This window comes from Talpa occidentalis, unplaced genomic scaffold, assembly GCF_014898055.3.
Source record: "Talpa occidentalis isolate TD23 unplaced genomic scaffold, MPIMG_talOcc4v2.1 talOcc4.5, whole genome shotgun sequence".
NCBI classification, from domain to species: Eukaryota; Metazoa; Chordata; class Mammalia; order Eulipotyphla; family Talpidae; genus Talpa; species Talpa occidentalis.
Window position 1 is genome coordinate 110823445 of NW_023604861.1, and position 60962 is coordinate 110884406.

Genomic DNA, 60962 nt, shown 5'->3' on the forward strand with positions numbered 1-60962 from the left:
AGGAAATATTTGCAGACTGATTTGATATGCCTAACTAGAGCTCCTTTTAATGTAGACTCTTCAAATTGCTTTGATATCAGCCAGTCTGTTCTTGTCCGTAGACAGGTTAAGTCTTAGCTTAATGCACTTCCAAACCTAGTGGGCCTGGAATTCCACCATGGAATCAATTTTCCTAAAAAAGAGATAGAAGATTACAATGAATTAGATTTGATGTCTAAAATTCTTAAGTGCATGTAGAAAGTTTTCTGACAAAAGGACCCGGACAGTATGAAAAAATAAAGTTCTGATAGCAGGCAGGCGGGAAAAGGACACAGGGCTGAATCTAGCACAGCAGGGTGAGAGGACAGATTCCAATTAAGGGGATTTCCTGCAGATTGGAGCCTCTTGATTCTGCTTCCTTGAACGTTATGTGTGGGTTTGATTTTGTCTTTGGACTATACAGGCTCCTAGTCCAGGCCCTTTCTCCTGGCTGGCGAGGTTAGCTGAGTTACCCGGGGAGAAAACCTGAGGACAGGCAGAGCCATAACACAGCTAAGCAAACAAGGCTTCACACCTGTCCCCTTTGGCCACTCATGGACCTGGCTCCAGCCCCTGGGAACTGTCCTGACAGCAGCCTGCCACACTGGTGGTCCTCATGGATGGTCACCTGCAAGCAAGCCTGGAAGAGCTATGGATTCCCAGCTCACCTGGTAGAAACCTGTACTAGAACTTAGTTCCTGGTAGCCTGGGCTGGATTAAGGACTTTCCAAAACCTTCACTCAATTCAATTTAAATGAATAAGGACTTACTAGCCTCTCTGAGTACCAGCTCTGTTTCTCAAGGCCAATGTGGGAGACTTCACCACCCTCCTCCTACTACTCCAATCTTTTTTTTTTTTTTTTTTAAAGATTTATTTATTTATTTATACGAGCACTGGGTACAGTCAGAAGCGCGGGAGGGTGAGAGAATTCACCAGAGCCAGAGCGGGGAGCAGAGCAGGCAGAAGGACCGAAGTACACTGCTGAGGGGAGCAGCGGGCGGCAGGAGAGGTCTGCGCGCCATGCAGGACCCTCCTCCGGTGGCTGGGGAGCAGCCGGGGATAGAACCGGCACCGCAGAGGCCGCGGGCAGCTTCACAACCCAGCGCTCAACCGCTGCGCCACCGGGGAGGCCCTCCAATCTTTTTTTTTTTTTAATCTCCTGATAGCAGTTGATTTTCTTAAAGCCAGCATGTTCAGACGTATGTGGGTTCAAATTCCTCTGCCATTCACTAATTGTATAACATCTTCATTGAGCTTCAGTTTCTTCATCTGTAAAACATCACTCACAGGGCTGGACATGAGGATTAAAAGATTGTACATGAACTCAGATCACGGTCCATCACCCATAAAGACATGTTCAGTTACTGGAAGCAATCAAACCAATAAGGAAACAAAATCGTAAAGCCTCCCTGCTCCCATCAAAGATTTCTTTGCTCAGATACTTCCCATAATCCCCTCCTACCAATAGAACAAAGTCCTGCCTCTTTGCCTGCCACTCAAGGCCATCCACAAAGGGACACATTTCAAGTGCTTAATAACCACACGTGGCTTATGGCTGTCCTATGGGACAGCAAAGAAGAGAACAGTAGCAGAAGGTCTATTGAGCAGCCCTGCTCTAGGAGACACTAAGTTCACTACTCACTGACATGAACACCATTCCTTGGAGCACCCCCATGGGGTGCATGGCTGAGAATGGTCAGCATGAGGTCCCAGAAAGAAGGGATTGGGCACTATCTGACCAGGGAAAGGAATCAACAGAGCTCAGAGAACCGAGCTCAGACTCCAAGGGTAGAGGTCAACACCCTCTCTCCCCAATAGCTTTCACCCCTTTTTCTCCTTTTGGCCTTAGCCTCCCTGGTGGTGCTGTTGGTAAAGAGAAGGGTGGAGTAGAGGGTAACAGTGCAGGGGTAGGAGTGCTGGTGCTTGGACTTTGTGAGCCTATTTAATTTATTGCATGTGACCTTTTGCTCACCTGTATAATTAGCCCTGCTTCTCCAGTTGTTACCCTACGCACATTGGGAGAGTTTAGCAAATAGAGCCTCTTCTCACATAAAAAAAAAAAAAAAAACTATGAAAGTTGGTCTGTGGGAAGGGTGAGCTTGCATTTGCATCTTTGATAAAGGAAAAAGAAAAAGAAAAATCTAGCAAACCATTCCTTACAAGAGCATGCTACCTTAAAGCACACACCCTAAATTGGGGGAAAATGGATAAAGGAAATTGACCGAAGGGTAATCATTTTTGAAGCTGGGTTATAGTGATATAGGGTTTGTTACTCTGTTCTTGCTCTGTGTGTGCTTGAAAATTTTCATAATAAAAAATGTTTCAAAATTGAGAGTGTACACATGCTAAAATTTAATGTCTTCAAGCAGACCACTTGCCCCAGACTTCTGAGGAGGTCTCCTTCCTCAGAAGGAAGGAGAGGCGCACTGCTTCCCATGAGTGGGTGTGAGTGGAGGGAAGCAGTAAGCATGGAGAGGGCCAGCGATCACTTCTTCCTGGATGTTCCATCCCAGTATCTGTTTATTTTACGGGGAACCTGAGCCTGTGGCCTCTCCGGTGTCCGTTCTGATTCCCCAGAAAAGGATCTGAGGCACTGGCGCTGCTGTCCTGGCCCATGGCCAAGTTTTCTAGCCAGCTCTGAGTCTCAACCTCACCTGGGCTGGACTGAGGGCTTCCTTCTCCTGGGCTGGCAAGCTGTCCGGTTGCTCCTGGGGTCTCAGAAAATGGAACCATCCTGCACCTTCCTTCTTCTCTCTTGCTGCCTCTGTTCCCACCCTCCTGCAGCCTGCTGGTATCTTTTCTCATCTTTTGGGATCCTAGATCTTTCTTCTCACTACCTGGGTCACGGGGGTGCTCAGAGGAGCTGAGCACTCTCTGTGGGGGTCATTCTTTTGGGACCCTTTGATGCACCCTATTTTGCCCTCCTTGATTCAGAGATAAAGTTGGTCTCTGGTTGCAATGCCTGTGCAGGGAGGTGGCTTGGGGAGGGGGTTAAGTACTCTTAGCTCCTTTATGGTAGCTCCACAGCAGATGCCATAAAACTGGGTACACACAGAGGAATAATGAATGAATGGATGAATGGATGGGATGGGTCTGAGGTGAGCCCCTCCTTTCTCTAATGCTACTCTCCACCCTCACCAAAGGTTTGAGCCAAGATAAGAACATGAGAACAGGTCTTCCATCCAAATTCAGCTTAGTTAGTGTCTCCAGGCAGGAGTCAGCCACAGTGACACTCTTATCCTGTCTGTCTGTCTGTCTGTCTGTCTGTCTCTCTGTCTGCCCATGCTGGGCAAATGGTCAGAGACTGAATTATTTCAGTGTGGGGAGAGCAGGAGACACTCAGTCTCTCCACTGTGATATTGAGAGAGGACTGGAAGAGAAAGAGAAAGTGGGAGTGGAGTAAAAACAAGAGAGATGGAGGCTGGGGAAGCTCAGGGAAGAGGGTGGGAAGGGGAGGAAGAGGGTACGAAGAGAGAGGGAGAGATCCTTGTCTTGTACATCTCCAGCTCCCTGATGTGGCTGTGCTGATATCCCTAGCACTAATTGCTTCAATTAATAATACTACTCTATACAATTTCAGCAGCTGAGAGCAAGTGCAAGGAAAGATGACATAATGCATTAATAATGCAGGCAGGCGATCGAGTTGGGCTCCTGGGGAGCTCCAGGAAGGAACCACTGCTGCAGGTCTCCCACCAGCTTGGCAGGGCAGTGAGTGTCCTTGGGCCTCTGCACACCGAGGGCTGCAGAACTGGGGCTGCAGAGGTGGCGCCAATGGACAGGCTGGGGAAGGCTGGGGTTGGCTTTAGCCTTCTTACCCACTCCGGAAAGAGCCCTCCCTATTCTTTGATCTGGAGAAATCTTTTATAAATGCTGTGTTCATGGTTTCAAAATTGGTGCCCTAAATCCCTCCAACTGCCCCTTCCTTCCCAGACTCCTCTCAGATTAGCACCCCCACTTCTATCAATGACTGAAGATCCTGGGGCAGCTCTCTAGAGGGGCTCTAGAGAGGGCTCTGTCCCATTCTTTCTCATTGCATCTGCATCTCTGTCTTTTTGTCTCTTTGTTTCCCTGTCCCTGGATTCCTAAGGGCTATTAGGGAGGTAATCTGTTCTTTCAGGACAAAGAAACTGTCATCCCAAACTTGGACTGGCTTCTCTCAAATCAGCATCAATATCACGCCAAACCTCTGTGTTGCACGTGTGCACAATTCGTCCTCCAAACTGTGCCCAGGCCTGGGGCTGAGTGCAAAGCCAGGAACAAAGAAGCCCAGCTGCAGTCACCCCCATTCTGAAGCCGCAGGCCACCTTGTAGTTTTATACTGGTCAAAGCCTGTCCTTTTCCCATTTGCTTGCAGAAATCTGACCTGGACCAACACAAACAAACCCTGCAGACTCAGGGCTTCTTATTCTGGGGTCCAAGGTGAGGCTTCAGAGTGTCCCAGAACCTCTGGAAATTATATGCAATAATCTTTGTACATATGTGCATTTCTTTGATAGGAGAACCCAAAACATTCTCTGATCTCAGGGTCTGTGATGACCCCAAGGATTCTGAAGCACGGCTCTAACCTTGGACAGTCAGGACCTCAGAAGACACTAAGAGAGCTGAAGCTCTCAGGTGGAATCGCCTCTCCATCTCTGCACCTGTGGCTCAAGATAAAGCCTTCCTGCTTCTCACCTGGATTTCTGTGGACAAAGTTTATGTCAAAATGGGGTAATAATGAGAAATAAAGAAGGCAAGAAGAGGCCTACCATTCATCTAAGACTCAAGTGAGAGTGAAAGCTTGTGCTTCAAGTCTTGGCATCTGAGAACAGGCTGGTGTTTCTGTTTCACAGTAGGACTGAAGTTTGTGTTGGCAACTCAAAGTGTTCTCTAGAACAGCCTTCCTTTCCAAGGCAGGAAGGTAGGAGACAAATGTGCTGGGTACTTTCTATGTGTGAGGTTCTGTTCCAAACAGTCTGGAGTGATCCTGACTGTTCCTGGAGGCAGACCCTCTGGTCCCACTTCACTGAGGAGGAAGCCCAGACTCCCGAGAGATTAAGAAACTTTAGTAGCAGAATCAAGATGTGAAGGTATGCTTTTATTTTTTGGCCATCAAAATTTAGCTCTCATCATTATGCAAAAGTGTCTGGGCTTAACCAGTAGCCCTAGGAAGGACATTTTGGGGTATGAGCTTGGCTAACTCTCATCTTCAGGTTCCTTGATCCCCACAAATCATACCCTTCTTTTAAGACAACTGAAATCCTACTTTCTCCATTAAGCATTTTCTAGACAATTTCATCACAGAATGACCTCTGTGATGAATGGCATGCGTCAATGTTGGGTACAGAAAGGGGTGGGCTGTACTGGACACTTGATTTTTAGCCAACCTCCATTTTCCCATTGATTCTTATCTAACAGACTGATGTCTACAGGATATTTACAACTTCCTAACTCAGTGAACAGAGACCCCAACCCAACTCCAGGTCTAAGATGGTCATAGCAATCCTACCCTCCTTGCAGATGGTCAGTCCGGTGTTGTTATGTAGCCCAGTTCTGGCCAGTAAGATGATGGGGAAATCGCTGGGACTCTCCTATGAAAGAGATAGAGGAAGAGACAGTTTCTTCATCCTCAGCAGGACATCTCCATGAGGGGAATTCCTGAGGACATCCTGCCACCCAACCTGAGGAGGAAGCCCACCCAAGGATGGCATAGTGAGGGGGAAAAGACTCCTTGAGTTGCATATCAAACATCCCGAGCCTGATCTTTCTCTGAACTTCTGCAAGGAGCCAGAATAAATTCCCTTGCAGTTAATGCCAATTTGAATTGAGGTTTTTCGGTTACTTGCTGACAAAAACATCACAGCTGATATAGTCTCCCTTCTTCAACACATAGTATTTGTACTACTTGCCTGACATGTATCACATATGGCCTTGTCATCACTACTGTATTGTTGCTTGTGTTGTTTAATTTTTCCTGTGTTTATAGCTTGTCTATGCAGTCTATCCCAGCTCTTCCAGCTTGCGGTTATTCTCTAAATTTTTATAGCCTTTCCAATAGCAGTCAGATTTGTCATCTTCATTCCAGTCATATTTATTGAGTCTCTATTATATGCCAGACTCTGGGCAAGAGCTAAGGATACAGCAGTGAGTAAGACATACATGGCCCCCATACCTATGGAAATTAGAGCCTGTTATGGACTGAATATTTGTGTCCCCCAAAATACATATGTTGGAATCCCCTCAGTGTCATAGTATTTGGAGGTGGGGTCATTTGGAGAGTAACTTCATCATGAGGGCAGAGACTTCATGAATAGGATTGGCGTCCTTATAAAAATGATCCCAGGGAGCTCTTTTGCTTTCTTCTACCATGTGAGGACACTATGAGGAGGTTGCGTCTGTGTAATCAGGAAGTACAGCTTCATCAAATCTGCCAGCACTTTGATCTTGGACCTCCTAGCCTCAAGAACTGTGAGAATAAATGTTTTCTGTTTAAGTCATCCAGTCTACCATTTACCATCCAGTCTATGGTACTTTTTTTTATAGCTGCTGAGTGTACTAAGATGCAGTCCTGATGAAGAACTTGGGTGTTAATCAAATGTCCTCATAAAAAAGTCTAAAATTGACAACTAGGAAGGGTAGTGAATGGAGGTACTTAGAGATGCTATGACAGAGTAGGGGGATCTGTCCTAGCCTAGGGCAAGGAAGGCACCTCAAAGAAACTGAGACATGGCTGAGGATGTATGGGAGTAAATGGGATTACAAAATGGGAAAATGCTTTCCAGGCTGTGACAATGATAAGATCTGTCCTTTCTTCTTGATCCCAGCGACCAGTACTCTGACACAGGCCCAGTCATTTTTCATGGGGACCATTATTGTTGCTTCCTACTGGTCTCTTCACTTGTTTGTTCATCTCAAGTTCATCCGCCTCCTGGCCATGAGGGTTATTAATTTAAAAGTCCTTGGTGTTCTTTACTACCCACCAAGATAAGATCAAATTCCTTAATAAGGCCCTGCATTATCTGATCTCTATTTGCCGCTCTAATTTCATTTTCTACCCCTCTCTTCTTCTGAGAACTCTCTGCTTGTGGATTTCAGTCATACCAGGCTTACATCTTTCTGGACGGTTCTTTGTGCCTAGAACATCTTTCAAACCTTCCTTTTAGTGGCTGCCTTGACTTAGATCAGCATCATATCACATGATTGGACTCAGTAACCCTTCTCTGAGCTTCCACAATGCCCTGTGCATGTCAAAGCCATCCACTGACATGTGTCTCTCCAGCTAGGTCCAAAGTTTCCTAGTGCAGGGGCCACAATTCATCTTCCTTCACACCCACGGAACCTAGTGCAGCCTGGCACGAAGCACTCCCTCGGGAAGCATCTGCAACACTGCACTTCTGCACTTGCTGTCTTAGCACACGATCTAGCATGGATCATATAATACAGTCCACCTGCCTGTATTATAGGCCACTGATGGTTTCACGTGCTAATTTTTCTTCATGTCTAAGTACCTGGTTCCAGACCATGGCTCACATTTCCCAGCAGTCCACGTAGCACTTAACACAGCTAATCCCTAAACAAGCAGGACTCAATTAATGAGGAATGAATGTATACACAGACAGTTAGGCATTTTCCTTCTAGAGCTCCAGTTGGGAAATTACTAATGAATCCTTCTCTTGCGGCCAGCATCCTTGCAGGCAGGTCTCAGGAGAAAATCTTCCTAGCAAAGCAAATGTTCACAGGGAGTTCCCTGAGCCTCTATCCTCCCAGCTGTGCCCTGATGCCTTTAGTGCCCAAGCAGGTTGATCCTCCTGACCCACTGAAGGGGATCATGTGGGTTCCTAGGCACATGTGGACTGAGCCTTCCTCCTCCCTGAGACTGGAGCCCCAGTCCTCAATTGAACTGCTTTGCAGCTCAGTAACCCTTGTGGATTATGGCCTGGGAGCTCTGGGCCCTTCTCTTCTCCTGCAATGATGGCTTCCTATGAAGGCGAATGGATGTGCTCCAGCTAATGGTCTGGAAGTGCTCTCTCCTGCTGGCCCACACTCCCCAGGAGGTCTTGAGAGAGGCTGAAGTCCGGGAGGGATAATGCAGGCTACTCACTGCATCCTAGGGTCTAAACTCTGGAAACACTGAGCAGGCCCGTGCTTGAGGCAGTCCAGACCACACTCAGCAGGGCTTGCTGAGGATTTGCTAAGAGGGCTGTTATAGTCTGGACCCTGGGAGGTAGGCAGGGAGGAGGAGCTGAGGAAGGAAGCACTGAGTCCCCTGTGATGTGTCCCCTTAAAAATCAATCAGCCAGGCCTATTTGCAGGCGGAAGTAAGGCCTTGCCTGCTGCTGGCTACAGAGCCTCCCTGTGGACCCAGCTCTGCACCGGCATTTGCCTGAGCTGCAATGTCAGCTGACTCGGTGTGTGACTTGGGCGCTTCCTTATTATCTCTGAGCCTCCCGGTTTTACAGAGGAACAGAAACAGCTATGTAACTTGTGGAGGCCATGGAAAGTGAAACTTTGAGGTCCCTTGTTCAAATGTATTAAAGAATTACAAGATGATAACAGGAAAGAATTAGAGCAAGCACAGGCCCCATCTAAGAACCAGGCCCTGGGTCACTGCACAAGTTACCCCAGAAGCAGTTTCTGCAGAGGGGTTGCTTGACAAAAGAGTGAGTGGGGTCATGATTAGGAGACTCTGGACCAGCAACTGCTCTCAAGTTAACCCCCGACATGTACCTTAGAGGCAGGGATTTTATCTTCCTTGGGCCTCATCACTGGACTCAGAATTTCTCACTGTTGGCTGAGTGAATGTGAGAGAATTTTAGTTCAGTTGGCTTTGGAGTATCAATAGAATCTGCCGTCCTGTGAGTGTGAATCCCAGAAAAACCTAAAGTCGAGGCTGGAGGTCACTAGGCCAAGACATCCCCAAGTGATTTTTTGTCCCAGTGCCTTTGGTTTAACTTAAGGCAGCTAGAAAGCCCCTATGAAAATGTAATTTACCTCATTGCCAAGGACGAGGTAACACTTGGTGAGGAAGAGTCTACAGAACCTTTGGCAAATGAGCCTGCAAGGGAGGTAATTCAGAGACTGTGGAGTTTTTAAAAAGTATTTGAACAGCAACGCTTTGTTTAAATGGAAAATGCACTCTATCTTGAATAGAAGAACTTGATTTTGTAAAAGGGAAAACATTTCCCTAAGTGAATCTATTAATTCAATGTCATTCCAATCAAATATGAAAGACTTGTCTTTGTTTTAAACTTGACAAAAGTGGTGTCAGATTGATTTGGAAAAATAAACATGGGAGGAGAACTAGGGAAATTTTAAAAAGTTAAAATAAGAGACTAGGACCCTAGATATTAAAGGCCGTTGTGAAGGCCCCTGAAAAGGCCCTGGAATCCTCGTTAGCTTGAACAGGAGGTCGGCTCTTCTTTGCTCCTGCAGTCTTGGTCACTGAACTTTGGGCTCAGACTCTTAGCCACTCACCACACTTTTTTGGGCACTGGTCAGGCCACTCCATGAAGCCAGGAGAGCCACCCACTGCCCAGCACCCCTGCTTGGTATACAAATGCATGAGTGGCTCCAACTACTGGGGAGACTTGCTGCAAAAGCCCTGCTCCTGTAGACGAGACTCAAGGAAATTTGCACCAGTTCCTGATGCCTGGCTTTGCCATCACCCCTGATGCCAAGCTAGGGGAGTCATGAGCCAACAAAGATCTTCAACAAGAAAGCCATCTGCGGCGCCAGTACCGGTTGATGTGGCTCTGGCCTAGCTCCGTTATGGGGTGGCATCACACACTGATGGTCCAGAAGCCTTGCATGGCGTTGCCTCTTCCCATCGACTGTCACCTCTGTCTTTGGGCTTTCTCTTCCTTGAATGTCTCCACCCATAATTAGGAGCATTAATTTAAAGGACAGGGAAACCTTAGAGTCATATTTGGTTTAGAGGAAAGTTGAATTGGCTGTAGCTGGGTGTGATGTTTCTCCCTCATCCCTTTCCTCTGTGTGCCTCATTCCCACAGATAAAAGGGAGTGAGGATTATTCCAGAAAGAAATGAGGATGCAAATACATGGACATTCCTAGGCTCTCTTAGCATTCCTACTAACCTGGACTCCATTCCCCAGGGGTTCTTGCTTCACTTGCTTCTCTATGAATTTGCTTTGGGACAAAATGGTTTCGAGATGGTGTGTGAAGCAAAATCCCACAGCACCAGTTTACCCCCTTCCAAAAATCTACTCTTTGTTTTTGGCAAACACTGGTCATTCAAATCAAGTTGCCTGTAATCCAAGGGGGAACAGAGTTTGTTGGGCCTAAGGTGGATTTCTAATCTTCTTTCCCTGCTTCTGACTCAGGACTAGGGAGTCACTGCAGGGGTTGGGAGAGAAAAGCAAAATTGCCCCAGGTACCAGTCCTGTCCCCAGCAGGAGCCTGAGTGGGGTCTTGCATGTTGGCACTCACTGGCTGAGACTTAGATCAGCCATCACTGCAGACAGAGTCCTTTCATTTCTTATTTTAATACGGCAGTGTCAAGGGAGAGGCTGCAAGTGAGGATTCCAACAGGGCCTGGAGTTCAAGGAAGGCCCATCTGGTTGTTAATAGGTCCTTAGAACAGGCCTGCAGAGATACTTGAGGGGGGGGGTTTGGGGACTGGAAGGGCTGGGGGCCTCAGCCCAGCACACGCCCTTCCTCCCAACCCCCGCCTGCTGCATTGCACCAGTGATTCAGTAAAGAAATCAGCCTCACCCCCTTCTGAGAGCTGCTAGCTGCTCTGCTCTGACAATTAGACTGGCTGCTGCAGAGAAGCGCTCATCCCCACCGACATATGGCTTTTTAAAGTGATAAATTGCATTAGCAAATTTCTTATTAGCTTTGCTGTCAGGAGGGAGCTCCTGCCACGTTAGCTTGCTGAGGCTGATGTATAACTTCACGGACATTAATTACCATGCCAAGGGCTAAAGAGACTCAGAAGCCGGTGGGTGGGTAGGTGGAAGCCCATTCTCTCCCCCTTGCACTCTCCCCCACTCCACCTCCCCGCACCCCTGGGAGGTCGGCAAAGGCTAGGGCTTGACTCTGCAGTGGGCTCTGGGCTTGACTCTGCAGTGGGCTCTGGACGTGATCCGGGTGGGGAGCTATAGGATGCCCGCTCACCGCATTAGCTGGGCTTGAGTTCTCCCTCAAGGCCTCCAGGATTTGGCAGCTTGGAATCTGCACCAAGTCTCTTGGAGCTGCATGTTCAAGGCCTAGCTGGAAAGTGCATCCTGGCCTCTCCCTGGGGATTCAGGACCACTGATCCTCTTCATGTTGCCTTGCCTCAGGTTCACAGGGGAAGAATCTCCTCCCCCAAGACATCATGTCCTCTGCTCCGTCTTCTCGTGCTGACCACCCAAGGAAATGCATAATCAGGATTTCAACCCCCAGTTGTCATGAGTGCGGTCTTTCCTTTTATGCCAGAAATTGCATAAAACTTCAAACTCATGTGGGAGCAAAATGAGAGGAGGAATGTTTGGATTTCTTGCCTTACTTATCACCTCAAACTTCTAACAGTTCACATGGTCTCTGACTCTTTTGAGAATCAGACAGAACAGAGACCCTCATCCCCAGGAAAAGTGCGTATACAGGCACACTCGTGCATCTAGTCCCAGCCTCCCGGACCCTCTGCGGTCCATTTATAAATTCACATTTTATAAATGCCCTCCCCAAGCCCCTTGGAGCTGCTGCTCTCTGGGAAGGGACCAAGTGGTCCCCTCCCACAAAAAGCAACAGCAGACCCAGCTCCACCCACCGCCTGGATGAAGGCCACTGCAGCATTTCTTGGTTCTATTAGATATGGCAAGACTGAGAAATGGGCTCAGGGCAGCAATGGCTTCACAGCCAGGACTGCATGAACTACTTCTGAGAAACCAGCTCCCGAGGTTGGGAGGCTCCTATAGTAACATTTCTTGTCCTGGGGTGCTCCTGCTGGGAGGGAGATGGAGGGGGTGGAGGCAGAGAGAGAAGGTTCTGAAATGGGTGCGGGGGAGGGTGTGTGTGCGTGTGCGTGCGTGTATGTGTGTGTGTGTGTTTGCACAGAGATGGGAGACCGGAGAGAAGGGTATAGGGAAGGATGCCGTAGCCCTCATTATTCAGCCTAAGGTTGCCTGAGATGGAATCTCAGAAACAATGCGAGGATGGATTTGCATTCTTTCACACACATGGCCTTAAATTCTGCATTATCTCAAGCTTTTGGCCAGGAATTATGCTCTGCTCCGTGAAATTAAAAATATTTCTTAACTCCCCGAAGGAAGCAAAAGGATAAAATTACTGTGATTAAGACCAGACCCAGTCAGGTTACTCTGGAGGCATGGAAGGCACCTTGATAACCAGTCTGACATGGAGGGCCTCCTTCCTCGCGCGCGGGGGCCGTCCTGACGCTAGCCCCACGCGGCTTCAGGACTGCAGCCCGCCCAGAGCCCCTCCCGCTGCTCTTCCACGTTGGCACAGTGGAAGATTTCTTCAATCTTCACCTATCATCTGCTGCTTTCCCAAGAATCCTTCCAAGATGGGCCCGGCTTGGGATCTAGCCCCACCGGTCTGACCTGCTCACCCTGTTGTCCCCTGGCTCCAGCAGGTCGACTCACTTCGGAGGAGGAGGCCACTCCTGGGGCTTTCTAGGTCTACACCACAGCCCTCTTTGCTGCTCAGTCTGTGGTGCAGAAACTGGGGCACCACAAGCCACCTTGCCAGCTTCCACTTTCTTCTCCCTTAGTCTCAGGAAAACACCAATCTGGCCAAAAAGAGGGGAACACAGAGACTTTAAAAAGTCTCCATATCCTGTGAACCACAGAAGACAATACTTGGCTGATGTGGTTTCTTTGAGAACTGCTGGGCCTGGATTTAAGTATGTCTTCTCCCTGCCCGATGGAGGAATGGTCAGGATCGGACCCTGAAGCAGAATGGGGTCCAATTCAGAAGGAGGACCCTGTTGACTGCCAGTCCCATGCATCTAGTTGGCTTAGTGCCCCTTGGAATGAGGTTTGGCTTTGGGTGAAGTGAAGAACCCTTTGCCTGGGTCTTGGGAAAGTGGTTCAGGTGTGTCAGAAGCATGCAATGTGGTTCTCTAAAAACTTAATATGCTTTCAGGAGAGGGTTTGAAATGCAGGACAGTAAAGAACTCCCTGTCCTCGACCCCTGTGCCCCATAACAACCATAACTCCATGGGCAGGAGAGGAAACAAAAAAGCAGAGACTAGAGATTGATCATCATAATTCACATAAACACACCTAAGGTCTGGTCCCCAAACCCTGCCCTGTCCACTCTTCAGACCCTATCCCTCCAGAAGGGTCCTCTTTTTGTTAGGGGGAAGAGGATGTCCTAAAGCTAATTCCATACAGGCTTTGTGGACTCCACCCCCACCCCAGGCCAAAGCCAAAGACACTGGGAACTCCAAATCCCATCACCACCAAAGGGAAGGTGGCTGGGGCCTGAGGGTGGGGTTAAGCAGCCAGGTTGGTATAAAGCCAGACATGTGGGCTTTGGGGGATCCCCCATTTTGGCTCCCCGCCAGCTCGCAGCCGTGGCCAGCTCTGAGAGTGCCTTTGGGTTTCCGGGTTGGCGGATCGGGTAGGACGCATTAAAGACTTTATTTCTCTATTTTCTCCCTGAGTTGTACATTTCCTCATTTCCCTTTTCCTTGTAAATAAACCTTTTATTAACCTTTTGTGTGTTCCTGTAGTGGAGTATTAATAAGTCCCTTTTTAAGCGCGCGGGTGAGGACCCACAGCCAGGCAACCCGTTCAATATCAGGGCTGCTCTGTAACATTTTCAGTTTGCCACTTTCTTGTCCCCTGGTGACGCTATTTAGATGCACCTATCTGCCTGGTGGGCTTGAGGGCTTCTCCTTTGGGGACAATAGAATCAAAATGACTTGAGAAGAGACAGACAGCTCTCCGGGGCCCAATGCTCTAGTCCAGAAAGGAGCCCACCTTGCTGCTCCTGCATGATCACCCCAATATTACATTTTCTGCCTTTGATGGGAGACTAGGAACCCAGCCCTTTTTGTAGAACTAGCACCAGGCTGAAAAACACCTAAACACCAAGTCCCCTGAGTGTTTTTCCAAAACTGCAACTCTGATTCCTCTCCTTTTCTCAGCACTTCTACTAGTTAAGAGCCTCAGGGCGGTGGCTGCATCTCTCCCCTCCCCCCCACCAACTCTTTCCCATTTCTGGTGGGTTTTTTTTTGTTTTTTGGTGGCTTTTTTTTTTTTGGTCGTGACACCAATCACAATCTTTTGCTTATGTATTTGTTTCCTAAATATTGACGATCCCTTTCGTCGCCCCCTCCACCATTACTCCATGAGAGTAGGCCCCTGTCTTGTTCACTGCCATATCCCCAGCACACAGCACAGCGCCTGCCTCACAGTAAAGGTGTGTACGTAGTATTGTTACGGAGCAACCCCGATATAAAAACGGGTTGCCTGGCTGTGGGTCCTCACCCGTGTTTTTAAAAGGGACCTATTAATACTCCACTACAGGCACACACAAAAGGTTAATAAAAGGTTTATTTACAAGGGAAGGGGAAATGAGGAAATGTACAACTCAGGGAGAAAATAGGGAAATAAAGTCTTTAATGCGTCCTACCTGATCCGCCGACCTGGAAACCCAAAGGCACTCTCAGAGCTGGCCACGGCTGCGAGCTGGCGGAGAGCCAAAAAGGAAACCCCTCCCACTCCCCCCCAACTCCAAAGCCCATGTGTCTGGTTTTATACCAAACCTGGATGCTTAACCCCACCCTCAGGTCCCAGCCACCTTCCCTTTGGTGGTGATGGGATTTGGAGTTCCCAGTGTCTTTGGCTTTGGCCTGGGGTGGGGGTGGAGTCCACAAAGCCTGTATGGAATTAGCTTTAGGACATCCTTTTCCCCCTAACAATTCCCCCCTTTCACTTTTTGCCACCATTTCCATGGTGATGAAGATCGAATATTTGGATGCTGGGATGCAGTCTCAGATGAAAATTTTTACCGGGTTCCAGTGTGAAAGAAAACCAGTCCCTCCAGGTATTGTCCATTGTGGAAAGCTATGATAAGGAATGGTTAGGATTTGGGGAGGAGGCCAGGACCAGAGAGGCTCTCTGGGTGGATGGAAGAAAAAGGACATTCGGCAGCATCCTTTCCTTTACCCTTCAGGGGCTTTCAAGGCCAAGTGGATAAAGTCCAAATTCCATATCCTCACATGCAAGGCCCCAATCCACCTTTCTAGGCTCATTTCTTGATCCTCCCCCACCTCTTTCATGCCTACAGCGTCTTCTCCCACACTTCTAAGTTCTTTCACCTGGATTCTTCAACCTATGTCTCTCCTGGAATGCCTTTTGCCTATGCAATTAGGAATTAGAATACCTGCTTTTTACAGTGCTGCTGAGTAAAGGTTACAGTGTAGAACCAGTTGCTAGCACAGTGCCTAGCCCAAAGGAAGTCCTGGCTAAATGATGGGCAGCATCCTTCCCCTTCCTCTCTGTCAGGGAGTGAATCAGCACAGAGGCCCCCTCCTCAGTGAAGCACCAGGACCCCACAGTGCTTTGTTTTTTCCATAGTTAGAGACCCCTTAGGGAGTCTGTTTTGCAGGGCAGAGGCATCTGTCTCCTTTGCTCTTTTTTTTTTTTTTTAAGAATTATTTATTTATGCAGACAAGAGCTGGGGTACAGGCCAGAGATGCTGCGCTGGGGGTGGGGAGGTGCGGTGGGGGTGATAGGATTCACCAGAGACAGAGTGCAGAGCAGAACAGGCAGACTGACTGAAACACACTGCTGAGGGGAGCAGCGGGAGAGCCAAGAGTGGTCTGCTGCATCATGTGGGTTGCTCCCTGGCTGGCCGGGGATCAAACTCGTGCTCAGAGGCTTCGGATTGCTTCATAGTGCAGTGCTTAACCCCTTGCACCACCAGGGAGGCCCTCCTTTGCCCTTAAATGATGCTTAGCACACAGTAGGTACTAAATGTGTGTCTGCTGAATTACTGGGAACACAGTGGACCACAGTGGGGTAGAGCTTGTTCACCTCCACATGGCCAGAGCACTTTCACCCACTCCTGTTGCTGGGCAAGAAGGTCAGTATCTGTGCCTTCCTGTGCTGGGAAACCTGGAGGGGGTTGGGGGCCTCCCTCCTGTGGCCTAATCAGCCACCTGGGTATACCTGCCCATGAAATCAGAATCCACATCCCGAGCACCATAGCCACATCCAATTTTCCATCAATGAAATATTCAGCCGCTCCACAGCCACAGTCAGCTCTGTGTCTGGAAGGGAGGGGTTCCTGCCTCCTCAGAACCTGTCTCATGCTCCTCCTCCCCAGCGCACCCTCCCTTCACTCTAGACTGGGATTTCCTTTGTCCTGCCTTGTGCCTTTACTAATGCTCTGCATCCCCACTCCCTCAGTCAGTACTGCCTTTCCTCCTCCTCCCTATTTGAGTCCAGCTCACCCTTCCCCACGGTCCACCACCTCTGTGAAATCTTCCTTGGAAGAAAGGGACCTTTGCCTTCCCTGGGCCCCAGACAGGCAGACCCATACTTCACAATCCCAGTTGGGTGGATTAATTTTCAACGGAACCCATCCAAGTTCATATAGCATAAAGGCGTGTGACTCAAAATGATGGATTGCTGCTGTGGATAACCCCCTGCAGAGTCGGGGTGGGGCATGGGGATTTCCAAAAACAATGATGGGGGTCTTTCAGGGACCTCTGCCTGACCTGGACTCCTAAAACTTCCCCACTTGAACCAAGGACCACTCACTAGTCTTGTCCCTACTCCAGATGCATCACCTTGCAGAGACAGGGCAGGGGAACATTTTAGGTCAAACATGCAGTGTTGTCCAGCCACAGTGTGCTGCCTCTGGGCACACAGTGTCAGTGTGGTGAGTTTGGGATGTTGGGAGATGCAGCAACCAGCTTCAAGAGGCACAAGGGCAGGGAACTGGGCAGAAAGGCCATTGGTGTGGGGCAACCCTGTATAATCAGAGCAGTAGGGCCTCGCTTCATGCATTTTTAAATTAGGTGAGGAAAGATGTTTACATTTATGTCTAACTTGTATACACACTGTTCAAGTGCTTTTGATTAAAGGGTTACCACAAGGACACTGGCTAGCCATTGCTGGTAGATTCAGGCAGGATTCGGAGACAGGCAGGTGTGTCTTGAATCCAGTCTCTGACCAAAGTCCAGACCCTCACTTTCTTTTTTTTTTTAATTTTTTTTGTTTTTACATCATTGTTCATTTTTAAACAATATTTGCTTCCCCCCACCCCCTCAGGTGTCGTCCCCATAGAGTTTCCTTCCCCAATGCACCCGTGCACCATCACCTCAGTCCCCTGTGCTCCTCCCTCCCTCCCTCTGATCCCTCTCCCTACTCCTCCCCTGCAGGATGTCTCTGATTTATAATTGTCCATTTTTTACTTTGTTGTGTTTTGAACTGTTACTATTTTTTACACTGATGTCTTATTGGGTTCCCCAATATTCCTGCTATAAGTGAAACCATCTGATTTTTTTCTTTTTCCTTCTGACTTATTTCACTGAGCATAATTCCTTCTAATTCCATCCACGTTGTTGCGAATGGCATGAGTTTATCTTTTTTGATGGCTGAATAATATTCCATTGTGTATATATGCCACATCTTCCTGATCATGTCATCTGTTTTTGGGCATTTGGCTTGTTTCCAGGTTTTACCTATTGTAATAGTGCTGCAATGAACATAGGTGTACAGGTGCTCTTTTGAATCAATGTTTTTGTGTTCTTTGGGTAGATCCCTAGGAGTGGAATTGCCGCAGACCCTCACTTTCTTGAGCAGGTTTATATAGAAGTGTGTGTATCATGTGGTTCTCTCTATACATTCAACACTTTCATTTTTAAAGTGTTCTTTATGTGTTAACCGCATAAGTCAGGCGTTTTATTTTCCATGCCTATATTGAGTACTCACAACAACTCTGGGAGAAAGAGATAACTTTTATAGTTGAGCAAACAGAAATTTAAGCAAGAGGTTAAGTAACATGCCCTAAAAGGCATTAATAAGGGGCGGACCTGATATTAAATTCCTAAGCACTATGGGATTTTGCATCCCTGTAAAATGGGAATAAAAATATCTCCCTTGGGATGTCTGAAGAGAAAATGACATATTCTATATCAAAAAGTCTTGTAAACTCTAAAGCATTATTTTCCAAAGGAGTAGACTCGGTTCTTACCCATAAGCACTTTATAATCAGTTGAGTTTGTCAATAAGAGCTATACAGTGCTTAGTTAAATGAAGCCAAGCATCAAAATGTACAGCACACACCTCAAATAAGTGATCCAACTTAGCATCACCACCAATGGGACAAACAGACCGGGCATGCCTCCTGACGTGATGGGGGGCCAGGGGAAGATATGGCATCACCTTACAGTATATTTTTGCCCCAAAATATCTATTTTGAATCAAATTGGAGAAATCCGTATTGCAAGACATTTTATAAGGCAACTTGCCTGGACTGCTCAGAAATGCCAGTATCATCAAAAACAAGCTAACAATAACAACAAAAAAAACCCCCCACAATAACCCAAGGCAGGGAAACTGTTCTAGCTTAAAGGAATCTGAAGAGACATGATTAGATAGATACTAGGGGTATCTTGTATCTTTTAAGCCATAAAAGATTTAGGAAGAATCAGGGAAATTTAAGTATCTTCTGTAACTTAGCTAGTAGTACTGCATCATTGTGAAATTTCTTAGGTGTGATGATAACCTTGTGGATCTAGGAGGAATATCCTAGCTCTTCAGTATTTGGGATGAAGTGTCACGGTTTCTCTGACTTTCAAATGTCTTTGCAAAAAGAAAGTGTTTAGATATGTACACACACATATGTATTACACAAAGAGAGAAAAAGAAAACAAGTGGCAAAATATTAACGCTTGGTAAATCTAGATAAAAGATAGATCTTTCTCTCTAGCCTTTCAACTTTTCTCTCATTTGAACATTTCCCAGTAAACAATTGAGAAGTTGAACAAACAGATGTTTAATAGAGAGGGCAAGTCATCAGTCATAAAACACATATATTAAAGGGTGGATTTGGGATTCAATGTATGTTCAGGGCTAAGGGGAGACAGTTATTTCAGGTAACCTAGAGCGCGGCCTTTAGAATATAAAAATATCACCACCAAATTTATTTCTTTGTTGGCTGGTGGGGATGGTGGGGGGATTTCCAGATGGCCTCAGGCCTGAGGTAGCTTCTCCACTCTTCCACAGGAATGACTCTAGGGTTGCTTTGCCTTTGGCTATAGTGTAGTCAAAATAATTCCCTGTGCCAGCCTCCAGGTTCCTAAGAGACGAAGCTCAACCTCCTTGCAGAAGCTGGGAACCCTCGGTGGCCCGGCGGTTTCCATGGTGCAAACAAAGCCCTGGCTTTACCCGGAGGAGGGACAGGTGGCCAGAAGAGGACCTTTGGCAAACACACCTCTGGGTGACCACCTAGGGTGCTTGTTTGAAATGTACCCTACCTACCAAGGCAAGGGCCTGGGGACCTTCATTTTCACCAGCACTCCGGGCAGCATACCAAAGCTTGAGAACCAGCAGCCAGTCTAGAGTAAATCCAAATCTCCAATGCGGGCATGCAGGGCCTGGCAAAGCTTGCCTTCCTGTCCTCCCCAGCAAGTGCTTTCTCCTCCAGCCAGAGTGAAGGGTTTGCTAAGCTGTCCTCCGGGCTAGGCCCTTGCTCAGCACCCCCATTCCCTGGGGCCTTTTCTCTCAATTCAGATGACACTTACTCAGCTTCAAGACTGAATTCTAGTCCCACCTATTTTCCCTAAGCACTCCAGTCCATGTTTCAGGGTTTCTCACTTTCACTGATTCAATATTGAATTGGTAGCACCTGGTTGAATACTTTATGACATACTATCTACTGCGGTTTTCCACTTGCTCCATTTGAGTCAATGACATCCTCCTGCCAACCTGTGAAGTTTTATCTCTTGCCTTAGTACCGAGGACAAAGGTCAAGTTCCAGGTAGGCACTCAGAACCATTTGCTGATAACTGAATGGAGGGAGAGGAAGGACAAGAACAGAGTAATAGAAAGGGGAGGGGGAAAAGAGTAGGGGGAGAGGCTTGGCGGTGACTGTGGTAGCTTCTGTGTAGGGCACAGGACATTCATGGGTCCTGAGATCCCAGACTCTGAAGATGGTGTTGTTAGAGTGATTGACCACTCTTCCCCCATAATTATTTGCATTTGGGGCTGGGCTGCTCCGGGGTGCCTGCCCCCAAATGGCAATTTGCATCCACAAATTTACATAGAGGTAAAGGAGCTTCCTGAGAGAAGAGGCAGGGCCTTTTTGTCTCAACATATTCTTCTTTGTTCAAAGTGACTTACAGTGATGCCAGGACAGGAGGTATGGGCATGGAACCGGACCATAGGAGAGCTTGACTGCACCCTGAGGGAGCACTCAACTTAAGGAGGGGAATGTCTGGACTTCTCCCTGAGCTCTTAGTCAAAGTAGTCCTAAGCTCCTTGGTGGCCTATTTTGGATCCCACGACACCTGCCCAGTCTTCCACACCAGCAAGCAGGGCTATGAGGGGAACTCTAATGCTTATATTGTCATAAATGTAAATGGACTTCCCTAGTAGGCCCAGTTCCCAGATCCCCTTATTCTGCTTCCTCAGCCTGGAATGCCCTCTCCCCTAGCTCTGCTGGCAAACTCTTGGGGTGTGGGGGCTAGCTGCACTCCCTAAGGAGGAGGTAGACTCTGTGACCAACTATGTCTCCTGAGTAGAATTGGAACTGTGATTACTTCGCAGGGCAGTGAAGAGAAAACAAGATCATACCGAGGCGAAAAAGGACTTGAAACGGTGTCTTTGCTTCTCTCTCTCCACATTTCTTTGATAAGGCTGGCAATCCTGAACACTCCTGCCCAAGAACCTTGATTAGTTGGTGTTGAGTGGTTGCATTCCGGGCAGAGGGCTAGCTTGGAGCCCTCTGGCTTGCTTCTCAGCCCCAGTAGCCTGTCCCAGCCCAGACAAAGGATGCACTCAGCCATAACGGCCATGGGACAAAAAAAAAACAAGGCAGCAGATGGAAGAAGCACTGCAAAGAGAGCAACCTTTGGTGGAGCAAGGAAAGGTCAGTGACCCTGGGAAACAGTCTGCAGGGGGAGAGCCAGGAGCCACAGAGAGGGTTCCTAATGGAGGAAGAGTGAGAAGAGAAAAATCAATGTTGCAGGGAAGTGTCTTCTCACATCCTTCAGATGGATGCAAGGGAGGAGGGAGGGCACCCGAGAAGCTGGGAATATATCAGCTACCTCACCCTTATCAGGGGAGCAGGTGGCGGAGTCCCAGGGCCTGGAGGCCTCTCAGGAGATGGGAGATAATTGCAGGTGGTTCTGTGGTTGGATACAGCTCTGTCTCAGGGTGAGGCAGGGAATGTATGACCCCAGCGAGGGCCCCTTATCTCTACCAGAGCAGGTTACCATAAGACAAAGAGAATTCAGGAGGCTGTCACGTCATTGTTTGTGTTGCACCCTTCCTTTAGTTTTTGAGAAATCTAATGGACGTTTTAAGTGCTTCAGACCAGAATGAATGTGGGCATTTCGACTCTCCCAGTCTCCTGCCATGCTGTCTTTTATTTAAAATAATAATGAAAACTCTAACCTTCCCAAATCCTTAAGACGGGGGTTTTCTAGTCAACAAGAACATAGTCTTTAGATATCATTAGAAACGCCTGCATTTCTATTTGGAAAAGGAAGGGTGAGGTATGTTGGAATATTAATGTGGAACATTTAGATGAGTCTTAAATTTGAAAAGAATGTGAGAATTAATGCTTGAGTTTAATCGGAGCTTGAATCATCACAGATAGATTTTTACCCTCTTCTTCTTAATCAATTTCACCCTAATTAATTCTTCTGTGTCTACGTCTTCTTACATTAGATAGTCTGCTGATTATTTCTACAATCAAGAGACTGTATATTCATGCATTTTTAATAAGGAGCGACTGCGTCCTTTTTCATAAGTGATCCTGCTGGTTGGCAGTTGCAGCCGCTAAAATAATTATAGAGCAGATTACTTACTTTTAAAGCATTGTTTGCTGTCATATTCTTCCTAGGTGACAATTTGGAAGAACTCTGTGGGCTGCTGTAATTGGGCAGAGGAGCTGGGTACTTAATGTGGCAATTTTCAATGTCAAGTGCTGTTTATTCATAGGTTAATGCCTTAAAAAAAATAAACACAGGGGTAATTTGGTCTTGCTGGCTGATGAAGCCTTGTGCTACAGACACAAAGACCATTTTAATTGTATGCTTGGTTTAAAACCTTAACTCTTAGAAGAACCTACTTCTGAAGGCTGCCCAGAACCTTCTGCCTTCAACTGTGACTAGCTGTTCATATCGGATTATTATTTATGTGAGGGGGTGCTCTCACAGCAGACCCTAATACTCCTGCAATCTTGAAGGCTTGAAACAGGGAATGCAGTAATCCAAAAGCCTCGGTTTTTTTCTGTTTACCAAGAGGAAGAAGGAAATCCACCTTAGGGTAAAGACTGCTTTTTGTTTTGGGAAAAACACTGTGCTTTTTGGTTATGCAGAGGAATGAGCTCAGAGCTGATTCTGGAATGGACATGTTGAGACAGGAAGAAATAAATGGCTATGCATACTAATATAGAAGACTGTCTTCCTGGTGGGCAGACAGCTACAGCTTACTGCAGAAATTCTTCCAACATTCACTTGGTGAAGAAGAGGCTTTCTTTTTCTCTCTTGGTGAAAACAGGGAGTTGGGGTGTGGACTCCAGGTAGGGGAGTCTGGCCATGGGCTGTCGTCGTGTTCATAGAAGTTAAGTTCACTCTGCAGGGAGATGGGAGTCCTGAAGGCTGTGGAGACAGAAGGCAAACAGTGTATCCAGGTCATGGGTCAGTGACTCCAGGAGCGTTTGTAGGCAACCTGCAACTTAGTTGTTTTTCTTCTGTGATTATAACTCTCTTCTGCAGTTTTGTTAATCCTACAGTCTTAGGAAAACACAAGAAGAGCCTATATCCATACTTTAAACAGAGGGGCGCAAAGGAGTATGATCTTTCCTTAGATCTCCCGCATTTATTTTTTTTTAATTTTTATTTATGCATACAAGAACTGGGATGTAGGCCAGAGGTGTGGGGGTGAGAGGATTCACCAGAGACAAAGTGGGGAGCAGAACAGACAAATCTACTGAAATACACTGCTAAGGGGAGCAGCGGGTAAGACAGGAGAGGTCTGCTGTGCCATGTGGGTCAGCTCTCTGGCCTGGAATCGAACTCAGGCCGCAGTGGCTGGTGAGACTTTAACTCTTGAGCCACCAGGGAGGTCCAGATATCCCTCATCTAAAGATTCTTCAGGGAAGCGTGGTGATCCTGAAACCCATACAAAGGGCCACAGGAGGGCCATGGGAAAGGAGGCTGGTGGGATCACGTGAAGATAGAGGCTCAGTGTGAAGCCTAGCTCAGGTGGACAGGTATGGAGTGGTGTGAGATAAGCTTCCTTCCACATATACTAGAGAGAGACCTTCAGAAGGAGAAACTACAGCTTACAGATTACATGGGCATAGGTGATTAGCTACCAGTCATCTGGGTTGCCCTTAATATATGCTGCAGTTGGCCAGTCTCAGAGGTTTTCCTACCCGCCCTGCTCTCCACACCAGCTGTTCGGGGAAAGTGCCAAACTGTAGCAGCCTCCAGTTCATTTCCTAAGAACGCCACTGCCAGCTGCTCTGCACAGCCCAGAGCCAGCAGCTAGAGGTGTCATTGACATTTGGGTCATTACTCCCACTCCTACAGCATATGAGGAGACGGAACAATTCTGGGGAAGTTTCTATCTATAATAAAACAATTAGATGAGGTGTTTTTAAAGAGATTGGAAGGGTAAGGTCTGAACGGGGGTTGGCAATATGGTAAGTAAATAGCAAGCTGGTGGATGGAGCTGGCCCTCCAATCGCATTTCTCTGACAGGAAACCTAAATTCAGGGAGGTAATATGACTTGTCTGAGTTCACTCTATTGATCAAGGGCAGGTTCAGGGCTTGGGACTCAGGTCCCCCAAATCCCAATTCAAAGCATTTACTGGTGAATTTCCTTTTAGCTAGAGAAAAGGGAGGGAGAGGATCTGGGGAGTGAGTTCAGAATTCATCAATCATTCTTCTCTAGCAAAGCCTCCACATCCTGCCCTCTGCAGTTCTTCCACCTGGCTGTTCTGGGTTATAACCTTCTAAAGGAAACTGGAAATCTAGTAAATAAACGTTTTCTTGAGTTCTATGAGTCTCTCTAACAAATTAATCCAACTTTAGGGAGGGGGTTGCTGGAACTTCTGACCTATAACTGGTCAGTCAGAAGCATAAGTGACAACCTGGACTTTCTATTGGCATCTGAAGGGAGGGGGACAATTTGGTGAGACTGAGTCCTTAAGTGGTGGGATCTGACTATACCTCCGGGTAGATAATGTCAGAATTCTTGCAGGTGTTTCAGAATTGCTTGCTGTATGGAAAACACAACATTTGGTGTCAGAAGTGAAGTAATATGGCCATGGAGTATGGAGAGTAGAAGAGACACAAAGGAGGAGTGTGTTTTTCCTTATGCTGCTAGTGAGAGGTTTTCTACATGAAGCTTTTGTTGTCAGTTTAGACTAAATTATGTTGTATGACCTACCATTCTATTCACAATGGATTATTTCTTATGTTGCATGTCCAACTCTCAACTGATTTCCATGTCTTCTTCAATCTTAGTCTTCAATCTTGGGCTGAAAAGCAGGACCTCTCTGGGGCATGTCTACCTTGGGACAGAGGGAAAAAGCAACAAGGGATCACTCAGTGACTTCCAACATTGCTTGAGTGTGAGGTACATCACTTATATTGGAAAATGAAGTCACATGGCGAACTCTGATATGCATGGGTTGGGAGGTATACTCCTCCCCTAGGGAAGAGAATCAGGCAAAGGCTATGTAGGGTTGGCAGCAAATGTTTCTGAACAATTTTTGAACAAATAATACAACCTATTCACAGAGTAGTTTCAGATTATGAATATACTATGACTTTTAAATATGCTGATAGTTAATAACAAACTGTACTACAGATACTGTGTACTATATTAATAAACTGTGTACTGTAGATTTTTTTTTAAAGATTTATTTATTTATACATACAAGAACTGTGGTACAGGCCAGAGGTGTGGGGTTGAGAGAATTCACCAGAGACAGAGTGGGGAGAAGAACAGGCGGATTGACTGAAATATACTGCTGAGGGGAGCAGCGGGCGAGTCAGGAGAGGTCTGCTGCGCCATGTAAGTCACCTCCCTGACTAGGTATCAAATTTGTGCTGCAGTGGCTTCAGATAGCTTCATAGTGCTACATCTTAACCCCTTGAGCCACCAAGGAGGCCCCTATACTGCAGATTTTGCTGAATACGAGGTATACATGACTCTTGTCTACCTACCCCAATGTTGCCTTCAAGGCCCACATCAAGTCCCACCTCTCCCATGCAGCCGTCTTTACTGATCACAGCATTGATTCCCTCTACAATCCATTCTGCCACTATTGCCAGCCTTTTTACTGGTGGCTGTTTTATATATGTATGTCTTATTTCCCTTAGTAGACTGGAAATCCTGAGAATAGGAACTACATTATGTATTCCATTGGAGATCTCAATCTGTTCATGGAAAGCACTCAGTTCTAATCGAGTGAAGGTAATTACTTTGGTATGGAATTTTATTTTTAGGGAGCAGTCAGTCCTCCATGCTAATGTGACATTATTCCCACTTTGACAGATGAGTTTCCAAGAAGTTTAGAAGATTGATACACACTCCCAATTAGGACTGGCTTCCCAAATCTTTAGTCCACCCCACAGGTTTTTATCACTCAAGCTGCCTCTTACCCCTCCAGGGGGTAAATGTCTAAAACACATTTATCTTTATGGATTATCTGTACAACCCATTTCAGGTTTGTCTGTGATCTGTATCCCTGAGGTAAGATAAATGGCAGCTATTGGAAGGTCAACTGCTGGAGATATTGGGGTATAGAGCTAAGGAAGTAAATCAGTTAGTAAGTAGAATTATAAAGGCCAAGATATAAAAGTCCAAGCCAACCAGGATTTAATTTATTTGTTACCAAGGTCAATGCCATTTTTACTGCATGCTAATAAAAGCCTGAGCTCTGTTGCCAAGATTCAAGAGAAATTCTGTTTGTCATTTCCCCCTCTTTTGGTAAGGATGGAGACTGTCAAATTAGGGAAGGCAAGAAGAACAGGAACTAAAGGAAAAATGTAGCACTCCTCTGGTCCACAAGGATAATGGAGCCATGTCCTTTTCCTCATTAGTATCACAACTGCACCAGGAGCAGAGATCTCATCCAGAGACCAACTTCCTTCATTGAATAGTCAATCGCTTTGGTCTGGAAGGTAGACTACTTGGGTTTTGGTAGACATCAAGCTCAATTGAGGAGACCTTCCTTACACCTAGAGCACTGATTTTTCCTTGTCATTGTCATATACCCCAAACTTCTCTTACCTATTCTATTTCCAACTCCACACACATGCAGTTCAGTTTAGACTGTAAGTCACTCAAAGAGCTTTTACTCCTGGAATTCTCTCTCCAGTCATGTCATATTCTGTCCTTGCTTCAACACTTATGTAAATACTGCCTATTTCAGGAAGGATGCCAGGCTTGGGTTCACCTGGATGCCCATTATCACTGAGTTCCACCCCAGTTTAGGACAGTTACACAGTTACATACATTGATCTGCTTGACATCAGTATGGTACAGGAGAAAACACAAATTAGAGGGCCAGGAGACTTGAGATCAAGTCTTTATGTTGACAGTAGCTTGTGACTTTAGGCAAGTTACTTCTCTGGATTGTTTTCCTTATCTTTAAAAGGGATAAGAACCCCTGCCTTGTTGACCTCATCCAATGGTATGTAAGTTGAAGAGGAATGACATGTTCATTCATTTAACAAATGCTTATCAAGCATGTAGTTATTTCTAGATCTTAGGGATAGGGCTGTGATTGAAAGAAGCTGTCTATTTTATTTAGCTTACACTTCAGTAGGGGACACAGGCCATCAACTTATCATGTGTCCTGGTTTTCTGTTGCTATGTAACAAATCACCTCAAAATTCAGTAGCTTACACCAACAACAGCCCTTTTATTATTATCTATCTCAGCTCAGTGGTTCTTGCCCAGTGTTTCTTATGCAATGTCAACCAGACAGTGGCTAGAGCTAGAGCTAATGTCATCACAAGTGCGGTCATTCATGCTGACTGTTAGCTGGGACCCCAGATGAAGCTGTCAACCGAAACACTTACATGTGATCTGGGCTTCTCTGTATCATGGCAAATGGTTTCCAATTGCAAGCATCTCAAGAAAGCAATGCAGAAGTGGTGACCATTTATGAGTTGTTCCTTTTCTTATTGTTGAGTTTTAAGAGTTCTTTGTATATTTTCATAACATTCCTACTCAGATATATATCTTTTGTAAATATTTTCTCCCAGTCTGTGTTCTGTCTTCTGAGTCTCTTGATGTTTATCTTTTTTTAAAAAAAGATTTATTTATGCATACAAGAACTGGGGTACAGTCCAGAGGTGTGGGGGGTGGTGAGAGGATTCACCAGGGAGAGTGGGAGCAGAACTACTAAAATACACTGCTGAGGAGAGCAGCTGGTGAGTCAGGAGAGGTCTGCTGCGCCATGTGTGTTGCTCCCTATTGCTTGATAGCACTGTCTTTAACACCTGCACCACCAGGGAGGCCCAATAGATGTTTATCTTTTATCTCCCCAAGCAGCAAGTGGACTCTATGACAATGTGCTTATTCAAAACTGCCTGACACATAGAAGGTGTTCATTAAATGTTAGAAAGTGAGAATTAGCATGCTGGTCTGTAGTCAGTGTTTTATTACTTTGGTTGATGTTAGTGTCTCCTTAAGAGAGAATCCAACCACGGCCTGTTGACCACATCCAGTTTGGGAGTCTGATGCAGGATAGCCCCAGACCTGGAGCAATCCCCAAAGTGTGCTGTATCCTTGGCAACCGGCTGGCCTCTTCCTTAGCCACCATCCTTTCTCTTGCTGCACATCATTTTTCAAACATCAGCAAGTTGTATTACATGTTACAGTGGATTTTTGAAACTGAGACCCTCAGCTGACTAGTTTACCTTCTATAGTGGAGCATGCAATCATGTCCAGCTTTGCCAGTCCTTGTGTCAAATTTTCCCCAAGGCACGGCCCCCACAAGACCACTAGCTGTCAACACTGTGCTGAGGTCATTTGCAGGTAGTTCCTTTGGCAAATTATTTCTTAGTTCTCCCCAGCTTCTGCCCTTGGCCTCCAGAAACCTCTGGACTCTTCTCCATCTCAAGAGTTGATCTGAGCCTGGAATTTATGTTATGGTCTCACCATCCCATGAGGAGGTGTAAAGTTATTACTAGTTAAACCCCTGAAGTGCCTGCTGTCTATGGAGCTGGGAAGAAGGGTCTAGATGGGAAGAGATGGTAAAATGGTGACATTCTTGATAATAGCTAATTTTTTAAACACTTAGTTGTTAGGCTTCATGCTAAGAACAATGCACATATTATCTCATTTCATCTTCAAAAATTCAGTCATATTATTACTATTTTCCCCATCTTATAGGCACCCAAAGAGAGTCACAGAGAGGGTCATGCTTTTGTCAAGGTCAGACAATAAATAAGTGGCAGAGCCCATGTTCTATCTCAGGCTTCCATGCCATGCTGCTGACCACCACTCTATAACCGTCCCTTTCCAAGCAAAAACTAATGCAGCTTTTCTCCAAACTTTGCAAAGAACAATTGGCCTTTAGTTCTTGTGATTCAGGCTGCCCTTTCTAAACCATGAAGTTTTTCCCAGAGGCAACCATATCATGACATCTCCTCTGGGGCCTGGTGCGCCCCATGCAACCTCAGTCCTCCCCAGAGAAAACCTGCAACTTCAAGGCAAAGGTGCCCAGACTCACCCTCCAGTCCTCCCGGAGCCCTTAGCAGTGTCTCCTCATAAGCTTTTCAAGGGGACTTTGTGGGTTCCAGAACAGAGTCACTGAAATGCTTTATTACCTCATAAACAGAGTTCTGTAAGGACATACAGGTCCCTGTTAATTGAGATGCTCAGTTCCTGTATTTTTGGGTTTGGATTTATTTTCTTTGGTTGCAGGTACTTCCTTATCTGGGCAGACTGACCTTTGTGAGGGGAAGGTTGGTGTGCCAGGTAGGCAGAATGCCCTCCTGCCTTCCTGGGCCTGCATGATGACATATCAGGGTTCTTCCTGTCTCCTCTCTCATTGTGAGTGAGCAGGGTTTATCTGAGGGCAAGGAGGCTTAGGGAGGAGGGAAAAGGGACCACGAGGCCTACAGAATCCTCGAGTCACGGTCCTGAGGGTCCCCCCTGGAGTGGCACCTCTTCTGGCCCTCACATGTCTGCTACCCCCATCCACGGAGAAGCAGGCAGACCCAAGAGATGGCTGCCCCACGTATGGCACAGCTAACGGCTGACTCTATCAGTCAGCTCCTGGTAGGGAACAGAGTCTATCTAATACAGTTCAAAAGGAGAGGTTTCCCTTAGAGGAGGGAGGGCAGGGTTGGGGGAGCAATCAAGACTAATGGGGCGCTCAAAGATGAGCCAAGGCATAGTGCTCTGACCATCCCCAAGCCTAGAGGATCAAGGAGTGGAAAGTGTGAGACCAGAGATGGGGTAGAGACCCCATGGCTTCATGAGGGTGCACTTCGAGTCACAGAGGGGCACAGGCTCTGCCAGGTCCAGATGCCAAAGTAGGAGGGCACAAGGAAGAAACACCCTGACCTCTCTCTATCCTGCTGTCCCCCCACTCCTGTGTCTCCTGTGGGCCAAACCATGAACAGCCCAGATGATGTGATCTGCGGAGGTCATTCTGGACATGCAGCAGGATCTAGGAGGACATGATAAGGTACATGGAGCCGAACTAGCACAGCAGTGGGACGGGATGCTGAGACATGAGCGCTTCACAGCCCGAACGTGACACCTTTGTACCATGCAACACCACTGAGTGCACAAAGTTCTCTTGAATCGTAAAGCACTATTATTCCTTCTCGCTCCTGGAAGAACCTCTCCCAGAGAAGGAAATCACCTAGACACAGGCTTCCGTCCTCCTGGATCCAACCACAGCCCTGACTGCAAAGCAATCCATATTTTCTTTGGGATTTATGCTTATTTGTGCCCAGCAATGTCCAGTAATGGGCCCTGGAGAAATGTCCTTTATTCTCTGACCAGTCACCTTTCCTCCTCACTCCCCATCCCAACTCGTTCAGTATTTCCACCCAAGCCTTATGTTTCATAGATTTTGCTAAACTTCCCATGGGTAACTCGCCCTCAGTAGCAATACCCCTGGCCTATTCTTCTGGGGCAGGGACTAAGTGACCTCTGAGAGGTTGACAAAAAAAGAAAGCCTGCACAGTGTTCATTCTGTCAGGTGGCACATCCCCAGATCCAATGTGCACTGAGGTTAAGCTATGAGGAGCAGTTGACTGGAAAGCTTTAGAAGACTAAAGGGTGGTCCCTCTGATGTGTCAAGAAGCCACTTCCAGGCTGATAGGGACAGGGGAGAGTCCATCTTGCAATGTGTCTACAGTGATACCAATAAGGCATTGGCTAGAAATCAGGAACTTCTGGAAAGGTTCCCACTCACCTTGTTGGATTGTGTCTTTATTCTCTGCCCACTCATGTTCATCCAGCTACATCACCTGACTTTCTCTTCTGCAGCTTCTAGTCTGGCTAAATGTGGGGACTGGGCTCAATCAAGGTGGTCAGAAATTTGTCTAAAAACATTCCTTGGTGCAGTGGACCCTAGATCTCTCTCCTTCTCACCTACTCCCTCCAACCACCCTCCTGGACACTTAGCTCCACTTGGTCTCTTTGCTTTGCTTTGCATGATCAGTGATGATCTTGATGGTGATGATAATCAATATTCACTCTTTCTTAGCTTCTAAGTACTTTACAAATACTAGATGATACAGTCTTCATGACGCTATGGTTATTACCATTTCACAGAGGAAAGAGCAAGAAAGAACACATGATTTGGCCAAGCTCACACAACTAGGAAGTCAATTGTAGAGCATGAATCCAAATCTAGTGAGGCCTCCAGAGCCACATTGTAGCCATGACCCTGTATTACCTATTGAGGGCAGGAAGTAGGTGTTTCCTTCTCCTTTTATAAAGGCTTATTGAATTATAATTGATATACCACTAACTATACATATTTAAAGAACACAATTTTATGAGTTCTGGCATGTTTATAGTCCTGGAGCCATTGTTATAACCAAGACAACAAAAATGTTCATCACTCCAAAAGCTTTTCTGTGGCCTCTATAATTCACCCCTCACTGCTCCCACTCCATCCTGTTTTGAGGCAATCAATTATCTGCATTGTGTTACTATAGATCAATTTTTATTTTCTAGAATTTCATATACAGAAGTAAACAACATGACTTCTTTTGTTTTTGCCTGACTTATTTTACTTTTTTTTTTGAGGTTTTTCTATGTTGTTGCTTATATCAATATTAGTTCATTCCTTTTTATTGCTGAGTAGTATTCCATTGTATAAATATACTGAATTTGTTAGTCCATTCACTTCTTGGTGGACATTCGAATTGTTTCTAATGTTCGGCGAATACAGATAAAGCTATTATGAGCATTCAAGTACAAGACTTTTTTGTGAACATATGCTTTCTTTCATTTCCCTAGGTTAAATACCTGACTGTGTAACAGTTGGTTTGTGTAATAGGTATTTGTTGTTATGAGCAACAGTGAAACTGTTTTTCAAAGTGGTTGTATCATTTTACATCTCCACCAGCAGGATGTTAGGAGTTCTAGTTGCTCCCCTTCCTTGCCAGCATTTGGCATAGTCTTCTTAACATTAGTCATTCTAGTAAGTATATAGTGATTTTTTACTGTGTTTTTAATTTGCATTTCCGTGATGACTAAGTATGTTAGGATTCTTCTAATGTGCTTACATGCCTTCTATCTACCTTGGGTGGTTTGTCTTCTTGAGATGTAGGAGTACTTTATATATGCTAGATGTAGTTTTTGCACAATTTAATATGTATCACTTTTTCATAATTGTAATGATGTCTTTTAAAGAACAAAATTTTAGGTTTTAATAAAGTCCAATTTATTGGGGTTTTTCCTTTGTGGGATTCCCCTCCCCCCACAATTGTCTAAAGAGAAGGTATTCTCTGTTATTATTAATGTGATAAAACAAATACAGTGTAAAAGTTATAATTTTAACTATCCTGAAGTGTATATAGTTCACTGAGTACTTTTACACTATTGCAATTTATATCATTAAACTCCTTTTAAAGAATTTGGAAAACCCAAGGTCAGTTAGATTTTCTCTTATATTTTCTGGGAAAAGTTTTATAGTTTGGGCTTTCACAGGTCATTTCAATTTAATTTTTTTGTGTATGGAGAGAAGTGATGGTTAAGGTTCATTTTCATGGTTAAATACTTGTTCCTTTACTGTTTGTTGATAAAAAATCATCCTTTCCCATTAAATTGCACTTATACCTTCATCAAAAAAATTGCTTTTACTTTTTTTTTTTTTGCTGTTTTGCTTTCCATTGACAAGTTGCCTTCTGATTTTCATATACTGTCTTCCTGGATAGCTCCTCCACCTGCCACTCTGCACTGATCTGTTGCCTGACCTGCCCTCCTTGCTGGTTGATAGATTTCTAATGTTATTTTTGAGGTCTGACCTAATCCCTTGCTTTGCCCCTGATCTGCATTCAGCCTTGCTCCAGCCTTCCTTGTCTGGGCTCTGTGCCCAGCACCTGGGCCCTGCTGCTGCCTACAGTCCTCATTAGAGTCCTGGAGGGCAGGAGCTGCAGCTGGGTCCTTCTTGGGCCAGGGAGCTCTAGCCTGCTGTCTCAAGAAGCCCTGACACAGGATACCAGGGATGCTGTTTAATGTATGGCTACAAGAACCTTCTCAAACCTCACTGGTCATTGATACCAGTCTAGTTGTGAACCCCAGTTAGATCCAGAAAAAAATTTTAATGGATACAATTGAACAAGAGAAATGCAGGTCAGTGTTCTCCTACAAGGAAAGAAGACTTTCTTAAGAATATTTATTCTTTCCCATTACTGTGGAATCCATGCGTCCTTTAAAAATTTAGAGGCAGAAAGACCTCCATGGGTGATCTCTTCTCTCCTTAGTCATCATGAACAAAACCTGGGAGAAGCCTTGGAATGATTCCTTCATATTGTTTAGACCAGTCTGGAACGAAGAGACTCAAGTGACTCAAGTTTATTGGGAAACACTCTCCTGTAAGAGGGAGGTAAACTTCTGGAAGGATTTCATTGGAATTCAGTCAAAGGGGGTGGGGGGTGTACTGCATAGAACATCCAAATCAAGTCTGAGGTTTTCTCACCAAAAATCATTTTCCATACGGAATGAAGAATCTCTGTAGTCAACACATATTCTGGGGAGTACTTGAGAGAGGTCATATCCTAGCAAAACACCCCTCCATTCCTGAGATTGGACAGGGCTCTGGGAGTTGTTTTTCCAGTCACAGACCACACTTAGGCTCTTGCCTTTGTGAGTCAACAGCTCTAGTCTGGGAGATGGTCAAGCTTGGGGACAGAGAGCTTTATTTTATTGTTACTTGGTTCATTCAGGGACAATCCTGTTAACACCAGGTCCTAACCAAGGTCCACAATGCTCTTGGCAGGATGTCACGCACCCACTTTTCTGGGAATGCACACAGCCTGCTTCTCCTGTGGGCCATGTCAAATGGACAGAGAACATCTGAATGTGAGGGTTGGGGAAATATAAGCAAGGAAGAAGGGATGGATTAGCATCAGCATAATTGAGATTACTTTCAATGCCAATGTTTCCTTTTCAGAGATAAAGAAGGGGCCAGGGTCTTGTCCCAGAAGGAAGAAGACCAAGTTCATCTCTTTCCCATATCTTTTCTGGAAACAGAAATAACTCAAAGAGGCTCATCCTGATGTTTGATTTTGACAGTCCAGGACTTTAGGGATTTTTATCTTTTCTCAAGTCACTTCCCCATCAATAAAATGACCAGAGGGAGGTGCAAGGGGTTAAATCTCAGCACCATGAAGCAATCCACACCCACTGCAGCACAAGTTCAATCCCTGGACAGGGAGATAACCCATGGGACATAGCAGACCTTTCCTGTCACGCCCACTGCTCCACTCAGTAGTGTATTTCAGCGAACCTGCTTGTTCTGTTCCCCACTCTGTATCTGGTGAATCCTCTCACCCCCCACACCTCTGACCTGGACGCCAGTTCTTATATGCATAAATAAATTTAAAAAAATAAAAATAAAATTATGTACCAGGTAAGAGAAAGAATCTGTATTGCTCTAGAAGTGATGAGGGTGAGAGAGTCACAGAATGGTAAATATGACTTGTTAAAAATGAAGCACTAAGACAAATTTCCCCATGTGCCCAAATTTCTGGCCAGACTGACTGGTAAGCAGATTAAGCTGAGGTTTTTGTGATTTGAAATCCAAATGGTGTTATGGGGAGAGTACATTTTTGGAGTCAGATATCTGGCATTGAAATCCTAGCCCTGCATCTCTTCTCTGAGTCACTTTGGGAAGTCACTTCACTTTGTTTCTTCATCTATAAAATGAAGTAATACCCATCTCATAGGCTTGTCATGAGGATTATTAGATTTTAAAATAATAGCTACTTTCAACTGATTATTTACTATGTGCTGGGTACTGTGTTGAACACTTTATATGTCTTAAATTACTTCATCTGAACTCATTGTTTAAATGGTTTAATAATTTCCAAGTGCCTGGAACAGTGTAAATTACACTGTAGATGCTCTGGAAATGGTAGTTGCTGCTATTGCATTATTTCAGAGCTATAAGGAAGATCCTCTTGCTTCTCTTACTTGCTACAAGGTACAGGATTCTGAAAACGGACAGAACTATCCAGTTAAGACACTCCAAGACCAGCCAGTGGGTTAGCAGCTGTCCTCATGTATTTGCCACAGGCCACAGATTGAAGCTGAGCTTCTTATAAAAATATCCTGGTTGTCTGTTTTTTATAACTCCTAAAGTGCTTCTTCCAGGAAGCAAATATTTTCAAGGGCAATTATAGAAAGCTTGTAGAATTCTCCAATGCAAGGCAATGTTGAAGCAAAGCGAAATGCTGAGAAAAGGTTCTTAGGAATTTCTGTAATGCCTCACCAAGGATCTTAAAAAAAAAAACAAAAAAACAATAAACATCTCCCTCCTGTCAGCCTTGCTTCCCAGGGAAACCAGGCTCCACAAAGACCACAGTTTTTGTCTTTCATTGCTTTAGAAAGACATTCTTATGTGTTTATGCTTTTTATTTTGGTTTGTTTGCTTCTCTTTGACTTGAAAATTACTCTTTGTATATACCTCAAAAGTCTTGGGTTTTGTCTTGGGAAACAAGCATAAGAAGTGATTCTGTGCATATCTTTTAAATGGCCAAAATCCAGAAAACAGACAATATCAAATGTTGAGGAAGATGTGAAGCAACAGGAATTCTTATTACTTTGCTGGTGGGAATGCAAAATGGTAGAGCCAGTTTGGAAGATAGTTTGACAGCTTCTTACAAAATTAAACATATTGTTACCATACCACCTAGCAATCAAGTTCTTTGGTAAGTGAGTTGAAAACTCATGTTCATGCAAAAAGTTGCATACGTGTTTATAGCAGCTTTGTGTATAATTTTCCAAACTTGGAAGTAACCAAGATGTCCGTTAGAATAAAGAAACTGTGGTACATCTAGGTAATGGAACATTGTCACTAAGAAATGAGTTATCAAACTATGGAGAGACATGGAGGAAACTTCCATGTATATTACTAAGTAAAACAAGCCAGTCTGAAAAGTCTGTGTATTATATGATGCCAAATATATAACATTCTAAAAGAGGCAAAACGAGGTAGATAGTAGAAAGATCAATGGTTGACAAGGGGGGAAGAGAGAGTGAAATAAGTAGAGCACAGAGGATTTTCAGGCAGGGAAACTACTCTGTAGGAGACTCGAATGATGAATACATGAATGAATACTCATTCGTCCAACCCCATAGAATGTACAACACCATGAGTGAACTCTAATGTAAAGTATGGACTTTGGGTGATAATGTGTTCACTTAAATTCATTGAGTCTAACAAATGTCTCTCTGTGGTGGGTGGAGGTGTTGATAATGGGGAAGGTTGTGTAAAAGGGGGTGGACAGGAAGTATTTGCACTGTCTATAGTTTCCAACTTTGCTGTAAACTTAAAACTTTTCTAAGAAATGAAGGCTGTTTTAAAAAAAGTGATTCAGGAACTAATGGCTATAAAAAAAAAACACCAAACACACACACAACATAGACCCTCACAGTACTAAAACCAACTACCCAAAGTTCTGCAGGTAGTCAGAAGATATTCAGATTGGGGGTGGCACTGTTAGTAAAGGAAGATAAAGCACCAGACTTCCAAGTTCATAACTGATTGCTCATTCATTCATTTATTTATTAAATCCTAATTCAGCACCTAGGTTTTGCCATGTACTCAGCGAGGTGCGGGGGATACAACAGACAAGGCTCCCTGCCTCTTGGAGTTTTTTTTCTAGTGGGGGAGACAACACAAGCAGAGGATCTAAACTGGAGTTGTACCTGGGGTGTTGAAGACCAGAGTGGATGCTGGCATGGTTGGGGCACAGGGGTCAAACAGGGAGAGGCAGGAGAAGTCAGAGAATGTTAGGGGCTCCAAGTCACCGACAGAGCTCTGGCTTCACTCTAAGTAAAGTGGGGGAGTCGTGGGAAGGACGTGTGTAGAAGAGCACGTCCTCCAGAATGCCTGTCTCTGGTTGCTCTGTGAACAGACTTCAGGGGCAGGTGTGGTCCCTCCAGTGAGGAGGCTGCTGCAATGATCTGGGCCAAAGACAGTGGTGGTTGGGCCAGGGTGGTGAGAAGCACTGCTCTAGTTCTGGGCATGTTTGGAAGGTGGTGCCTGTAAGATCTGCAGACAGATGGAAAGTGACTTCCTGCCAGGGCCTAACCTGGTGTGAGTTGCATTTTCATTTAATGGCAAGTATTGATTGACCCTCCAGAGTTTGGGGGTAGCAAGCGTCAAATCCCACTTATACAAAGTGACAATGGAGAATTTTCTGGAAGGATGTGTGGACTAGAAGGAAAAGTTGCAGAACCAGATTCTAAAAGGGTGGGTCTGGGATCTTAGTACCAGAAGTATATTTTAAGCAGGCCCCATTCATGGACAAAGAGCGCCTTGACTCGGGATTCAAATTTCAGTGAGGGAGTAAGAATCAAACTCACCTTGGACCACGTGGTCAGCACTAATTGAGTCACCTCAATGGATGGTGGGGGGGGGGGGTGAGAGATGCATCGCTAGAGTTAACTTGGGTGCTGAGATCAAAAGACAGAAGGGAAATGGGCATTGGACAGACAAAATCCACAGATACGTACACATGATTCTAGCATAGAACTTGTGAGGTGAGAGACACAGAGGCTCAGGTTTTGACTGACCAGGAAGTGGGCAGGAAGGAAATCGGTTGACTTCCTCTGAGTCATGTTGAGGAAAGAGTGCTGACCCAGCCTTTGCCCCGCGACTCACTAGCTGTGCTACTTCCAGCAAAAACTTGTTCTTCTGGTCCCAGGGCTCACGTGGACTAGGGTAAATGCTGTAAACCTCATCTTCACCAAGGGCCACCTTGAAGATGTCTCCCAGTTTCCCTTTCCCCCACCAAAAAACCCCCACATTGATTCATGACCTTGTCTTATAGAATTTTACCAAGTGTGTTTGGCTTCTTGAAGTTTTGAGAACAGCTGGGGAGGGGGTTGTGGAAGTGGCATCAAAGAAGGTCTAGAAGTAGGGAGTGAAAAAGGCCGGCAAGGTGTGAGGAAGACCACCAGTTACAGGCACCCCATAGAGAGCACAGCCGCATTTCCGGGCACGCTTAGGAGACTCTTGATATGCTCTCCTTCTGCATTCTGTCTTTACTGAGACCAAAGGAACTGGATCCTCTGGAAGGTCTGATTCACATAGTGTTTTCTAGCTTCAAGATGCCATTTGCTACACTGTCACCTTGAATTCCCTACTGGGGGTGCCACGCAGGCTGTAAATGTTAACACAGCAAATTGCACTGACTTTCTTCCCAATCCTCACTGAGCTCCTCTTCCCAAGCTCCCCCCTCCTCCCCAGCACTCATGCCCACTTACATTTCATACCATCCTATTTAGCACTTGATTACATATTGCCTTGAATTGTTCTCCAGCCCACTCTGATCAGAGCCTCCCACCTTGCAGCCCGCCCACTCCTACCTCCCAGTACGCTGGGATTTCAGCCTCCTCCAAACCTACAGGCTCTTTCCCTTTGCCATTTTCTTGTCATTGCATCAGAACCCCCATCTCACCCCCTTCTTCATTTCCTTCCCTATTTAGCTTACCTTCATGAGCCTCCATCACCTGCCTTTGCTGGAGCCTCCCTCCCTGCTCCTGCTCCTGCCTATCTGTGCCCAGCCCATCAGGCCAGCTCTTCCTTCTCGCTGGCATCTGGGCTCCCAGGCTCCTGAGCTCTGCTGGAGAAAATCACAGCCCACGCAGATTGGCGCTACTACAAAGTCATCTGCAGCCTCGTGGAAACCCTTCTTCGCACCCCTGTCAGCAAATTCTTCTTTTCCCCGGGGTGGCGCTTCTAAGCATTCCCCACCCCTTGAGCTGAGCTGAGATCATAGAAGCCATTCTATGATCTTCTCTGAGGGTGAGGGAATTTCTACTGAAATGAAACCCTTATGTACCCATTCCTCTGTCCTCCTTCATGAGCTCTGCCTCCCCCCATCTGAAAGGCCTTGTGACTTCCTTAGCTGGCAAAGGTAGCAGCCCCCCAACCCCCTTTCTGAGAGCTCTGCAGCCCTGGCACCTCCTTGGCTTCATCAGTCCTCTGTCCTACCTTCTACTCCCTCTATCTCATCTGGTCTTTGTCCTGAGTGCACAGGTATGTTCCCTGTCCACCACACTAAGACTTCACAGTTAAGTATCCTTGGCGAGGCCACGGCCCACCATGACTGTAAAGTGTGCAAAGGACACAAGTGACCCTCTCAGTGTGAAGAACTCATCAGGTCCTATTTGACTTTGCAGAAGCTCCAACACTATTGGATCCTCTTCTTGCTTTTCTCCCCTCTCTTGACTGACGCTGCAGTGTTTACATTCTGTTCTTCTCCCCCACCCACCCTAGATTTCAGTTTTACTAGACTCTGCTTCTACCCCCGTCACTGCCATGGTCTTTGGGATGAAATCTATGTTCCTTTGGGCAGCAGACAAGGGCTTCCGCCATCCGGCTCGTTTCCTCTCCCTCTCCCATGCCTTCACGATTTACTCCGCTCCTCCACTGACCATGTCCTCTCCTATCTCTGTGCCTTTGTGCATCTTTTTCCTCTGTATGCGGCCCCCTTTCCTCTGTACATGGCCCCCTGCCACCTCACCCAGTGAACTCCTGTTCATCTTTTAGGGATCAGCTCAGGTATTGCCTCAACCCAAAGTCAATCTTGCACAATCACACCTCATTTAAATTCCCCCAAACATCCTGAACAAGTCTACATCTTAGCGCTGAGCACATTACATTTATCTGTGCATGCTCCACTAATCTGTCAGCCTGTGAGGCTGGGGACTGGATCTCTTAGCCCCCACATACTTGATGCCTATCACAGCTTGGCACATAATAAATGCTGCATTCATTTAATTCATGTTTGCTGAATGAGTTAATGTAGTAGCTATTATTCCTAACTAGGCAACTGCAGGGTGATGAATGGGTTCAGCCTCCTCAGCATTTTATGTGGTAGATATTTATATTTTTTATTGTGGTATAATACATATAACAAAAATGTTAAGTATGCAACCCGGTGTCTTTTAGTACTTTCACAATATTGTATAACCACTATTTTCTAGTTTCAAACATTTTTATCAACCCCCAAAAGAGATCCTGTACCCATTAAAGAGTCATTCATTATTTACATCTTCACCTAACTCCTAGGAGCCACTAAGGGTTTATCTAGTCTGGATATTTCATATAAATGGAATACTATAGGGCCTCCCTAGTGGCGCAGCGGTTGAGCGCTGGGTTGCAAAGCTGCCCACAGCCTCTGCAGCACCGGTTCGAACCCTGGCTGCTCCCCGGCCACCAGAGGAGGGTCCCACATGGCACGCAGACCTCTCCTGCCGCCCGCTGCTCCCCTCAGCAGTGTGCTTCAGTCCTTCTGCCTGCTCTACTCCCTGCTCTGGCTCTGGTGAATTCTCTCGCCCTCCCATGATTCTGACTGTACCCAGTGCTTGTATAAATAAATAAATAAATCTTTAAAAAAAAAAAAAGGAACGCTATACCATGTAGACTTTTGTATTTGTCTTTTTTTCACTAAACATAATGTTTTCAAGTTTCATCCATGTTGTAGCATGTATTAGCATAGCCTGTCGTTCCCTTTTATGACTAAAGAATATTCCATTGTATGGTTGTACCACATTTTGATTGTCTATTCCTCACTTGATGGGCATTTGGATGGTTTCTACCTTTTGGCTATTGTGAATCATGCTGCTATGAAGATTTGTGTACAAGGTTTTTTTGAACACTTGTTTTCAATTATTTTGGGTATATAAACAGAAGTAGAATTGTTAGGTCATATGGTTATTCTATGTTTAACTTATTGAGGAACCACCAAACTGTTTTCCATAGCAACTGCACCATTTTACAGTTATATTTATATTACCATTTGCATTATGTGAGGGTTTCAATTTCTCCACATTCTTGCCAACATTTGTTATTTTCCTTTTTTTTTAGTATCAGTCATTCAAGTGGGCATAAGTGGTAGATATATTTCAAGATATATGCTCAATTTAAATGATTTTTATCTATAAATGTCTTATTGCCTTCTATGGAGGGTGGGTCATAACAGCTGTATATGCCAGACCCCTGGTAAGAGTTGATTGGATCAGAGGATTCCCAAGTCAATTTAGGGCCAAAGAGTTCCTCCTATGTTTGAGAGAGGAATGAGGGAAGAAAGATTTGGTTCACATGACTGAAATGTGAACTTAAAGGCTATGGGTGTCCATCTTTGATCCCACATGGACAGACCAAGAGTGGAACTCCCCAGAATAAAACAGACACAAATACTCAGAGAGAAACAGAAATGAGAGGTGAGAGATCATATAGTCCCTAAGTTCCTGAGAATCTGCACATTCCCAGTTTGAGTCTTTCCTTCAGTCTGGTGGCATTCTTGCCTTCAAGACCTATAAGTCACCCTTCTATCCAATTGTGGTTAAACCACCTCCAATGAATTTCCATTTCTTGCAACAATATAATCCATGGTGACAACTCATTGGCATTTTCACAGCTTACTTGACGTAAGAGGTGGAAGCACAATGTATGTAAGCCTACTTCTTTTTTTTTTTTGTCCTAAAAATCATTTCTTCTGACCTCAGTGACTTTACCCCTGCCCACCAACCCAAAATAAATTTGGAGGCAAATCCAGTGTATTAACATCATCTAATATTCATGAGGCATCTTCAAGGGCAGGGTGTCCAGCACTCGCTACCACCTTGATGTGTCTCTTGGCATCTCTTCTAGATTTTTTTTCCCCCTAATAGCAGAACTCTCTCGTTCAGCTCTCCAAGTGTCATGTTTTCTTGTTTTAGTTATTTTATCACTGTAACTTTTCCCACTCTTACAGAGCTTTTCAAGGACAGCAAGCCAAGTTGGTGTGGAGGAAAGGACATTCAACTGGGAGTTTTGAAGAACTGAATTCTAGTCCTATTCCTGCCACTAGCTTTGCTCTGTAATGCTGAGTAAATCATGAGACTCCCTTGATCTGTTTTCCCATCTGTGGAAGTGGGAGAGAAAAATAATACTTTTTCTGCCTACTTCACAGAGATGCAAGCTAAAATTAGGTCATGAATGTGAACATTCTATGAGGCAAAAATCTATAAATCGCTGTACCCATAATGGTAATGAATTCCCTTGATTTTTATCCCACTCCCAGACACCAAATTCAAGATCTTCATGCAATAATTTCTCGAATTCAACTCATTACATTTTTTTAAATATGGCTTGTCTCTTTGTCCATTTTCTTGGACACCGATTCCTTCTAATATAACAAACAAAGGGAAAGAAACATGTATCCTGTTCTGATTTACAGCATACTAATTTCTTGCCATTTCTTAATGGCTTCAATCTAACAAGCCAGTCCCTAACATGTCTCTAAGATGTATATTGTTCTTTAGACAGTGGTTCCCAAACTTGTCTGTATGTTGGCTTCAATGGGGAACTTAAAAACACACTAATATCCCTAGATTATGATGTCATTGGTCTGTAGTGTGGCCTAAGCTTTGGAAATTTTAAAAGATCCCTAACTGATTCAAATGTGTAGCCAAATTTGGGAACCCCTGCCTTTAGTGTTCTTCTTTTTTAAAATCTAGTTCTCAGTATCTTGGGGAAAATTCTCAGCCAGGATCTCATCTGCAGCATTTCCCTTATAAACTGCTACAGGAAACCATAGGAGATTAACCCTAAATCGGTCTCTTCTCCCTACCCTGGCTGTCCTGATCTTCAGTAGGTTAATTAAAGTCCCTTCTGACAGATGTAGTGATGCCATTGACGGAGGCTTCACTTACCTGCATGCACATTTCCTGTTCTGCTATGCCTTCCCTCCAATAATTTAGTTAAATTTGCATGATACCTCTTTTTTTTTTTTTTTTTCCAATTCAAATGGCCTCTCATTGTACCTGAGTGGCTGACTGGGTTTGTCTACCTGTTCTCTTCACTTCCGGATAGATAAATTTCTCTCTCTCCCCTTATGCCATCTCCATCTTGCCAGCCAGCTCAGCAAGCTTGTTCCAAGGGTTGCCTGGGCTACACCTCAGACTGAGACATTTCACAATTTGGAGCCAATCTTGGTAAAGCAACTCTGCGCTGCTGTGTTTATCCATTCCTGCCTGACTGGGAGCCAGACAGAATTTGCTGTTGATTCGGTAATATAAGCAAAGTCTATCAGGGACCCCTGATGCCGATGGCCAATACCACAGTGGCTTTTGTCAGGAGCTAGGGCAGATTCAAACCTGGACACAAAGTCCCTTGGGCTTTTTGGGCCACTTCCCGACCCGGGGTGGGGTTGGGAGTATCTGAGCGTCATCTCCATATGGATCTGAGTTCTGAAGTGAAATCTGTCTCACCAGGGCACTGTCCCCACTCGGGATGACTCATGTCTTTCATCTGCCTTGGCCCTCTGGGTTTATAGCACCATCTGATTTCCAGGGGGTGGGGATGATGGAAGAATAGATGCTTTCAGTCAAACAAGCATTACGGAGTCCTGGCTGTTTTAGGCCATATGGTACCCCCGCCCGTCACAGTCCTCATCCCCTCTTCCTGTAGTTCACTGTCTCTCCAGTTGGCTATAGTCAGAGCATCATTCCCAATCAAAGATGAGATACCATACACACCTGAGTTGTCATCAGAGAGCCCCAAATCATCCTCTCTCTCAAGTTTAAGAACTTTTAATTCTTTTAGTCATTTAAGTTCTTTCATTCTCTGTCTCTCTGAAGGATATTTCAAAGAAATATCCCATCATTTTCAATGGGGGCACTTTCCCCACTTAATCTTTGCTTCAGGGACCCAAAAGAAGTTCAGAAAGGTGTGTGTTGTCTGAGGCCACAGTAGCTTCTTTATATTCGGGCAAACAAGGGACATCTCACTTAAATATTATTAATGTAACATCACTGTTAACAATAACTTACTCTGTTGAACATTTACCATGTGAACATTTCCCAAAAGGAGAAAGGAAAAAAGGAGAGAGAACTGCACAGTCATAGGTGGGCAGGGAGGAGAGCTGCCTCAAGTACTCCTTTGCCCACCCAACGAGGTAGGTTATTTACGGTCTCCATTTTACATAGGAGGACGTACAAACTTAGGAAACTTACAGCTGATACAGTTCCTAAATGGCGAGATCAGAAGTTCTATTCCGACCATTGCAGAGTCCAAGACATAGTTCTTAGACACTAGTCTTCTGAGATAATCTCCTGTCGTAGAAGTGTCCTTCAATGCAAGTAATGCAAGTTTCTCTGATTTTCCAACAGCCTATATGATTGTTGGGGTTGTAAATATGAGGGATCAACACTTTATTTATTTATTTACTGACATCTGTGTTTTATTTATTTGTTTGTTTGTTTGTTTGTTTTAATTTATACAAGCACTAGGTACAGTCAGAAGCACGGGTGGGTGAGAGAATTCACCAGAGCCAGAGCGGGGAGCAGAGCAGGCAGAAGGACCGAAGGACACTGCTGAGGGGAGCAGCGGGCGGCAGGAGAGGTCTGCGCGCCATATGGGACCCTCCTCTGGTGGCCAGGGAGCAGCCGGGGATCGAACCTGCGCTGCAGAGGCTGCGGGCAGCTTCGCAACCCAGCACTCAACCGCTGTGCCACCAGGGAGGCTCAGGGATCAACACTTTAATGCACAAAACAGTCACTGAAACAATCACCATTCATAGGCTGATTGACACACGGCATCTTATTCATACCGATTCTGGAAAGGATTCTGGAGGTTAGGAGATGATAGAAGGGGAGCCAATTTGACCTCCTGGGGGGCAGTGCAGAGGCTGCTTCAGACAAGTCTACACCGGTCATTGCTCAGTGCAAGTCCACTCTAAAAGGCCTCCTCCTTTCCCAGACCTGATATAAAAGTGATGGAGCTGGGTTACAAGGCTTAGAACTGAAGACGCTTTTGAAGGGAAGATAGCAATTTCAGAAAATGAATCCTGTGGTTTAGAAAGAAATCAGCTGAACTTACGATTTAAGCTCATTTTGTTCTGTACTTTTTTTTGAAGAAAGAAAGTGAAAAAATATGTGCTCATTACAAAGAAAACCATTTCTCTAGGCCTGGAGAATTATAGTCTATCCATGAAGACTTCAGCTCTCTGAGACACCTAGATTTTTAGAATCAAAAAGGGACTTTAAAGGTAACTTTTCATTTGCTTCCTAAATTTTACAGCATGGTCACGGAGAGAGCCTAGGGGCCACACAATTAGTTAGTGGAAACCACCTCCCAAATGTCCTGGCTTCTCTAGCTCACTCCTCTTCCTTTTGTGTCTTGAATGACAAGATATTCATAGGCCATTGGGAGAACAAAAATGAGACCTTTAAGAAAGGTCTGTGAGAGCTCCAGAACTTCTAGAAAGAGGAGAGTCAAATTATTTAATCTAATTTCAGGAATAGCCTTGATCTTATTAGCTGAGGGACTGAATAAGGAGGCAGAGGCCCTACAAAGTAAGATTTATTACTGCTTTCCATGAAAGCTGAAGGCAAAATGAATATTGGTTTAATGGGAATTTGGGACCATAATTTAATTCTTTGTCTCAGCTTAGAGGAAAAACCCACAGACAAAAAGTCAGTGGATCCCAGAAATCATCTCCTGAGCTAGTAAAGAAAGGGGTCACCTACCATTTATCCAGGGGCCCTTTAGGCTCAAAAGTCACCTCTATGGTATAGAACCCAGAAAGGAAGAAATCCACTGGACTCTCATTGGCCTGGAAGATGTGTTAAAAGTGCATTGCTTCACCAGACCAGTGAAGCCCTGAGCAAGACTGCCTTAGAGGGAAAACCTCTAACAAAGATGTGGCCAGTTATACTAATATTAATTCCCAAGAGAAAAATTTGAAGGTAAACATAGATAACAGGAAGGAAGTCTGGAACTGCAGCGATTCAATAAATATAAAATAATTATTGAATGCCAACAAGTAGTTGACACCAAGAAATAAACACAACCTTCTCTCTACCTGGAAATGCTTGCAGATTGGAAGGAGCTAGCAACAACAGAGGAATTTGTTCCCAGGATTCAGACACCAATATGCAAAACTGCCCAGTAAACCAGTAGCTCATTTCCATTCTGATACTCTTGTTCTGTTACAATTATTGGACGGTTCACTCCTCCCGGCTGCAAAACTTCCCAACTAAATTAGCAGCTCACAGATGTTAACCCAGCAGCTGGGTTCTGGATGAGGCACCCACATCTAGCCAAAATCTGAAGATATTTCAAAGAAGAAGGAGATTCAGAGTGAACTGAAGCACCCAGATCTCATCTCCAGATGTCATCAGTGTAAATAGGCAGGAGGCCCTGCCCCAGTGCAGCTCAGAAATTCAGCTCTAGAAGGTGCCACAGTGCACCCTAGCCAGACTTCAGTTACTGAGAAGAGGGACTGCTTGCTTATGTTAAAAAAAAAAAAAAAGCATCATCTATCATGGGACCTGATCCAGGCCAGCGCCAGTTGGATCAATCAACCTCTTAAAAATCTTTTTAGGATAAATATTCAGCTACAGTCATGAATTAAAGATGTGAGGGAGAGGAAAGTAGTACACAGCTTACAGTGGTTAACACTAGGTTTAAAACCAAAGTGTGACACTGCATTCATCTTGCTAGGCCTACTAGGAATTGAGTAAAACTTGTTTTAACCATTTCTGTTCTGATAAACATTAAAGATTTTTAAATTCTGTGCACAGTAAGAAGGGGATTGACTTCAACGGGGATAGGGAAGGGGGGGGTCATAGCCAAATCAACCCTTTTTTCTTAATTAAAAAAAAAAAAACATGGAAATTTTCACCAAAGTTATATAGCTTGTTCCCTAATATTAAATAAATGCTTTCTTGGACAATTTTCTTATTTCCCTATAGATTCATTTCTATGTCGTGAATCCTTGTATATATATATAAAAGCAGGAGACGAGGTATGTGATGGTATCGTGGCAGTTAGGGCAACTGTGAATCCCTAAGTGAGTTACCCAGTGTGCCCCTGTATTTTTACAGGTAGAGTTATGCCAGAGATTTCAGGAAACAGCAGGGCTGGCTTCATGATTGGTGCAGTTACAGAGGGCCTCACATTCAGTAGGGCCTGGCACTTGGGGTTCAGTGCTCAGCAGTTGCCATCTTGAATTGTTAGTGATATAATCTTTGAATTTGTGTTCCGTGAAGTCTAACAAGACAATGGAACCTATATTGGGGGACTGGATGTTTGACGCTCCTGCAGTCCTATCTGTTTAAGCTTTCTTGCCTCCCCATGGATTCTTGACTGTCTAGTCTCTGTCCCCTGGAGACTGAGGCCTCACCTGACCTCTCCGTTACCGGTCTAGCCTGGTGATTGCTGTCATCATTCACCTGGTGTGGTGACCAAGTTTCATCAGTTGGTGTGTGCACAACTGTTGGTTGCCCTCTTTCCTGGCAGGGGCTTGGGCAAAGGGTGGGATGTCATAGGTGTTGTGCCCCATGGCATCTCATGGTAGGGCAAGGTGGGTGGGCCATGCCATAATGCATTTGGCTGGTGGCTTGAGGGTAGCCTCTGACCCAGCTTCTGAGGGCAGGGTCATGGAGGTTGCAATCTCTTGGGGAGTCACCTGTTGGCTGAGGCTTGGGGCAGTGGGTCTATGGGAAGGGAGACATTTACCTCCTCATACTGGCCCTGGTCCTCCACTTTCATTTTGCAATGGACCCTATTAGCAATGGTCAATATCAAAGACTGTGGGGCTAGGAGAAGCCTACTTTCTGATTAACACAGTATTGATTTGGCATCTAGTTTGGTGTAAAACCCGTTGGTAAATATATTAAAAGAAGAAAAAAATAAGCTACTGCCCTCAAGGGGTTTACAATCTGTTGGAACAGATGAAACTATATAAAATAACAAGAATTTCTCTTAAGAGATGTGAAATTGGGCAGGGCCTCTGAAAGTAGGATTGGGGGTAGAGGGTGGAGGAAGAAGGAGGAAGACACCTAGTAAATGTACTCCAAAATGTAGAGATAGATATTAAGGTGGCACCATCACACAACTAAATGGAGACCAGTGTGACCTCATAAGGTATGCTGACTTGATATTGTAGTATAATTTTAGTTTTAGGCTACTCACTCACAGCATGCCAGGGGGAGGAGATCCTGGCAAGAGGGGAAGCTGTGGGAACAGGCACAGCTCACTTGGGCCACTGAGGAAAGACGCCTGACAGAGCAGAAGGTGTGGGGTTAAGGTGAGAGGGCACCTGCTGACATGGAAAAGAGAAGAAGGATTCAGAGCCCCCCAGCTGTGTACCCTGAGGTAGCAATGGCAGCTTGCTGCTATTCAATACCGCAGGCCACTCAGAGTTCTTCCCAGACCAGGGAAGAAAGAACAAAGGGAACTGACCTTGTGCTTAAGCAAATGATGGCTGGAAGTCAAGTTTCACAGTGAGCGCAATGATGAGGGGAAAAAGCAAATATTCTCTGGTGAAGGTTGACTTAATTAGCCATTTTAATAATTCATGAGTCTTTAAAATGTTTGCCAGAAGATTCAGAGCTCAGATTCTGCTTCTGGCGTTTAGCTCTGGGTTTTCTCTCACAAATTGTGCTGCCTCCTAAAACAAAGGCAGGAACAAATCTGGGAATGTGAGGTCTGGTTGGGCCAGACCATGCACAGTTCCTAGCCCTCTGGGGCTGAAAACCTCTTTGAGAGTCTGATGCAAGCTGTAGCTGCTTGCCTAGGAAAATATATGTATATACAAGGTAAGGGGTTTACTGATACCCCTAAGGGTCACCATTGTAGTCCAGCTTGAGAAACCCCAATTTAGATGATCTCGAAGGATTCTAACATGCATTTAAAACTTATCTGCAAGCAGTCTGTCAATATGTCACCTGGAAATTCTGTGACTCTTTGGGCTGGCAGGCAGGCAGCCTCACATGGGTGTTTGCAAAGTGAGAAATGCATAATGCAATATTTGTTTATTAGGCTGAAGCAACGCTAATGCAGAAAAGAGGAGTGAATGAATCAAAAGCCATGAGTCAGCTCCATCCTCGCCACCTGCTAGGAAGGCAGCCTGCTGAAGCTGAGGGGGTGAGCTCTGGAGTCAGACAACTTGGGGCTCCTCAATTCCCAGCCCTGGCACTTTCTAGCTGTCACTGAAGGGAGCAACTTAACTTCTCTAGGCCTCAGTTTTCTCATTTGTAAAATGGGGCCAATAAGATATCCCCTACATCCCTGTGCTCTGAGAATAAACAGCCATTCTCTGTAAATCTTCACGCATAGTACCTAGGCCACAGCTGTTCTGGTAAAAGGAGTCCATTCCTCTGATCTTACCACAAAAAGGAGGGGTGCTTTGAATTCAGGGACACTGTCTTGACTTAATGCTGGGAGAAGGGATAGAAAGGAATGGCTGGGAACTCCCTCTTTACCCAGCACATATGGTACCTCTACCCCTCCCTCACCCCTTTACTCCTTCCTAAGGGAATGTGGGCTGGGCTCCAGCTCCTGAGGCTAGAGAGGACCCCAGTGACAGCCTGGAGCAGCTCCCTGTCTTTCCTTCTGCTCTGCTGCTCAGGAGTGTGCTCTGGAGGCTGCAGAAAACAGTGTGTGGGGGGTGGGGGGAGAGATTCTGGGCTTTTTCTGGCTGCAGGCCTGACTGCAGGAGAGAAGGGAGGGGAAGAAAGAAGAGAGAGAGAGAGAGAGAGAGAGAGAGAGAGAGAGAGAGAGAGAGAGAGAGAGGGAGAAGAGGGAGGGGGACTAGCTCCTCCATTTCTGAGCTGGCAGTCTGCGTGTTGTTCAGGAGCTACCCAGAGGCTGAGGCCTGCCCCTGGGGACAAGCAGAGTTGGGCCAGACAAGGCTCCTGTTTTCAAGCACCTTCACAACTTTTACTAAGCCCCAGGAGAGAAGGGCTGCTTTGCTGGGTGCAGAATGTCCTGTCCACCACGGAGTCTGGCAAGGGAGGGACAGTGAGGGGAGGATGGTGGGAGGCTCCTCAGCGCCAGGCCTGTGACATGCACTCATTCTCACTCTCACAGTCACAGCCCAGAGAGATGCTGTTATCCTTCACTGAAGCTCTGAGAGTCAGTGACTCACTCAAACGCAGAAGCTGGGAAGGGGGCCCATAGCATCCAAACCAGCGCTGCCTGCCTCTGAAATCCTTTCTCCGCCATTCCCTATGTGGGTTAGCTGAGTGAAAAGGGAAACCTCCACGGTTCTAACCCAGAGTCTGTGAAGCCACTCCCCTGGTGCTTACAGTGCCCCAGCACAGAGACCTGGGTAACACTCACCAGAATGGAAAGAATGCTCCCTGCCTGCTTGTAGGCTGCTCTCCGCAGTTCAAGTGCCGGGTTTACCTTTCCTCCCAAGTTCCCCCTTGAAGAATCATCATCTCCCCTGCCCTCAGCTGAAACAAGGCAGAGTGAACTCAGTGAAGTGCCTGGTTTATCACAGAGCCTGTCTCAGACCCGCTCCGTGCTGGCCCAGGTCTCGTTCCAAATAGCAACTCCTGTCAGAAAATTCTAGTTAAGAAAAATGCCTCCCAGGATTTAATGAGGCTGACTTAGGAGGAGCAAATGTTTTGAGGCCTTTGTAGCCCCAATATCAAGAAAGACTGAGTGTTGCAGCTCCAGTGAAGGGAGGCATTTTGGAATCTCTGGGGAAAGCTGATATCCCAGAGACTGACAGTGGATCAGAGTGAAGTGGGATGAGGCAGCAGCAGGGAAGCTTCAGCCCATTTGGGTCTCTGCCGAGGAGGAATCCTACTGTATTTTCTGAGCAGCCGCCTGACCTAATTCGTGGATGATGATGTGAATGCTTTACCCAAAGCTGGGTGCCAGGCAGAGAGCAAAATGAGACCACCTCTCCATTCATTTCCAGCCATTGATTCCAAGATGTTGAGGAACTGTGATTTTAAAATGGAAAGGGCTTTGTCATCATGGTTTTTCAATAAAATTCTAGCCCAGCTCTTTATTTCCTGACCAAGACCCTTGAGATGCTTTTTAATATGTTGGATGGGACATATTCTCAAGGGTCAAATTTGTATTTCATTTTCATTTTAAGGGTATCAGAGGAAGTGATTAGAATTTCCATCTAAAGAACAGATTTCTGAAAAGTAAAATCTTTATATTATTACTTACGTTAAGTAAAGTCCCTTTGGATAGTAAGAACCAGAAAAATAGTATGTTTTCTTGCTGTCACTTGAATATGAATTGGTTTTGAGTTAGAACCTGAAACTCACTGGATTGAGTTTAGGAAATTGGGAAAACAAATTTGACTTCAGTGGGTTTGAATGATTACAATGTAATAAACATATAAAAGCTGGGAAGCTAGTTTATCATTGCTTTCTGTTTTATTTATTAGAAACTCTTTCATTGTTGTTATAAACAGGCTTCATTAAGATTATGAATTCAATTTCCAAATGAGCTGTAAATGGCTTTATATAGTGAGATGACTTGATTTGTTGTTTTCCTGAATAAAACATGTTTTTGCCCAGTGGGGTTATGTAGCCCATATATTAATGTTGGAAGATTATTCTGTGGAGCTTGGCATCTATGATGTGCTACATTTGATTTGTTCTCTGATCTATTTGTCTTCACTCTCTTTAATAAACACTGAGACGGAATGCATAACCTCTTAAGACCTGTACTTCAATGAATCATAAAAGAATGTCTGTCTGTGTGGCAGTTTATCTTTTGAATGATAATTCTGGTTCCCTTTAAAAATGTTAAAGTGTCTGCTCTTTAGAATAGACTGCTAAGAAAGGCATCAGAGAGGCTTTGGGTCACTGACGGGGGAATTGTAATTGACCTTAGCTTCTGTTGCATGGTAACAGACTCTCCGAGTATTAGACCACTGCATACCACACACTGCCCTCAAAGTCAGGGGAAGCTTTGTACCTGCAATTTAGAGAACTACATATAGCAGAGTATTGTAGAGAAAGACATCCGGTCAGTAGAGTTGGGACTCCTGGGAAGATGGGCCTCCAGAAATCTGCCATCTTGTAAAAACCTATTCCCTTTTAAAACTTTCACAAAAGGATTGTAACTTTCAAAGCCCAGTGCCTACTGAGATCATGAGCCACACAAAACAAAACACTGAAAAGGGAATTCGTCTCTATGTGAAGTATCTCAGGACACTGAGGCTGAGGAGTCATTTTATTTACTCAGGGCTAGTTGGCAGAGTTTATTATATTGAAACTATTGTTTAAGGAGCTAGACAAATTATCTGAAGAAAGAGGATTCTACCTCTTCCTCAGAAAACCTGTATGCTGTTGTTATTTTACTACATCATAAAGTTTTGGATTGAAGGATACAAAACTCTAGTGGAGAGGAAGTTATTACCCAATGTCAGTTTTGAAAGAAACGACAGTAGTAGTTTCACACCATAAATCAACAACTTTAAACCAGCCTCCAAATAAAAGACTTGAGTATCTCAGAACAAACTAAATTGGGCCACAAACCAAACTGATTGTAACCTAATTGTTTTCAATATTTTAAGTCAACTTGGTAATTTCAAAGTTTAGTAAAGAAATTCAAATAGTTAAACTAATTACTCATAAATGTGTAACAACCTCAGAAGTGAGTCAGTCTTGACTAGTACAATGAAAATAAGTCAAATTCTTATCTTAAGGGAGCCAGCTCCTTGATGAGAGGGTGATAAGGAGGCTGGAGGGGCGTTGGGGCTACTTTCTAAGTCTTTACTTCAAACCCCAAGCCTCCTCTCCTCTTCTTAAACTCCCCAAATACCTAACTTTATCATTTTCTACTTCCCTTTGGAAGACAATTTTCTTTTCCCAAGATGCTTCAGATAATCCTAAAACCCAGCCCCTTCTGATCACATTAATAAGAAGGCATATACACACTCCAACCTGACTACCTCTGATTGCCGAGTGTTCTAATGTTTTCCTTGTCATGGTATTTTCCAGGCACTCATCACTACATCTAGCACATAGTAGGTATCAAATTTTCTTGTTACTGATAGTGAAGACAATTTTAGTGGGTCGTACAAATTCTAAATGAAGTTAGGACTTTAGTTTGACAGCAGTAAACCTGTTCAACCTCAACCTCGATACCCATATCTATCTGGAGCCCATTGTATTCTAGAAACCGCAGATTGAAGGCTTACCTTCAGAAAGTTTTTAGTCTATTGACATAAAGAAGAAAGACTTGGAAATTTTATATCACACATACCACCTTGAATTGTATTCTCATTATTTCATGTTTATTGGTTTTGTGTGTCTGGTTAAACAGGGACTTTCATTCCTTTTTATTTTGTCTAGTGCCTGGATCACTGCTGTACATTAGCAGGTACTTAGTATGGACTTGGACAATAAATGGATGCGTAACTGAATACTGTTCTGACAGGAAGAAAAGTGCTCTGGTAGGTTTGGAAGTCAGATGAAGGTGAGTTAGGAATTTAATTCTGAGACCTACTAGGTGTGCGACTGGGCCAACTATGTAAATCTTTTAAGCCTAAATGACTATCTATAAACTTGGATGATTACAGAACTGACCTATAAATGTGTCATGATGATTAAATGTGATACGAAATGTAAAATGCTTACAATAGAACCTAGAATATAGTGTTTGAAAAGTGTTAGCTACTATTATTTTAATTGGAAGTGATAAAACACAAAGAGCTGGGCCTCCCTGGTGGCACAGGGGTTAAGTGTCAGCGCTATTGAGCTATCGCCAGCAACTGCAGCAAGAGTTAGATCCCCAGCCAGGGAGCTAATCCACATTTGGCTCAGCAGACCTGTTCTGTCTCGCCCACTGTTCCCCTCAGCAGTGTATTTCAGTCGATCCGCCTGTTCTGCTCCCCACTCTGTCTCTGGTGAATCCTCTTACCTCCCCACCTCTGGCCTATACCCCAGTTCTTCTATGCATAAGTAAATGAATCTTTAAAAAACAAAACAAAACAAAAAACACAAAGAGCTGAGAAGAGTGGGAGAGAGAGGTTACTGGGTCACTATGGCTGGATTAGAAGATCAGCAGAATTGTAAAGAGGGTGGAGATAACGAGGGTGGAGATGAGAGTCAGCCATGTACACTACAGAAGCCATCTCCAGATTGGAAGTCAGGAAAACTGGGTTCTAGACTCGGTTCTTTTTTCAACTAGATGCAGGACCATGGGAAAATCATCTTAATTTCCTCATTAGAGAGTTATATTAACTGACCTCTGAAATCTCTCCCTAAAACAATCTATTATTTGAAAACAAAATTCCTAGGATGTTTCTCTCTCTCACTGGCCACCCCTCCCCGCCACACCTTACTAATAGGGACCTTAAAATCAAGAGATACTGTGACTAGTTTGCCATCTGAGGTCCAGCTGTGGCACTTATCCCAAGATCACAGAGCAATTTAGTGACTTGGATACAAATCTCTCCATCCTGAGTCTCTGTGCAGTGAAGGATCTTCTGTATGATGATAATTGACTCAGAGACAGAAAGGGCAAAGCCCTGAGGCAATTGCTGGGGTGGGGAAATTATTATGCAGGGCTCTCTGGGACATAAAGCCACTGAATATAGAAGGACACAGCTGAAGAAGACCTTTGATCCACAACTAAGTGTTTTAATATGACAAAGGTAACTATGAATCACTGGTAAATAAAATATTCCCATTCTATTTATTACAGAAAGATACACTCAATCTAGGGAGAATATATTCAAATAAGAATATATTCATCTGTGTTCAGATGAATATTGGAATGGTTCTTGGGGAACTAGGGCCGTAACTACCTTCCTTTTTCTCTCCTGGCCTCAGGATCACCCAACCTCAAGAACTGAACCCTGAGATTAAAGCAAAGTTCCTGTTCTCCCCTGATCCACTCTGTTTTGGAGGAAGTAGCAGGTGTGAGGATGAGAGCAGGGGAAGATATGGCCTCTCTGCCAAGGGTAGTTACAGCTACATCCTGCTGGTTTAGGGCCTGTGCTTTTCTCTCACCCAGGTCTTGCATGTCAAGGCTGTTCACCCACCACTTCCCGATGGGCTCTGTGATATTATCCATTTTCCAGTTTGTTCTAGTGCTCACTTTTACATTCCCAATTATGATGCCCTGGAATAGGACGAAAGAGATACCAGAAGTTACACAGAGCTAGTACAAAAGATCTGAGCACTGAGAGCAAGGGTCAAGGATAAAGAGAGCATTGAGAAGAGACACTTCTGAATACCAAAGGAAAGCCATTTAAGTGTTTATGGATCGGCTGAATGCAAGAAAGACAGAATGATAATTTTTTTTTTAAAGTTTTGAATGAAAATCAAAACAGGATGCATTAAAAATCTCTCAGGACCCTTGAATACAATGGCTGATTACAGATCCAAGCAGAGAAAGTATAAGGTGAGTCTGGGACATTTTGTGCCAGAAAGATGTCAGAAGGATACAGAATTGGGCTGGACAGCACATACTAGCCGAGTTTGGGAAGATTTAAGCATCAAAAATTAAAATGAAAAAAAAATTAAAATGAGTGTAATTGATTATAATACACTGAATTAAAGAAAAGGAAAGAAGGGAAAAGTACTTTTTTTTAAACCAAAAGAATGTCAGCTAATACATATAGAAGGGATTATAGAATTAGAAAAACCACCCTTTTGCAACCTGCAATGTAATTATATTATTAAGCAAGGATTATCAATGGACAATATAATCACTAGGTAAAGCATTGTTGGGAAACAGGATATTTGCATGATGGCAGAGATTCTATAGAGCACATTAATTAAAAGTGCAAAACTTAGACTTATTATGTCTGGTAGATTGTGAAACCTGGTAGATTCCAGCTTTACTAAGCGATTAAACTGATCATCTCTAATGGTGGAACAATGGCTAGACCTGCTCTTGAAGTGATGCAGTGTGAAATACACAGTATTTGCCAAAAGTTTTCAACCTGAATCTTATCAAGTCTTTAGACCTAAATACTAGTTTATAGGAAATACAGGGGATAGAGGAACAAATTAAATGACACTATGAGGAAACAATCAAACAAATCTGGAATATGAACATTGTAAAGGAAAACTGTCCTGAAAGTTGCAAAATATCAATATGATGAACAAAGATGGGAAAATGGATCTAGAATAGTAGAGTTAAAAGAGTCTAAACAAATGTAACATTGCAAAGTACAACCCTTGTTAGATTCTAGTTAAGAAAAATAAAACAGCTATGAAAAGAATTCTGGGGAAAATTAGGGAAATTTAAATATAGATCTAGATGATATTATGGATCTTTTCCTTTAAATGTGATAATAGTATTGTGGTTTTGTAGGATAATAGTCTCAGGAGAAAAGTGCCAAAATATGGGGCTGAATTATGAGGTCTACAACTTTCTTTCAAATAGTTCTGCCAAAAAAAGTTATACATCTCAATGTGTGTGTGTGTGTGTGTGTGTGTGTGCGCGCACGCGTGTGTGTGTGTGTGTGTGTGTGTGTGTGTTTAGGAGAGCAATGAGGGAGGGGGGAAAGCAAATGTGGCATTGTTGAGTACAAGTGGTGAATATATGAATGGTTTATTGTACTATTCATTCAAGTTTTCTGTACATTTGAAATTTTTCAAAATAAATTGAGAACTAAGTTTCTGAGGAAATATTTGGTGGTTAAAAAAACCCTTATATCTGGAAAAACAGAAGCTCTTTCATTCCTAATCAATCCTGTTATTGTATTAGGAGCACAGATAAGTCTTTCCCAGCCTCTACATGAATGCCAGGGGCAGTGACTTATTTCATTCTAGACCTGGGGAAAGCAAGAATGTGGCTGTAAGATAAATATGTTTTCCCTAAGTGGCTCCTATTTTCTCATGCAGAGGGGAAATTGAGTCTCCCCCTGCCAGGAAAGACCCTCTGCAGCTTTTTTCTGAAATCACTAGAAATATATTTTTATTGAGATGATTTCAGAGCATCAAAAATAAAAACATGAGGGGCCTCCCTGGTGGCACAAGGGTTAAGACGCAACCTATGAAGCAATTCTCAGCCACTGCAGCACAAGTTCAATTCCCGGCCAGCGGGGGAGCAACACACATGGCGCAGCAGATCTCTCCTGACTTCTCCTGCTGCTCCCCTCAGCAGTGTATTTCAGTCAATCTGCCTGTTCTGTTCCCCACTCTGTCTCTGGTGAATCCTCTCACCCCCACCCCCCATACCTCTGGCCTGTACCCCAGCTCTTGTATGCATAAATAAATAAATCTTTAAAAAAAAATGAGGAATTCAGCAAACCCAGATACTAATCCACTTTAATAGGGTGTATCTGATCACAAAGCTTCAAGTTGTGAATCATCTTCTTAGACTGTCTAGGCCCTGGTTCGTGGTTTCCCTATAGAAGGGGTGAGTTTACCTCAAACAGAGGGCAAAATGGCAGATGAGTTTCCAAACTGATATTGCTACCAAGAGTTCCATGCAAAGTAAGATAGATAATGTGATCCTCAACACACAATGAAGAACGTTGATATACAGAAAATGAAGGAGTAAAGGAAGGTAGGTAGGTAGTTTAGTGTAAGACATTTTACAATCTTTTTTTATAAAGTGCAGACAATAATTTATTTACTCCAATTTCCGTGGGCAGAACCTAGAAATACTGGCTAAATAGTTAGAACCTAGAAATACTGGCTAAATAGTTAGATGGGGAATGGAAAACAATGAGAAGGGAAGAGTGAATCTTAACAATGCTGACTTTCCAATCCTGAATTCTGATTTTTACCTGTTAAATCAATTAAATGATGCTAAAAAAAAAAAAAAAACAACCCTAAGCTAATATGAAGAAAGTAAAGGAAAGATTTGAGGTATCATTGTAAGAATTCATAGCTCCATGTAGGTCTCCACACTGCCAACACAATACCAACCACACCCATCACCTCTTTTCTGTGAAACCATTCAAAGTTGAAAGCAGAATTTTTAAAAATTAATTATGTGGTGGTGAATTCTTTAACTCTTAATTTTATCAAGTGAATATAGTCTGAACTATAAATTCTCTAAATAAGATGGGAAAATTTAAATTTAAGAATTGTATAAACAATTATTGCACAATGACATAAAAAATTCCAAGGAAAACAAAAATAATAATTGATTAAGTACTTATTAAGCAGTTTCAAATTAATTTAAACAATGCTATAAGAAGATGAGAATTGTTCTGCTGGCTATTATTAATAAAAAAGATTCATTATTTATAAGGCAACTCATACTCTATAAATATCTTCTGAGTGTTTATTAAAAACATGTAAAAAAGGCACTCACAAAATAATATCTTTGTCCACCCACCTATTCATTCAACAAAATTTATTGAGCATCAACTATGTCCCAGTACCATGTAAGGTAGTGAGGGTACAAATATAATTAAGGTCCCACAAGGAACTCGGTCAGTTGGGAGGACCAAGCTATAAAGAAATAATGTCATAATGTGTTTTAAGGCTATTTTGGGAGGAGTGATTATTTCTCCTTGGGTCAAAGGGAGCAAGTTGGTGAGGCTAGGAAGATATCATAGGAGATATGATGCTGGGGCCAAGTGCGATGGGATGTGGGAAAGGGAGAAAGGACTTTCCAGGCAGAGGGAGCAGTATGAGCAGACATGGACGTGGGCAACAGCATAGTGCATCTCCTATGACCATTTTCATCACAGCACACTTACATCATATAACAGGGTATTAAAATTTGCTGAATGAGTGGTCATGGTTTCTAAGGTGACCAACCATCCTGGTTTGCCTAAGACTGTCTGATTTTAGCACTGAAAGTCTGGCATCCCAGGAAACTCCTCAGTCCTATGCAAATCCAGATGGTCACCTCAATTGACATCTCTCTCTTTTTTTGAATGAGCAAATGAGGGGCAGCATGTTGATTTCAAAGCTAATGACCCTTATTTTTACTGTGTGTACATGAGCATAAGGTCATTCAGGATGCCTGGAGGACTCAGTGCTTACCCTATACTCTTCACTCCTCATTGAATTGTGGGCAAGACATTCTCATGAGCAGATTTGATTCCTGTCCCTGTTCTGTTTGAGCCCATAATCCTGAAAGAGGATTTCACTTTCTCAACCAGGGATCTTTATTTGAACCGCAGAATATTATTTGAGAATTATTCTCGCAAGACTGGCACATAACAAGTATCAGTCTAGGTGCATAGGAGAGGAGTTGATTCATACAATTGATCTCTTAGGGCATTTCAGACTTGATTCTTTTACTAGCCAAGAATCACAAACAGGGCCTCCTCTGGTGGCGCAGCGGTTGAGCGCTGGGCTGTGAAGCTGCCCACAGCCTCTGCAGCACCTGTTCGATCCCCAGCCACCAGTGAGGGGCCCACATGGCACGCAGACCTCTCCTGCCACACCCACTGCTCCCCTCAGCATTGTATTTCGTCAGTCTGCCTGTTCTGTTCCCTGCTCTGGCTCTAGTGAATTCTCTCACCCTCCCGTGCATCTGACTGTACCCGTGCTTGTATAAATAAAATGAATAAATCTTTAAAAAAAAAAAAAAGAATCACAAACATCCTACAAACAAGATTATCACTATGATTGTCTGCTCTTGTTTATTAGCTCAGCTGGCTGGAGCTCAGGAACCTTGAGAGGGAAGTGTCAAGGATGGGCTTGTGTTATCTGTTCTGCAAATTGAGGAACTGAGGTCCTGCAGAGGAAGTGCATTCTCACTTTCCCAGGATAGACAAAGGTAGAAAGCTGAAGATCTCACTATGTAGGTGGGAAAAGAGAAAGACAACCAACTACATCTTAGGCCTTAATGTGGTGCTTGTGATTAACTTTGCTTTTCAGTTGACAATTGCCGAAATTCAGGCTGCACTGTATGTTCACTATTTGTCGTGTGGATGACAATGCTCTATAAATAACCTTGGAATAGTCTTAAATGTAAACCACAATGGTTTTAAATGTAGGTGTTGATTTTTTTCTCCTTTTCTTTCTTGTCTTAGGGAGGTCAGCCAAGAAGTTTCTGCAAGAGAAGCCTTACTGAAACTCAACCCAAGGAACCAGGAAGAACTTTTCTGTATTCTTTTTAACAGACAGATATATTTCATTACCAAATATTTGTTTAAAAATGCTTGGATTCAAAACATACATCTCTAAGATGCACCTTAAGCTGGTGCTTATTATATGTTATGCATCAATCCTTTTTAAAAATTCAGTTTCTAGAGGAGGTGATTATTCATTTTGTCATTCAATTTCCCATCATTAAAAATTTCATATGCAAAATCACTGCATACTGATGGGGGACGGTGTAAAGAGAGAGTATTTTTAGTGACTAAGTTGAAAGAAAAGATTGCTGATGGCTCTTCCATCTGAGGAAGAATCAGAGACAAATTTCTGAGGAATACCTTGGAAAGACTTGGGAACTACCAGAATACAGAGGAATGGAATGGGGGCTTTAGAGCTCTGCTTTCAGCTCAGATTCTGCAGTGGAGGTAATCGCTCTAAAGTAACATTGTCATTGATATTTTAGTTGTGGGATAAAGTTACTTAGGTCCCCAACTCACCTCCCCACCACCATATTAGCTAGAACAATTGAAGCAGGGGGTCCTGAATTTTCTTTGAATCATCATTCATCTGAAAGGAAGGTCACAGGGTTGCCAATACTAATTGAAAGAGCACTTTCTTTACGTCTGCTTTGCATGACTGAAAGAGGATCCTCTCTGCTCAAGTAAAGGAAACATTTTTGATGGCATGGGAAAATGTCCAACTTGGCTAAAGGAGGTTAAATTCCACTGAGGTCTTCCAAGTGGGTGCAGTGCAGATAGCAGTTAGAGAGAATCTAGGTCTTTGCTGAGCAGGACGATGTTCTGGAAGGAACCTTTGTCTCAATAAGAACCCATTTTGGTTTGCTAAAAATGCAGTTCGTTACCTTTTCAGGGTCCACATGGCTGTGCTTTTTACTGGAAAATTTTAAGTCCTTATGTCCATGGTCTAAGACAATCCTTCTGGACTCTGGTTCTACCAACAACCTTCTTGAGGAACTGAAATTTGAACAGTAAATTCTAGCTCCCAGCATCCTTTCCTGTGCTTGGCTGGCTCTATAAACTCCTAATGGCTGGCAGCTTCTCCATGCACTTACTTATCTTAGGCTTCTAAGTCTTTATTCTATGGTTTCTTTCATCTAGAACTTGCTTTTCCCTATTTTTCCTAGACCACCTATGGTGTCAGATTCAGTTTAGGACTCATCTTCTCAAAGGACCGATTTGGTGAGCTAAGGTCCTCTCCTCTGTGCCTTGTAAGCCCCTTTTTGGTAACAATTATGTTGTATGCAAATCAAATTCACACAGTAGGTGTTTACTTACT

At 44.4% G+C, this 60962-nt stretch overlaps 2 long non-coding RNA genes across 4 annotated transcripts; one reads left to right on the forward strand and one right to left on the reverse strand.

The window, feature by feature from the left end:
• Nucleotides 1-21462: 21462 nt before the first annotated feature.
• On the reverse strand, nucleotides 21463-28976 carry LOC119259326 (uncharacterized). Of its 3 annotated transcripts, XR_005128431.2 has the most exons (4): nucleotides 28915-28976; nucleotides 24612-24731; nucleotides 22599-22812; nucleotides 21463-22158 (listed from the first exon to the last, which is right to left on the reverse strand). It is a non-coding gene; the product is annotated as an uncharacterized LOC119259326 (long non-coding RNA). The 3 variants fall into 3 exon arrangements; XR_005128429.2 differs by lacking the exon at nucleotides 21463-22158 and having other exon boundaries at nucleotides 22165-22812; XR_005128430.2 differs by lacking the exon at nucleotides 21463-22158 and having other exon boundaries at nucleotides 22165-22812; nucleotides 24612-24735.
• Nucleotides 28977-29041: 65 nt separating this feature from the next.
• On the forward strand, nucleotides 29042-33966 carry LOC119259952 (uncharacterized). Its single transcript, XR_005128613.2, has 4 exons — nucleotides 29042-29162; nucleotides 29813-29877; nucleotides 33140-33261; nucleotides 33829-33966. It is a non-coding gene; the product is annotated as an uncharacterized LOC119259952 (long non-coding RNA).
• Nucleotides 33967-60962: the final 26996 nt, after the last annotated feature.